A 72,089-nucleotide genomic window follows, 5' to 3' on the forward strand; every position below is an offset into this window, starting at 1 on the left:
TCACTGATTTATTTAATCACTTTCTTGATTTGAATATTATCAATCAACAATCTTCAACTTTCAATCTTCAATCTCCTTGATTCTAGCGCCATTATGTAGTTGCAAGAAATCCTACACTACACCCCTCATATGATTTCATTGTTGATCAACTCATTTTTAGGTTTACACTCATAATTTCATTGATAAATTTTTGGATGTTCTTACAAGAAAGATAAAGAAATCAAGAATAATCTCTGCTCTGAACTTTCTCTCTCCTATTTACTTGTTTCTTACTCAGAAAAGATCTCTCCCTTCTTTACAACTCGAATGACTATTTATAAGGAAATACATAGTGGATGACAGCTAATCTGTCCTTTATTTTCGGATATGGTTTGCGACATTCTCGCAACCTTACAGATGTTAATTTCGCAAACTCTCTAATTTTCGCAGGATTATCATATCTTTCTTGTAATCTTAGCTGACGTCATTTATTTTATCATTTCTGAAATTGTTCTGCGACGCTGTTGTATTGTGTCATTGATAATTTCGCTGAAACGCTATCGTTGCGAGATTCTGATCCTACAATACGATTAAGATTATTGTGAGGTGATTGATATTACTAGGTTGTTCTTCAGGAATATAAGTCTAGTGTATCAATTGGTTCATGTTCACCTTGATTTATCAAAAGACGGAACAAAAACTCGTAGGTATTTCTGTGGGAGACAGATTTATCTATTCAATAGACTTTTCTGTGTGAGACAGATTTGTTTATCAAGTCTTCGACTTTGGGTCGTAGCAACTCTTAGTTGTGGGTGAGATCAGCTAAGGGAATCAAGTGCGCAGAATCCGGCGTGGTTTAATAGGCGTATGGAACGCGACTATACCTTAATCAGTGTGAGATTGGTTAGGTCTCAATTACATTCAAGTCCGAAGTTAACTTGTAGTAAGCTAGAGTCTGTAGAATCTTAATACAGTGTGTCTGTAGCAGCTTAATACAGTGTGGTGTTCAAATCTGGACTAGGTCTCGGGGGTTTTCTGCATTTTCGGTTTCCTCGTTAACAAAAATTTTGGTGTCTGTGTTATTTCTTTTCCGCATTATATTTTTATATAATTTAAATATCACAGGTTGTGCGTAGTTAAATCAATTGGTAAATTCAACCTTTGGTTGTTGATTGAAACTGGTTGACGCTTGGATATACCATCCAAGTTATTTCTCATATTAATCCGGCTCACAGATTTCTATCAGTTCGATTGCAGATTGATTTGAGAAATTGAGATATAACTCTTGGATGTATTTTCCTTGATTGAGTCTGACTGTAATTGATTCTCTTGGAAATATATTGGAGTTAGTCCATACAGATTGCCTATACGAAATATTGGGTGTGGTTGTTAGACCCCCGCTTTTTCAGAACCAGCCCAAGAAAAAAATAGCAAAGACGAAAAAAAAGATCTCAGGCTTCATCAAGCTCTCTTGCTGAAGACAATGTTGAGGAAAATCCAGAGGAAGCTGAAGGTGATGATGGTGATTATGGTGATAATGTTGGACGTGCTGGTCGTGTCAAGCGTTCTAAAACTTTAGCTAAGAATACTCAAAAAAAATTAGATCTTAATGTGTTGTTCGATGTGTTGGATTATGTTTTTTTAAAAGTTTCTTTCGGTTTATGTTGTTTTAAATACTTGTTTTGGATTATCAGTTCTTAAGTTTATGGGTTATGAATGTTTTTGAGTTATGTTTATTAGTTGATTATCAAATGACTGAATCTTCGCAACTGAAACTGCTAAATTTTCCACAATAATCGGAGGATAAAATATCACGAATATCTACCGCTTCTGTTTAATCGGGAGTCAAATCACATACATATGTTACGATTATTGTCATTGGGATTTTACAGTTCTTCTGTAATAAAAAAAACTAATAATCGGAAACAAAATTATCTCGTTTACAACTGATTCATAGTAATCGGAAGTTGAATGAACTTCATAAACTTCCGATTACTCTGAGCCAAACTCCAAATTTAGTCCAACTTAATAATCAGAAGATTGGTTAACATAATAACCTTCCGACTATTTTCGTGCCAAATTTTGAAAAATTTAAGATTTTAGCAAAATCAAAATTTGGGGCAACTTAGTAATCGGAAGTAAGTTGAACATACTAACCTACCGATTATTGTAGTTTCAAAATTCGAAAAATTATAGATTTTGGCAAAATCAATTTGGGGCAACTTCGTAATCAGAAGTTAGTTGAACATACTAACCTGCCGATTAATATAGTGCAAAAATTCAAAAAATTAGAGATTTGGCAAAAACCAAATTTGGGGAAACTTAGTAATCGGATGATAAGTTAATTCTAGTAACTACCGATCGTATAGAATCAAAAGATGGTTTTATTTAATTTATTTCCTATTATAACCATTACATAAAATTCAACAGACCTTAACATTGTAAATACGATTAAAAGCACCTAAGTCCATACTATCACAATCACTTAAAAGTATTAAAATAGATCATAACTTCTAGCAACCATAGAAATTGTCTCTCTTGATTTTGTAACATCCTTCATGTTCAAATCGTTTCTCGTAGAGGGACACATACCGGTGATCAACAAGGTTTCTCTGGGATTACAAATGAGTAATATGTTAGTACTAACTAATGTTTATTTGAGTGAGAGTTACTAAGATACTTGCTCGTCTTTCATACGTCCACCAAGGAAAAACGTTCCTAACAAACCGTTCCTCATCTTCAAGTTTGGCAATCTCCTTATTGATTATATTCTTTCTTCTCTTAATATCATCGGATGATCTTCCAATTCAATTACTATCTAACACCTCAAACACCATTAAATACGGTTCCATAATTGTTCCTCGGATTCCGATTTGTGAAGCGAGTGATTACGATCATGAGTTGTTACCACAACCCATGCTCTATAACTAGCATAATCTTCTTCTTGGGCAAAAGGAATAATCATGTTTTTCTTCAAATGAGTTATGTTTTAAAATTTGAATTGAATAGAGGTGGAGAGTTAGGTACAAATGGGTTGTTACAGATGAGTTTCCTTATATAGATTTAAACTCCAACGACTTTTTTCAAAAAAAAAAACAACTAGTTGTGCCTCGAAAAACACACACAATCGGTAAATAATAAGGAATATTTATTACCGATTATAATGTGTTGAAGGAAACTCTGATCAAAAAAACGCAAATAATCGAAAGTCTAACAAAATAACTTCCAACCGATTGTACAATCGTTAGATAGACGTGAAAATTTTTCTATCGATTGCAGTTCATTTCAAAAGAACAAAACTTTAAAACTACATATGTACACATTAACTACCTATTATACTAGTGTCTACCGATTACATAAGTAAACTACCGATTATTCTAATTATCTACCGATCATGAAGGGCATATTAGCCATTTCAAAAAACCAGAGATAAGGGGTGGCTACATTTTAGGTTTGGGTGACCTTTTTTTGTCTTATTAGTCGCCCCTAATTCTTTCGGGGTCGCCCCTAAAAATGCGAGGATTAAATATTCAGGATTCAAAAAAAATGACATATCTCTAGTTTAAATAAATTAACTCATGGAAAAACTGAAGCTTTGATCTTCAAGACCAAATCATCTTTCTTTTTGAAGGAACAAGGGCTTAAAGAGCTTAAGGATTTTATTTATAGACTACCTCGTTAAATTGAGGTTTGAGGAAATACAAGTAGGTGGAGAATGAGCCTCTCACCAACCATTTACATAATTATGCATTGCAAACTGACCGAGATCATATGATAATGCATTTACATATTTAGGAACGTAAACAAATGTAATAGTTTCAAAGGATTTTGCTTCATCTTTAATATGCAGTACCAGAGATTTGATGCTCCTGGGAATTTCTCTTGAATCTCTTGTTATTGCTTAAGTCACGTTCATAACAGCTCCTTCCACTATAATTTTCTTTAACTTTAGTCTCTTATCCAGAGAGATTCCTAAGGAAACTGCATGAATCTCAGCCATAAGAGGCGATGTAGAGTAAAAAGTTGAAGTACCACAACCTTCAAAAAAGCCCGAATTATTATGAGCAATTGCACCTGTTGCTCCTTGATTTTGGATGAAAGAAACATCCACATTAATCTTGTAGAAACCAATTTCTGGGGGTTGCCAGATTTCTAGTGTTGCAAATTATTGATTATCAATTATGCTTTCCCTGTTGTCTGTAAACCAAGCATTAAAATCTATGTTTGTCTTATTAATCACATTACCTGCAGAGAAGTAAGCACTGTTGAACACCATATCATATCCCATTTTCCACAAATTCCATCCATATGTAATTTGTGAGGATTTTGATCTCCATCCCCTGGTGAAAAAATTCTAGAATTTCTACCTCCAACTAAACATTAAACTCCATTGGAGCGTTCATAAAAACTTTTTTTCACACGTACAACTGAACATCAAATGCTCAATTTTTCCTCTTTGGTCACTCTTTTTCAGAGTATCAAAGTGTAATTAGTACATGAAATATATTCGATATGGGTTCGAAACACAGAGATTGTTGGTGTTCAAGAGAGTTCTTAACCAATGTAAAGTTGATTTGTAATAGAGTTGCAAAATACAGCAGTCAATACTTGAAAATGAAAGGAATTAACGATTGTTGTACCTACCAAGACTTCGAGGTTTCACTTAATGTATTCAAGTTCTTATGTATGTGATCAAATCATAACTCAAATAGAACCGAATAATGATTCGTTCTACCCGGAAGATATAGCAAATTAGAATCCTAATGTAACTAAAACAAACACCATTTTATGACAATTGATTATGTTTCTAAAATAAAGCTCAATTGAGAAATATCACAGGGATTCCATAGCATTCAATATATCCGGAAACCACAATGAATCTAAGAAGTTTGTAAACACCATCAACACAAAAATTGCAATCAAACAGAGACAAAGAAATGGATTAAAAACATGCAATTTATTTATGATCATTGAAAGGAACAATTGAACCCATTAAGCTTCCCCTCTTGCCTTTGAGGGGTTCAGCTTCTCATTGTTTTACTGGAATCCATTAAATATTTCTATAGAAAACAACAAATGAACAGAAAGACCTAGCTAGAAAATCAAAGAGAAGAAAATAGGGAAAGTGGTATTCCGGCGTACCCTGTTGGTTGAGTCTTCTTCTCGATTTATACACTACACCAGCTTGAGTTTTTCTCTGACTTCTAGTCCAGATTCAACCATGTTTTCCTAGATTGGGGGAAAATCACATCATATAGTTGTAATCTCTTCCTCATATTTTTTCCTACAACAGCTGAAATCAGTTGTTGACTACCAGTATTTGACTCGATATAAACAACTCTCTTCTTGTAATTTCTCACAATTCAGTCAATGTAAACATCAACCAAAATTCCCCATTACTGCTACCTGCAACAGACACATGAATCAACAACAACAACTATAACAGTAAAATCACTTCTTCATTCGAACAAACAACCACATCTCAAGAACTCTACCCATTTCATTTAATTTCAAAACCCCCAAATTCTGTTGCCTTTGGTGTTGCTTATGTTGTGCTTGTTCCGCAACTAAGAAGTTTATTTCAAACCCACATACGAATAATAGAAATCAATCAATGTTATTGTTATCTACCACCACCACCAGCAACTGTTCTTCAACACCAACTTCAGGTCAAAACCCTTAAATCAACAGCAACAATCACATCCATAACACCACCGATTCAGCAATCCATGTAAACAAACCCCTAAAATTCAGATGATAATGTTGTAACTCAAACCATACAGCCATTAAACCATTACCCCAGCAAGCCTTTCACACAAAACCCATCATTTTCAGCCATAAATCATTGGCAGTAACACCAATTCTTCTCAAGATAAACCCAATTCGAATCTGTGTTTAGAAATTCCAAAATTCAGTTGATGAAAAACACCAATCCGTTGTCGATGTTGCTCCTGTTAAGATCAAACCCTAGCTTCCCCTTTTCACGACCTGATTTACAAAGAAGAATCTGCGAGTAGGGTTGAACATGGTTTCGGTTTTCCTCCTGAACCGGACCGAACCAGACCGAAAAGGAAGAAACCGAACCAAACCATTTACTAATGGATTGGCTATGGTAAAAAAATTGAAAACCGACATTACTGGTTCGGTTTTGGTTTGACCTGAAAACCGAACCAAAAACCAATGGAAAATCGATAAGTATAAGTCGTTGATTAAAATCTAATAGATTTAATCTACCCCGTCCATCTCACACTTTGTAAACCTAAGTTCTACCCTTACCCAGACGAGATCATATTTGGAGCATGCGGAACTTGGAGTTTAAGTATTTTGAATCTGTAATGTTTGTGTTTTGAACTATGCTTATAAACTTGAGTTATGAACTACGCTTGTGTATTAATTACATTCTGCAGGTAGGTTAAAAAAATCAAATGTGTTATTTTTTTTAAGGATTTCAACTGACAGTTTCAGAACTAACATACAATCGGTTCTCCATTAACCCAATGGAACAAACCGAAACCGACTAAAACCATTTAGAAACCGAACCAATGGTTAATGGATTGGTTTGGTTTAGATTTTTAGAAACCGTTAGTGTTGGTGTTGGTTTTGGTTTTGGTTTGGCTGGAAACCGAACCAAAACCGTCCATGAACATCCCTATCTGCGAGTTCTTTTCCTTTTTGTGGCCCACTTCTCCGCCACATCGGAATTATTAGAATGCCCTTCTTTCGACTTTTGTACTTTTTACTAACCAAAACAACTCATTTGTTAAACCACATCAACCACAAGACCATATATGTAGAGTATTATCCCAAGGCACAGAACTGGCACGTCAATATGGCTTAGAACCATCATAAACATGACAGTTTGTGTCATAAAATGAGCACAAACACTCTTCATTTTTACATAGAGTACAGAATGATTCAACATGAGAGTTAAATATTTTAATGTTATACTTTACCGACAATCCATTATGAATGAGTTTCCAAGCAAATATCATGATTTTCGGAGGAATGATAAAGAAAGACCGAAATTGTCGCCACGGGAATTCACTTAGATTTGATGAAGACAGAATTGTTAGAGCACTGCTCGGTTGAACCCACTAGCGTTGGTATGTCAAGTTAGTTGCCAATTTTAGTTGCCAAAATGCATTCTTGATTTAGCATACTAAAGATAGTTTCGGACTAGATTAGGTCTAAGAAGTTGAATCGAAGCTATCCTTAAAGGGTGAAGATTGAAGATTGAAGACTACAAGAAGACATTAACAAGTACTTCATCAACAAAGGTATGTGATTGATTTCATTTGCATTCTTGTTCAATTCTACCTTTCTAATCTATCAAGATAAATGCTCACCCCATGGAACAATTCCAATGACGGTAAATGTACATTTATGTATATATACTTGAGGTTATTTGATTCATGACCTTGGAGAAAATAACATGTATCTTTATAAAGAATCTCATGTTATAGTGAATGAGCTTATGAATCCAACGGGCCAAGAATCACTCAATTCCGAGTTATAACGATGAAGTTATGAGTGATTTATTAACGTAACAATTATAAGTATTGTTGTGATTGTTACAGTTCGTTAGTAGGAAACAATCCGTGGGCTGTTTGCAACAGTTCACGGACTTGGGCCCAATTACGTGACTAAAAGGCATTTTTTGTCAAATTGGTGATGTTTCCTTATCTAGACAAGATGGCTATTGGTCCAAACATTTTTGATTGCCATATTAAAGCGTTTGTGATTCCTTCCTAATTTAATTTGCGATTTATTCACAAAAATATAATTCGCTAAATTAATTATTTATTTAATTATTTTGGCAAGAGTTGTAACTTAGGAAAGACTCCCTTATTTAGGAGAGTCTTGAAAAAAGAAAATAGCTTTGCTTAACTTCCAAGCTATTGTTCATTATAAATAAGGAGTTCGTGAGTTTACACGTTTTTTTATCCTTTTGGAAAATTGGCGTAAGCTCTGCAGGTTGTTTTCCACGTCTTCCGTTATTCGTGAACGAGAGTCAGATAAAAGTCTTTGTATTAGGGATCAAAAATCCAAGTTGGATTTAATCTTCGTGATTGATCAAACAACTTGTAATCTAGGTTTTTCACCTCTTGTCTATTCTAAGGTTTTCTCTTTTGATATAAAACCATTCAAGAGTTGTTGATCATAAACCCTAGGTTTTCATAGATTTCAGTTTCCGATCGTATACCAACACTTGTTAGTCGAAATCAGAGACTAGAAAGAAAAACTTCTATTGAGGCATCTCGTAAAAATCCTTGAGAAGTTTGAAACAAGATATCTCTAGATTTATTCTAGTTGTTCTTGTTGTAGAATTATTAAGGTTTTCTTAACTTGGAAATTGATCTTTGGAATCACCCAAGTTTACTTACGGAAATCAGGTTCACGGACTCTTTGTGTGTACGCATACTAATTGTAAGTTAAAACCCTAATTTACAAGTTTGTTTTGATATTACTTTTACCTAGTAAATGTTTTTATCAAAATAAACACAAGATTTCCAAAACCTTGATTTACATCTAAAGAGAAATCAAACCGGTGTTTTGTCCAAACAAAATATCGAATCGTATCAATCGTGGTGGTGTATCTTCTAAAGAGAACCTTGGGTTCTGCTAGAAGATTTGTGTGACGAATTTCTAAAGAGAATCGGTATTCTGCTAGGAGTTCTACAAGTGCTGAAGAAGGTATTACATCTATTCCGAATAGGTAGTAGGAAATTGGTGTAACAACTTATAATCAGTGTGTGTTTATTCTGGACTAGGTCCCGGGGTTTTTCTGCATTTGCGGTTTCCTCGTTAACAAAATTCTGGTGTCTGTGTTATTTCTTTTCCGCATTATATTTTATTTATATAATAGAAATATCACAGGTTGTACGTTAAGATCAATCACTTCTTGTATCCGGCCTTAGGGTTGTTGAGTGAATCGATTGACACTTGAACATTGGTCTTTGGTACCGTTCAAGTTAATCCTCTTAAATCGGGCTCGCAAATCCCTATTTGCTGATTGCGGATTGAATCAAGAGATAGAGATATAAAACTCTTTGATATATATTTTTTATAGATTGAGTATAAATGTCTAGTTGATTCTCTTGAAAGTATATTGAAGTTTGTCTATTCATATTGCCAAACGAAATATTGGGTGGTGTTGTTAGACCCCCGCTTTTTCAATTGGTATCAGGGCCGGCAAACACGCTAAGACCTCATAAGTCTGTGTTTGTAGCAATCTGATTTTATGGATAGAGGTGATATCTCTATAAACGTGCCACCATCCTTCGATGGCACAAACTACCTATGGTGGAAAATTGTTATGCAATCTTTTCTTCAAGCACGTGATTTTGAAACATGGGTATATATAGTTAATGGCTATGATGCTCCCGTTGTGGCAGTTGGAGATGTAAACGTTCCCAAGAACATTGGTGAATACAGTCCTGTCGAGATACTTGTTGCAAAGCAAAATTCCGACGGTTTGAATGCCATCATACATGTCATTACCCCAGATCTTCAGCACCACGTGACTACGTGCAATAAGTCTAAATATGCTTGGGATATCTTAGAAACCGTATTCGAAGGGAATTCCGCAGAGACATAAGCAAGGCTTCAAAATCTAGCTTCTGACTGGGAAAACCTTCACATGTCTGATGATGAAACCTTTGATGATTTTAACCAAAGACTTTCTCAAATAGTTAACTCCTCATTTGTGTTAGGAAGAACTATTCCGAAGAAAGATATTGTGTGCAAAATTTTCAGGTCTCTACCATAAAGATACGCGTCTAAGAAACATGCCATTGAAGAAGGAAACGATCTTTCGACACTCTCCAGAAATACTCTTGCTGGAAAGCTAAAGATCTTTGATAATGAACACGCAAGAAAAGAGGTGATTTCTCTTAAAGCTGCAAACAGTTCTGAATCCTCCAAGGATAAATCTGGTTCACCAGATATTAAGGATGTTACTCCACGACAATTTAGAAAATTCTTGAGAGACAGGAAAAAGAGTTTTTCTAAAAGTGTGTCATCTACTAAGGATGATGCCCAATGCTATAACTGTCATGGTTTCGGGCACTTGTCTTCAGTATGCCCTAGCTGGAGCCGTAGACAATCGACATATGCAGCAGATTTGCCTACTCTTGATGATGGACCTGAATATTATAATCCTCAAGAGCTCATAAGCGAGGTTGCATTAGCTTCTGGAAAAATTCTTTCGGATTCTGACGAAGAAGTGTTCCATGTTGATCCAGTTGCTAATAATCTTCTTAAAGAATTTCATCGGAAACTTTCGGAAGCTGATAGTACCATTTTCAGTGAGAAAGTTAAATATGACAGACTTCGTAGAGGGAATAAAGACTTGCAAGACCAACTTGATTCTAGTGGTGCAAGAGATTATCTCAACGAAATACGAAAGCTTAAAGGAGAAATTGCCGAAGGTCGAGATCGGGAAATTACTCTTCAAGCAAAGCTAAATTACTTGGAAAATATTGAGATGAACTTGTTATTTGATTCGGAACGAGAAGATCTCAAAGTTCAATGTGAATCATCCAAGAATGATCTAGTTATTGCGCTTGAGAAGGTCAAAATTTTGGAAGAAGAAAACTTGAGCTTAAAAGAGAGTTTGTTTAGAAATAGCAGCTCAGATAAATTAACCTCGATATTGGGAGCATGTAGAATTCATCGTGATACACGAGGATTGGGCTATGAAGGAATAGACGCTCCTAGTATTTGTAAAGAGGTAAAATTTGTCAAAGCTAAATATTCTTCTCAACCAAAACCTTCCACGGTTGACAAAAGTAAAGTATCTCTACCAACTATGGATGGCGAAAAGAAGAAATCCTTCCAAGCTCCAAAGCAAGCACATACACATTCAGGTAATACTAAACATAACTTTTTCCATTATACTAAACATTGTTTTTATTGTGGAAAACCAGGTCACTTGCAAAGGAATTGCAGATTTCTTAAACGAGATAAAACCATATATGATTCTGTTAGGATGACAAGATCTGATGTTCCAAACTGGAGGAAAACTGAGTCTCATAATATCAGTTCTTTCAATATTCCCCCAAAGAAGTTTGAAAATTGTATTGGGGAGAAAAAGAAATACGTTGCTCCAAAAGCTGCTCAGAAATGGGTACCAAAGAAGACTAATAAAGTAACAAGTACTATTAAGAAGGATCTCCCAGACAAGAGTTTGACAAGGGATAACATCTTAAAAAGGTATGGAACATTTGTTGAAAGTTTCAAGGAAGTTTTTAAATTCCTAGAGTCCATGCATGATTTTGTTTCAAATACCTGTAGTGAGCAAGATTTTTCTCACCTCAACACAACCTGATGTGTTGAGAGTGCATCCTCGCCAAGAAGCCCAAATAAATGCGGTGAGGATTGCAAAAGAATTGGGGCGCACATATTAAGTTGGGAAATTTCTGAATATGTGGAACAATTTATTGTTTCGTGCTAAGTTTAACTCGCTTATATATTCCTCGAAACATATGTTGGTAAGCTTTCGCTTCAATCAAGTTTATCTTTACCTAGTGACGAAAGTCATAATGTTTCAATCACTTTGAAGATCGCTTTGACGAGAAATAGTGTAACAACTGTATAACGTCCTCTAAGAATGTTTCAATGGTTGGAATGAGATTTTAGGTCTATATAACCAATGATGGATATAAGCATTGTGTGGAAACTCATATGTGCATAAGTCTTATTCCTTAATCCGAAGTTTGTGAACTTTGTTTATTGAGAGAAACCGGAGGAATTGGCTTTGCCAAGTCCGCGAACTCAGTCCGCGAACTGACGGAAGTTCTTGTTCCGAGAATTTCTGTTGGGATTCCAAATTCGTTCGTGTAGTATAAGTCCGCGAACTCATTCCGCGAACCTAGTACGCGAACTGGCGGAAGTCTCTTTTCCGAGATTTTCTGCTGAGTTTGGAAACTCTGCCGGTTGCCTTAAGTCCGCGAACTTGTTTATGAACTTGAGTGGGTTATGATCTAAAAGATGTGCTCTGAACATGAAACTTAAATTACTAAGGAATGCAGTATGCAAATCGTGGCTATAAAGTTCATGAGACGATTCATGTGAATCGAATCATCTTTGTTTCAATTGCGTCTTGTGTAGTTACATAAGATCTCATAGCAATCGAACAACTCTCTAACTAGTTCATTTGAGACACTTGAACTAGTTATGGTTAAGATGAATATGGTTAGATACCACATGTATGAGTCTTAATTACCTAACTTGATTTGTGGTTGAAATTCTTAAATATAACAGGTTAGAAGCAATTATCAAAGCCATGGATGTTGGTTTTTATTGTCAAAGAATCCTTTTTCATACTCTTATGGTAACCATTCTTGGTGTAAATCCTTATGGAAAAGATTATTCTTCCTTCTAAGTATATCATTTCTTGTTCATACAGGTTTGTATCTTAGAAAAGATGATCACAATATTTGATCTTCATGATTACATATTGTGTACTATTACCATGAGATAGTTCTATTGTTCAGTAACTTGATCTCATGAGAGACTTTCAACGATTGGTTCTTAGTTCGCATCTCCTTGTGGCTTTTCTAAAATCCAATATATAAATCCTTATCTCTGGAGTAAGGTCACTCTTGTTGCTCTTTCGGGAATGACATCTAATAGGGGAGAGTTCTTTTGAACTTGTGCTTAATGGTAATATCTTGCGGGGTGTGCGACTGTGGAATTTTATATGGGTTATCTTGTATCTTAAAACTCCTTGATGAATGCATTTAGCTTCGGCTTTATGATTGCATCTAAATTAAGTTAGTATGTATTTTTTCTTCTAAGTCTATGAAACGTCCCTTCTCGGAAATTTCATTAGGATCCCGTTCTTGTACCTTTGCCAATTTTATTGACAAAAAGGGGGAGAATTAATGTGTAGTTCTACTATATATACATATGGTTTTCGGATCATTGTGTAAGGGGGAGTGGTTTCCATGTGAGATGGAGTATTGACTAAGGGGGAGTGATACATATCACCGTAGTATTATTGTCAAAGTTGAGTGATACATATCACCATAGTATTATTGTCAAAGTTGTGATACAATGAAACTTTGATGATGTGTAATAATACTATGATGGATCTTCAACAAGTACAGGATGAACACATGAAGAGTTGAAGAACCAAGGAAATCAAGATTGTCGTTTTTACTTTTAACAAGTACAAGCCATATGTAAAATGGTTTTGTCACTAAAATTGACAAAGGGGGAGATTGTTAGAGCACTGCTTGGTTGAACCCACTAGCGTTGGTATGTCAAGTTAGTTGCCAATTTTAGTTTCCAAAATGTATTCTTGATTTAGCATACTAAAGATAGTTTCGGACTAGATTAGGTCTAAGAAGTTGAATCGAAGCTATCCTTAAAGGGTGAAGATTGAAGACTACAAGAAGACATCAACAAGTACTTCATCAACAAAGGTATGTGATTTCTTTCATTTGGATTCTTGTTCAATTCTACCTTTCTAATCTATCAAGATAAATGCTCACTCCATGGAACAATTCCAATGACGGTAAATGTACATTTACGTATATATACTTGAGGTTATTTGATTCATGACCTTGGAGATAATAACCTTTATCCTTATAAAGAATCTCATGTTATAGTGAATGAGGTTATGAATCCAACGAGCCAAGAATCACTCAATTCCGAGTTATAACGATGAAGTTATGAGTGATTTATTAACGTAACAATTATAAGTGTTGTTGTGATTGTTACAATTCGTTAGTAGGAAACAATACATGGGTTGTTTGCAACAGTTCACGGACTTGGGACCAATTACGTGACTGAAAGGCATTTTTGGTCAAATTGGTGATGTTTCCTTATCTAGGCAAGATGGCTATTGGTTCAAACTTTTTTGATTGCCATATTAAAGTGTTTGTGATTCCTTCCTAATTTAATTTGTGATTTATTCACAAAAATACAATTTGCTAAATTAATTATTTATTTAATTATTTTGGCAAGAGTTGTAACTTAGGAAAGACTCCCTTATTTAGGAGAGTCTTGAAAAAGGAAAATAGCTTTGCATAGCTTCCAAGCTATTGTTCATTATAAATAAGGAGTTCGTGAGTTTACACGTTTTTTATCCCTTTGGAAAATTGGCGTAAGTTCCGCAGGTTGTTTTCCACGTCTTCCGTTCTTCGTGAACGAGAGTGAGATAAAAGTCTTTGTATTAGGGATCACAAAGCCAAGTTGGATTTAATCTTCGTGATTGATCATACAACTTGTAATCTAGGTTTTTCCCCACTTGTCTATTCTAAGGTTTGCTCTTCTGATATAAAACCATTCAAGAGTTTTTGATCATAAACCTTAGGTTTTGATAGATTTCAGTTTCTGATCGTATACCAACACTTGTTAGTCGAAATCGGAGACTAGAAAGAAAAACTTCTATTGAGGCATCTCATAAAAATCCTTGAGAAGTTTGAAACAAGATATCTCTAGATTTATTCTAGTTGTTCTTGTTGTAGAATTATTAAGGTTTTCTTAACTTGAAAATTGATCTTTGGAATAACCCAAGTTTACTTACGGAAATCAGGTTCACGGACTCCTTGTGTGTACGCATACTGATTGTAAGTTAAAAACTCTAATTTACAAGTTTGTTTTGATATTACTTTTACCAAGTAATTGTTTTTATCAAAATAAACACAAGATTTCCAAAACCTTGATTTACATCTAAAGGGAAATCAAACCGGTGTTTTGTGCAAACAAAATATCGAATCGTATCAATCGTGGTGGTGTATCTTCTAAAGAGAACCTTGGGTTCTGCTAGAAGATTTGTGTGAAGAATTTCTAAAGAGAATCAGTATTCTTCTAGGAGTTCTACAAGTGCTAAAGAAGGTATTACATCTAGTCCGAATAGGTAGTAGAAAATTGGTGTAACAACTTATAATCAGTGTGTGTTTGTTCTGGACTAGGTCCCGGGGGTTTTCTGCATTTGCGGTTTCCTCGTTAACAAAATTCCGGTGTTTGTGTTATTTCTTTTCCGCATTATATTTTATTTATATAATAGAAATATCACAGGTTGTACGTTAAGATCAATCAGTTCTTGTATCCGGCCTTAGGGTTGTTAAGTGAATTGATTGACACTTGAACATTGGTCTTTGGTACCATTCAAGTTAATCCTCTTATATTCAATCGGGCTCGTAAATCCCTATTTGCTGATTGCGGATTGAATCAAGAAATAGAGATATAAAACTCTTTGATATACTTTTTTATATATTGAGTCTAACAGTCTAATTGATTCTCTTGAAAGTATATTGAAGTTTGTCTATTAAGATTGTCAAATGAAATATTGGGTGGTGTTGTTAGACCCCCCGCTTTTTCAAGAATATTTGCTGCTAAATCTCGTAAGATGATTTAGTCGAAAATTTTCCATTAACAGACAAAGTCTATACTAAGTAATTATATTCAGTATCTCCGTTGATGTATATATCCTGAATAGCTTCCGCCAAATCTTCCGTGAATAAATCATGTAGAAGATATTCATTCCAAGAGTGATTATCTTTGAAAAGACGAGGGTACCCAAATATACCACAATCTTAAACTTTTCCACCTATAAGTCCTCTTACCGAAAGTGATTGTCTATGGACTAAGTCGAGACAATGCAACGAATCGGTATTCACACTTTGTGTGATCTTCTATGGATATGAGATCGAGACAATACAACAATCAAAGTGTGATTACTTGATAATAGGTTCGGACTTAACCAAACTCTATAGGATCACTATCAAGTAATACAGAGTTAACGTTTGTGTAATTTACTTTAAATTATAATAACAACAATTATAATTGCGGAAAACAAAAGTAAGTAACACAGCAAGATTTTGTAGAGGAAACCACAAATGCAGAAAAACCCCGGGACCTAGTCCAGAATTGAATACTCTCAGAATTAAGCTGCTATACAAAATCAAACTAACTTCGTATAGTTGAGACCAAGCAACTAAACCTATAGTTCACCTAGCTTCTTCAGTATCCCTACGCTTCCGACATTCAATAAGTGAACGCACTGGAACAATTCCTTTGGTTCGTATTCTAAACAATAAAGGAGCAACAAATCTGTTCGGTAGCAACTCTATTCAATCTCAGTGATATGAGTTAGACAAAGGCTCTTCTGTTTAATCCAATAAACTCCTTTGTCGGGTTTAGATCAATCTATCCAACAACTACCAAAGTACCAGAGTTTGGATTATGCAATCAATAATAGGATCTTATCAAGATGCTAAATAATGATGCCGATCTACGCAACTAATCAATCAAATCTACCAAGGATAAACCGATTATAGTTGGATCCCAGCCGATCAAGTATTGTGCACACCAAAGATTATGAACCCAAATTAGAAATCTTCTTCGTCTTCAAATCTTCTTAAATCTTCAATAAACACCTGCACACCACAACTTGAATCTCTTGTGATCAATCACGCACAGAACGGATCCAGTTAACAATGGATTATCACAAGACGTCAGTTCTAAGATCCCGTTGACACTTCGATCTAGTTTGAGTGAATCTTATATCAGAAGAGAAGATTCTCAAGAATAAACAAACTAGGTGCAATCAAAGTTCAACAACCGTTATTCAATCAAATCAAATCGAATACTAATAATACTGCAATTATCTAGTTTCACACCAACGGTACTCGTAGAGCTTCTTGATCCCACAAAAGTCTTTAAACGAGCGGTCGTAAGAGATTTCGCCTAATTAGGGTACTTTTCTCTCTGAATAGACGGCTCCACCAGTAACAACACAACAAGGTAGTTTTGCTGGCTCTTAGGATAGTTTGCTCGAAAACTTGGGTATTTATAGACCAAGGAAGTTTGGACACCAAGGAATTTCAAAAACCGAAAATATTCTCAAGATATGAAATATATTTCCAAATTCGGTTTTCATAATACCTAGAAATTCTCTGTCCAATATTAACCGAAATCCTACTAGAAAATCTCCAATTAATAAATGCACATTATCAATTTTTATTTTCCAGAGATATGCATTTTAATTGCTGGTAATTAAAAGCATATAAAATTAACAACCTTAATTAAAAGATTCTCAACTTATTTCGGTCCGGATCTCCTTGAGTTATTAAGGAATATCTTTGAAAAATAAAAGATAAGAGTTATTGAACATGTTCAAAGTATGTTGACATCTTATTTCTTTGTAAATCCTCTTTCATATTTACAATCTTGGAACCGATTATACCACACTTCCAAACAAGTTTAGAACCGGTTCATCTGATTTCCAAGAACTATGTGATTGATCATATCAACACACTAATCATGGGTTTACAGTTTTACCAAACAAAAGGATCGCATCTACCTTAATATGGTTACTGGGATCGGTTACATCAGTTACCAGATTTGTTACATCAATTACCAGGACCGGTTACCATATTCTCATGATATTACTTGTGATCGATCACACCAGTTACCAGGATCGGTTACACCAATTACCCGGATCGGTTACACCAATTACAAGGATCGATTACACATTCTTTTGTGTTCGGTCACACCAATTACTAGGATCGGTCACACCAATAAAAAATATTGATCATACCATCTTAAGTGATTACTTAGGATCGGTTACACTAATAAAAGTCATAACAATACATAAGTCAGGTTTTTTTAATAAAAGTCATAACAATACATAAGTCAGGCATTGTGACTAGTTTTAACAAGATAGATAACAAGTTATGATCGGTTCTACTAACTCACACATATTGATAATCCAAATATATGCAATGAATAACAATACCAATAAGCCTAGTGGTTTCTCTTTCGATTTACAAAACAAGTTCATGAATGTACTTCCTTTAAACGAATGTAAACATTGTTCCCTAGGACGAAATCGTCACCCATACCCATACACATAATCACAATAGCAGTCATACGATTATGTCGATGTCTTATATACTTCGTATTGTAATTTCTTAATACTATGTCTACTAGAGTATAATCATTCACAACTTTGCAGTTATGTTTTTCAATACAACACGACTTGAAAGATACGTCGGGAATGAAACAGTTCAAGCCAAAATATTACTAACCTCAATAGGAAGGATGATGTCGTCGATCTTGTTACTTCTTCACATTCTTCAAGTCTTCGAGTAATACTTGTATGTCTCATTATCCTTAATATTTCTAGCCTAACCTATACAAAGTTGTCTCTAGTACATAATCAAGCGACTCTTTAATTGAGTTTTGATTCAGTAAAATATGACAACCAAACTTGACATACCAACGCTTGGTGGGTTCAACCGAGCTATGCTCTAACAATCTTGAATAATTAAATATAACACCATTCTGATGTTCTCGAGTATAACATTTAGACTTTGAATGAGATGATGCATTTGATTTTGGATCCATGGTTCTGTACAAATGCCTATACGCTTACCATTTGATATGTGATGATAGATTTTATTTTCCAAAATAGTCTTTGCTTCCATTAAGCTATTCCAGATTGATGAACCTTTTTTTTTTTTAGATTTACAGACCAATAGGTAAGATCTTTAAGATATTTGGCAGATAGAATTTGAACCCACTTAGAGCAACTGCAGTGGTGCGAGTATAACCAAAGACCAAAGAGGGAAAAAATACCAAATTTTGGGTTTAGTCTGGTGTGTGACGTTACGGTGGAAAGACTAAATTTGGTCAGACGTACATTATACGTTCGCGTGGTATGGGGCGTGGACTATACCAACGCCTGATTGGGGAGATTCTGAAAAGAAAAAAAGAAAAAAAAAGAAAGAAGTGGGGTGGAGGTATAAAGCCCGCTCCACTAAAATTGTTTTGGAAAACAAAGAATGGGGCGGGGGTATAATGCCCGCCCCATACAAAATTAAAAAAAAAAAAGGGGCGTAGACTTTGCGAACGCCCCATGTGGAGCGTAGACTTTACGTTCGCCTGATGTGGGGCGTGGACTATACGTCCGCCTGGTGGTGGGGCGTGGACTATACCAACGCTCGACTATATTTGGGTTTAGTCTTGGTCCCAAACCAAATATACTCTGGGTTTTAGTCGTCGATAAAAATTTGATCGATAGTACCTTCCACTACGTCTGTTCAAAAGACCAAATATTTGGATTTAGTCGCCCACTGTGGACGCTCTTAGCAATCCTAGTTTCCAAAAATCCTCATGCTAATTTGCTGGCTAATGCTTTATTTACCAATTCAATATCTTCCTAAGCCACCAACCTTTTTCCGTAAAGATTTTTTTTCCCATTCGAAGAAATATAACTTCCTAGTCTCAAATGAATGCCCATTCCAAAAACATTTTTGGATTCTCCCTATTTGGTTTAAAATTTCCTTTGGTAGTAAGCAGATACCTATGAAGTAAACAAGGATGGATGATAAAACTGATTTGGTAAGAATTGTTCATCTGTTTGATTTAAATAATTTTAATCGAGAATTAAATTTTTGTACCAGAAAATCAAAAGAAAAAATAATCATATAGTTAGATTTTAGCGGATAAATCCCCAAATATTTATCCTCCTCTGCCATCTCTTTAACACCAAATTCTTGTATCGGAGTCTGTCTTCTTATATCATTATTTCCTTTACTAAAATAGATTGATGACTTTCCATAATTGATAACCTGACCAGACATTTATGAAGAGAGGAAAATAGCGAAAGTGGTATTCCGGCGTATCCTGTTGGTTGAGTCTTCTTCTAGATTTTTAAACTGCACCAGCTTGACTTGTTCTCTGACTTCTAGTCCAAATTCAACCATGTTTTCCTAGATTGGGGGAAATTACATCATATAGTTGTAATCACTTCCTCATATTTTTTCCTACAACAGCTGAAATCAGTTGTTGACTACCTGTATTTGACTCGATAGAAACAACTCTCTTCTTGTAATTTCTCACAATTCAGTCAATGTAAACATCAACCAAAATTCCCCATTACTGCTGCCTGCAACAGACCCATGAATCAACAACAACAACCATAGTAGTAACATCACTTCTTCATTCGAACAAACAACCACATCTCAAGAACTCTACCCATTTCATTTAATTTCAAAAGCCCCAAATTCTGTTGCCTTTGGTGTTGCTTCTGTCGTGCTTGTTCCGCAACTGAGAAGTTCATTTCAAACCCACATACGAACAATAGAAATCAATCCATGTTACTATTATCTACCACCACCACCAGAACTGTTCTTCAACACCAACTTCAGGTCAAAACCCCTAAATAATCAGCAACAATCACGGCCATAACACCACGGATTCAGCAATCCATGTAAATAAACCCCTAAAATTCAGATGATGATGTTGAACTCAAACTATACAGCCATTAAACCATTACCCCAGCAAGCCTTTCACACAAATCCCATCATTTTCAGCCATAAAAATCATTGGCAGTAACACCAATTCTTCTCAAGATAAACCCAATTCGAATCCGTGTTTAGAAATTCCAAAATTCGGTTGATGAAAAACACCAATCTGTTGTCGATGTTGCTCCTTAATTTTCTGCTAAGAACAAACCCTAGCTTCCCTTTTCCACGACCTGATTTACGAAGAAGAATCTGCGAGTTCTTCTCCTTTTTGTGGCCCACTTCTCTGCCGCATCGGAATTACTAGAATGCCCTTCTTTCTACTGTTGTACTTTTTACTAACCAAAACAACTCATTTGTTAAACCACATCACCGACAAGACCATATATGTAGAGTATTATCCCAAGGCACGGAATTGGCATGTCAATATGGCTTAGAACCATCATAAACACGACAGTTTGTGTCATTGAATGAGCACAAACACTCTTCATTTTTACACAGAGTACAGAATGATTTAACATAAGAGTTAAACATTTTAATGTTATACTTTACCGGTAATCCATTATGAATGAGTTTCCAAGCAAATATCATGATTTTCGGAGGAATAATAAAGAAAGACCGAAATTGTCTCCGCAGGAATTCACTTAGATTTGATGAAGACGGAATATTTGCTGCTAAATCTCGTGAGATGATTTAGTCGAAAAGTTTCCATTAACAGACGGAGTCCATACTAAGTAATTATATTCAGTATCTCCATTGATGTATATATCCTGAATAGCCTCCGTCGAGTCTTCCGTGAATAAATCATGTAGAAGATATTCATTCCAAGAGTGGTTATCTTGAATAATTAAATCTAACACCATTCTGATGTTCTCGAGTATAACATTCAGACTTTGAATGAGATGATGCATTTGATTTTGGATCCATGGTTCTGTACAAATGCCTGTACGCTTACTATTTTAGATGTGCCGATAGAGTTTATTTTCCAAAGTAGTCCTTGCTTCCATTAAGTTATTCCAGATTGACGAACCCTTCTTTTTTGCATTTACAGACCAATAGGTAAGATGTTTAAGATATTTGGCAGATAGAATTTGAACCCACTTCGGATTCCTAGTTTCCAAAAATCTTCATGCTAATTTGCTGGCCAATACTTTATTTACTAGTTCAGTATCTTCCTAAACCACCATCCTTTTTTCGTAAAGAATTTTTTTCCCATTTGATGAAATATAACTTCCTAGTCTCAACTGAATGCCCATTTCAAAAGCATCTTAGGATTCTCCCTATTTGGTTTAAAACTTCCTTTGGTAGTAAGCAGATACCTATGAAGTAAACAAGGATGGATGATAAAACTGATTTGGTAAGAATTGTTCATCTGCTTGATTTAAATAATGTTGTCTCCAACCTGATAATCGAGAATTCAATTTTTGTACCAGAAAATCAAAAGAAAAAATCATATAGGTAGATTTTAGCGGATAAATCCCCAGATATTTATCCTCCTCTGTCATCTCTTTAACACAAAATTCTTGTATCGGAGTTTGTCTTCTTATATCATCATTTCCTTTACTAAAAAATAGATTAATGACTTTCCATAATTGATAACCTGACCAGACATTTCAGAATAAATCCTAACATTAACTCTTGATTTTTCACCAAAGAAAAACAGATCATCCGTGAACAGTAAGTGACTCACCATCGGGCCCTTATGTTTAGACGACGATAACCCTGATACATACCTTGTTCTTCGAATTTTTGGATTAAGAGAGATAATACTTGAGAGAAGATGATGAGTAGAGTTGGTGATAAAGGAAAACCTTGTCCAATACCCCTTTCATTGTAAAAAATCCTTGAGGACCCCTGTTGAGAATTATAGAGAAAGAAATTGATGTAACTGGTATAGTTGTGAAAGTGGTAAATAAGATTCGTTCAAGACTTGTGGAAGTTGATTTTATACCTAATTTTTAAAACAAAAAATAGCAAAACTTAGATAAGGATGATACCGAGATTAAAAGAATGTTGAGGCTAAGATTCCACTAATTACTAAGTTTTAAAGTGAATGCAATAAATAATTACAATTATGCAATTCATATATTCAATTTGATTCTAAATTATTGCAACAAGTAGATTTTCAGACAATTGTAAATCGAAAGCATTGGATATCAACAATCCAAGATCATCAATAGAAATCACAATTGCTTAACAAAAATCATTTAATCAATTTTTTAGCAGAAAAAAATCATAAATTTTTTTTTGCACAAATTAAATAAATAAGTGTTGATGGTGGATTTTCGACGAGGGCTAAACTTATAAATTTACACTTATGTATATATCGTACTTGGTTTCATACGAATATATGAAATCATATTTTATAATCTGGACATGAAAACTCATGTTACGACGATCTCTGACTGTCTTCCTGAAAACATAAATATATGACAATAATATTAAGACCTCCTAGAATCATAATGATTGGACGGCTCAGTATTCCATATATTTTACATACTGCCCGACTCAGTATTCAATTCTTTATAGAATCATAATGACTGGACGGGTCCCAGATGGATTAACCACTAATATAGATCGATAACATCTTCAGGGTGCCGCTAATGTTTCCTGACTATGCAGAATAAATATTCAAAATGAGTATGATGCTTCTACCATCTCATATCTCGATTCTCGAATAAATATAATGCTCCTAGACATATTTCTTGCTAGTATAGAGTCATCAATTAACTGAATCTAGTGTTGTATTCATCGATTGAATTTCTAGAAAATATTCTATTTTCACTATAATATTTATTACTTCAATTCATGACTTTTCTGGCATACGGGTATCACCGAGTAAGCTCCGAGAAAATGGTGCAGGTATATTTATTAATAATGCTCAAATGAGCCCCCAAAAGCATAGACAACGATCATATGGAAAGGTCGCCAAAAAAGGAGGGGGGAAAATAAAATAAAAATAAAAGGAAAAGGAAATGCGGGACCAGGCCCACCCGACCGGTCCGGTGTCGTAGCCACTCCCCCTCATTTTTTCTATTTTTTATTATTATTATTTCCTTAGTTCTTCAGTCCCTCATTCACGTAAACTCTTGATTTTTCATATTTTTGTCAAATATTGCTCAATCCACCATATGGTTAACTAAGAAAGTGGTCTCACGTCATTAGGTATTTATGCCATACATATTAAAACTTTGCTGAATTAATCCGCAATAAATTAATAACTTTGTTAAAATATTATTTTATACCAGTCCCAACTTTGGCCAGTGTGCTAAATTAATAATCTCGATAAATTTATAAGATAATAAAAATTTTAAGTTTCAAATAGAGACAACTAATATATAAATTAATAATCAGTTTAATACCACACATCATGATGCTTTATTAAAATGAGAATTCAAAGTTTGTTGTTTTTTTGTTCGCATTTATATAACATTCAACTTCATCTCTAATTTTTGTACTCCTTTGAGAAGCCCGTTTAGAAGTTTTGTAATGATCTTGTTGTATCGTTCTTCTTATCCTTTTTAATTTTAACATCAAAGTTTATATATTTACACACATAATATGCAATATATTATCTGATATTATACCATAAAATATTGAAAAAATATTGAAAATAAAATCTAGATACTTATTATTAAAACGAACCTCACATATATTCACTATTCCAAGGAAAGGTTCTCTCACAGTCGGACTCTGCAACAAGGTAACAACCATGTGCGAGTTGGACTCAGCTCAACTCACCCAGTTATAAGAACCAGTTCATACCTAATCTACCCTCCCTAGTCCAGTCGGGTTAACTAGTCTGGTTAATTCAAATGGGTTAACTACTCTGGTTTTATCTCTCTTATATGAATCATGTTTGAATTAGAGATAGAAATCCTGTTTCTATAGTCCTTCAACTCTCTCCAAGATGTTCTGATCACTTTTGATGGATGGAAGATGGTTTTAGCTTAATCCAATTGTCTGTTATTTATGCCGCTATAAGTATCTGCAATCGAAGTTGAGGGGAATCTGTATACCAACTGTGAGTTCAAAATTTGAGTTAGGTTGATATGCAATCAAGAATAGAAAACTGCAATCTCTTATATATCTAATCAGTTCATGGTATATCACTTATCTTGAGACAGGTTTGATTTTTTCTTCTTACTGTTTTTCCATTGTGAATTAGGTTCATGGTTTATGCATTGATACATAGGGTTCTTCCAATTGAATGTGCAATCAAAATTATAGGATTTCAGTGTAATGTGGAATCAATTTTATTAATTAAGTTGTTCCAACAGATTTATTTACGATGTTGTTTATGAAACATTTTCACTGTTCTTCCTTAGGCCAATATCTCAGATCTCATTGGGTAAAGGGTGCTACTGAAAAGATTTAGATTTGCAATACAAATAGAATTAAAAGTTTGTACATGTGTTCCACTTATACATATTATTTCGTTTTCGAATGGTTGTTAGGTGTTTTTTGTGATGTGCATTCCTTTGTAGTCCAAAAATTTTGACAAGACGAAAGTCCGGTTAGTATCACTTATTTTGCTTTGCGGCTGTCTTTAAGGTTTTCTTGATTTATGCTAGGATAACATGTTGAAGGCAATAACACATCACAAACAACTCTTGACAAACCATATAAAACCAATTGCTTTCAGTTCACCTAGTATCGATCCATTAAGGATTTACTAGACAAAATTAAATTTATTGAAAGAAGATTACTACCGGCACCACACTTTTGCACGTGTGGATCTAATTTATTGATGCACATAACTCTGCAGCAGCTTTTCAGCTCATTGTGGGGTTATGATCCTAATTCCTAAGATTATCGCTTTCAATTCTCTCCTTAGATTATAACGTTGAAGCACGTCCATGGGATTGGTCTTAAAACATTTTCAATCTCGATTCTCTTTTGTGATGAATTGAATTTGAAAGAGAGAAAGGAGGTAGTGGAGTGGCAATTGGTAGGCGAGATTTTCTCTGAAGCCGTATTTTGTTGAGATTGTGAAAACGTCAGTGTTGCTAGCTAGACTGATCCAATATCATATTGCTTGTTCGTATGTTAATTGGTATATATTATGAGGATACAATATGTTCCATTATATATCATCAAGTAGTGAGAATATATGTATTTCCTTATTTGATCAACTTATACTTGACCCTATTTGAATCCCACCACCTTTATTAGGCCAGTCTATTTCTGTGTGTAAGTCTTTTGAATCCATCGTCAAAATCAACACTACGGTAGTATTCAATGATACATAAAAGTAGCAGTAGTACTGGAACTACTACTCCTACAGAGTTATTACCCTCGGCTGATTCAAAAATGAGAATATTGGATGTTGATAAATCCGATGAGAGTAAGATGTCTTTGATCTTCCCCACGGCTTGTTTTATCGGTATTACTTCTGCTTTCTTGATTGGGTATATGCTCGGTATCTTAGGCATGTACTATATATATGCACCCTTTGCTTAAGTTTTTTTTGTTTTGCTTATTTTGTTGGGTATGCTCGGTAACATTATTGTTAGTTAGTAGTTGGGACGGCAATCATTGATACTACAAGACAGAGATGCTTTGTTTTTAGAAATTTCATTTTACTGATAAAAACAAATTAAACGACACCCGCATAGGCCTTGAGCAAGTTTTTTTTTTTTTTTTTTTGACACACTCTGCGGGCTACAAGCCCAAAAAAGAAAAAACTGAGAAAACAAAAACAAAACAAGCAAAAACTAAAACTCCAAAGCTAATTCCTTCTCTTCTTCCTTCTCTGGTAAACCTGTTGTGCCTTATCAGCAACAAGAATTTCCTTGAAATCACTTGTAAATTCATCATGTTTGATTTCCATTCAATCTCCTCCCATGTGTAGACCAGCCATAAAATCTGCAACTCTATTGGTTTCTTTGTAGTAGAAGGTGACCCTCCATTTGACAAATTTTTCTTTCAATTTCTTCACTCTCCTCCATATTTGAATCACATTCCAAGGGGGCTCAGGATCCTTATTAGTTAACAAATGAAAAACAGCCATTGAGTCAACAACTATGTGTACTCTAAATTGTTGCTTGTGTATAGCCAACTTGACACCAAGTTCAACTCCCTGTAATTCATGAGCAAAGACAGACTTCACAGAGCTTTCTCCAGTTGCTGCTCCAATAACCTCTGCATTGTGATCTCTGATGATAGCTCCAAAGCCTCCTGCTAAGTCTGATTTAGATCCATCAATATTTATCATAACTTCATCTTCCTCTGGATAGAGCCATGTGCATAGAATGATATCAGCAGGAACATAAATACAATCAATATTCCATCTCCTCATGAAGCTTCTAGCATTGTGATCATCATGCACCTTAAGAGAAGTAGCTGCAAGCTTGAATCTTACATCTTGAATAATTAGCAGACTCACAAGATCTTCTGAACTGTTTTGGGCTCTAAAATTTCTATTGTTCCTTTCTCTCCAAATATGGTACACAAAGTTGTTCAAAATGAATCTTTTAATCATAGATATACAACTTGATCCTGTAAAATTCTGAGAACACCATTCAATTTCTGCATCCCAATTATTATCTAGATCTCTAATAATTCCCATTTTTAGCATAAGCCCCTTCCAAATACCAGTAGAGAAAGTGCACTCATGGAAAAGATGGTCTCCAGATTCTAGAGAATAACCACATAATACACAAGAAGCATCTGACACCATACCCCATTTGAGTAACCTACTTCTAGTTTTAAGAATTTTAAGAAAAGCGAGCCAGGTTATGAAAGAGTGTCTTGGCATATGCTTCTTAAACCAAACTAAATTATTTCACATGGGTTTAGGTGACTGATCAGAAATGGTTGTATAAGTTGCTTACATAGAAAACTTACCTGAGGAACTAGACTTCCAAAAATATTTGATCACACTCAGCCAAGTTAAAGTCTGTTTGAGAGATTTCAGCAACTATTTCTTGAGTTTCCTCTTCCATGAAGTCAGGATTACCATCCAGTAGTAGAGAGAAAGTCAACAACTTTGGATTCTTCAGTAATCCGAATAGTGTCAAGAATATGAGGAGCAACCCAGTCAGTAATTATCCCTCTTGAGTGCCAATTTTCATGAAGAAAACTTGTAGCCTCTCCATTCCCTAGCATAACTCCAATGTGTTTCTTTGCAATATCTTTATGGTCTAATATTCTTCTCCAGAACCAACAAGAGTTTTGAGGAATGTTCATAGCCCAAAAGTCTTTATCCTTGATTAGGTTACATTTAACCCATGTGGTCCATATAGTGTTCTTCCCTGAAACAAGGTCCCATATATGCCTCAGATTAGCAGCAATATTAGTATTTTCCAGATCCCTGATTCCCAATCCACCTTCTTCACAAGGATGACAAGTAAAAGTCCATTTAATTGGATTGGACCTCTTCTTTAATTCAGCACCACACCAAAGAAACCTTTTAAATTTAGAGTTCAGCTCCTTAATAGCCCTCTTTGGTAGAACAAAACATGAAAACCAGAAGAACAACATTCCACTTAAAACAGCTTTTATAAGTAATTTTCTACCTAGGTAATCCAGAAAATTGACTTCCAAGAATAGATTCTCTGATCCAGTTTCTCAAAAAGAGGAAGACAGTCCTTGTATGAGAGCTTGGTAGATAGTAAAGGGACTCCAAGATATCTTACTGGCAGCTCCCCCACTGAACAGTTCAAAATTTGAACTATTTGTTGCAAAGTTATATCATCCACAGCTGAGTAGAAAAGAGAGGTCTTCTGATTGTTTATTTCTAAACCAGTATAATTACTAAATTCTACCAGGGCTTCCTTTAGACTAGATGCAACAGCTATGGAACCCTTAAAGAAAATCATTACATCATCAGCACAACAAAGGTGGGTTAAGCTAGTCAACTTGCATATTGGATGAAAACCAAATTTTTGAATTTTGACCTGCTGAAGTAGAGTAGCACTTAGCATTTCCATAGCAAGAACAAATAAGTATGGAGAAATTGGGCATCCTTGTCTCAGACCTCTCTTGGCACCAAAGAAACCATAAGGTGATCCATTGATAATTATAGAAAATTTAGCTGAAGTGATGCACCGTTGAATCCAGTTAATGAACATATCTGGAAAACCAAGTTGTTGTAACATATAAAAAATGGTTTCCCATCTGACAGTGTCATAGGCTTTAGTAAGATCAATTTTAAGTGCACACCTTGGAGAACCTTTTGATCTGTGATAGTTTCTAACTAGTTCATGAGCCACCATGATGTTATCTTGGATTGATCTTCCTGAGATAAAAGTTGATTGGTTCTGACTTATGAGACCCCCTAGAATTTTCTTCATCCTTAAAGAAATTATCTTGGTAATACATTTGTAAATAACATTGCAGCAAGATATTGGTCTATAATCAGTTACAAAGGAAGGATTTTTTTTCTTAGCAATCAAAGTGATGAATGTACTATTTACCTCTTTCAGCAATTTTGATTTATTAAAGAAGTTTTGAATAGCAGCAACCAATTCATCTCCCAGAGTAGTCCAGCAGGCCTTGAAAAAGTGACTTGAAAATCCATCTGGTCCAGGATCCTTGTTAGAACCAATGGAATGTAAAGCAATAATCACTTCTTCTCTACTAACATGCTTGATAAGATCAGCAACATCATCTTGTTGAACACATGCATCAAACCTCAGATTAAAAGTAGTATTAGTGTTCCCTCAGCTAAGTCAGTTCCAAACAGATCAGAATAAAAAGAAATGCATTCATTAGCAATCTCTGCATTTGCAACTAGCTTGACATTCTCTCTACTATATAAGGATAAGATGTTATTTCTTGATCTTCTTTCTTTGAGGGAGTTATGAAAAAAAAGAAGTATTAGTATCACCCAAATCTAGCCATTTAATTCTAGATTGTTGTTTAGCAGCAGATTCTTCATCATTAGCTAACTTCACATATTCATTAACATACAATCTTTCTCTTCTAGCTAAATCAGAATCAAGAGGATGAGATTGGAGTAGCAGTTGAGCAGAATCCATTCTTTCTTTAGCATTAATAACTTGTTCAGAAATGTTCTTGAATATAAGCTTTTTCAAAAGAATTATTTCTTTTTCACACTCTTTAACTTTGTAACAAACATGATCATGGGATTACCTTTAACAGTGATGTTCCAGCCTTTATTGCCCACTCCCAAAAAATCTCTATCTTCAGAAAGAAAGTTGAAAAATCTAAATGGAGGAGGACCATGTTTCCTTTTTTCAAAAACAACAACAATACTTGCAGAATGATCAGAGATACCAGGTAACAAAAAATATGCTTTTGATTATTGAAATTGTTGAATCCACACCATATTTGTCATCACTCTATCCAGTTTAGGTCTAATTATAGTACCATCCTGATGACAATTTGACCAAGTAAAGAAACACCCAGAGTAAGGCAAATCCAAAAGCTGAGAATACTGAACACACCTTGAAAATTCCTAATAATGAACAGAAGAAATAAGAGCACCACCCACTTTTTCAGAAGGATACAACACAGAATTGAAGTCACCCAAAATGATCCAAGGTCTCACATTGAAAGAAGCAAAGGCATTAATAAAATCCCATAATGAGTTCCTAGTAACATAGTAGTTGTCTCCATAAACAAAGGTAGCCACAAAATTCAACTCTGAAGAGAAAGAAATCTCTAAGAAAATTGCTTGGGGGGAGGAACTTATAAGACTAATCTGAACAACTCCAGGATCCCAAGCTACCCAAATTCTCCCAACACTGTAAACACAATCATTATCTAAGTAACACCAGGAAGAATTGATAAAATTTATAATTCTAACTTTATTTGAAACTTGAACATGAGTTTCCATAATTCCAATGATGGATAGTTTATTAGTTCTTATTAAATTCCTAACGGTCCGCGAGTTATAACCCCAGAGGTGCCACCATCCTTCCACAAAAAACCCATCAAAACAAAAGTAACACAAAAACCACATCAAAACAAAATTAACACAAAAAACCCAAATTTAAATGTTGGTTTCATCAAATTTTATGATGAAACCAAAATAAATTTGATGAAACCAACATTTAAATTTGGGGTTTTTGTATCAATTTTTAAAAATTTGGGGTTTTTGTATCAATTTTGTTTACGATGGAGTTTTAATGGATCCCAACATTTGAGTGGGGTGTTTGTACCACAAGTTTGGTCACCTTGGGTTTTTATGACTAGTTTTGAATTATTCCTAACTTCTAATTGTGTCAGAGGATCATTTATACCTCTGAGGTTCCAACATCCCATGTTGAAACTCATTTTATTTTAGAGATAGAGTTGGTACCTCTAGCAGACGTCTTCAAGTATGAAATCTTAGGAACTAGATTGATAGCTGGTGGTAATAGGCCTTCCCTTCTCTGAAAATGTGATATGGATCCAGAACTAGAAGCTTCATATTCTTTTGATTTTTGTTGAGCTGCATTCATTAAAGCTTGGAAGGTTTCTTTGTTATGCTCTGCTGGTAGCTCATGAGAGTTCCCCATACATTTATCTAAAATGAAAAAAGGATTAGAAGCTATAAAATCATTAACATTATTGTCTTTTCTTGTACTTATTTCCTGTAAAACTGTGGTAACTTCTTGTACTGGATCCATCTGATCAATATCCATAGCAGTATGTGAAACTACCTTCTCTATAACTTCAGTAACCGAATCATTATTTTGTACCCCATTTTTGGATTTTGTAATCCACCCTTCCTGATCCACATTAGTAGTAGCTTTCTTCTGCACCCACTTTTGCACTACTTTTTGTGAGGGCTTAATATGCTTTGGAAAATTTAAGGAAGAATTACCAAAAACTGCACATTCATTACATTTTGAAGGTTTCCAAGAATACTCAACTTTATCTTTTCCTCCTAAAGTAAAAGTGAAAGAATCAGGGAATTCACAAGTAACATCCACTTCCACACAAATTCTTGCATAATTCATTCTAGTCTTGTTCAAAGTTTGTGTATCCATCATAAGTGGTTTGCCTAGAAAACTAGCTATCATACTTAGCCCCTTCTTATTCCACATAAACAATGGAACATTTCTAAAATTCATCCAAACTGGGAGGGATTTCAATTCGGCAATCTCTTGTTCCACAGGTCTAGACCAAGGTGTGATAATGAATAATCTGTTTGATATAAAGATAGAACCCATTTCTAAAGCACGTGCTCTATCCTCAGGACAATTAAAATCAAAGATAAATATACTCTCACTATGGATTGTCATTTGAATGTTACCTTTAGTCTTCCAAGCTCGATTGATAGCATTGTGAACCCAATTGAAAGGTAATCTTCTACCCACAAAAGCTCCAATAACCTTGTCTTCACACAATTTAATATCTTCATTAAAAATTTCATATGGAATATCCATAGATTTCTTGCCATCAATCACAGGGTACGAATAAAAATCCATGTTCGCAGAATAACCGACTCATTTTGTTGATCAAATAAATAAAACCGCACTGCTCTTGAAGCTACAGAATCATAAGGAGGAACATTTTCAAACCCTGGAGGAATAACAGGATCTGAAATTTGATTGTTCGCAGAAGCTAAATTATCCTTAGATCCCTCCAGGAGAGATACCTCTAGGGGTAAGGAGGATACCGCTAGAGGATTTGACGCCGGAGAAGAAGACTGCATCTCGCCAGAGGAGATGCGTCGAAGAAAACGAAGAACCCTAACCTAGAAATCTCCTTCAAATCGCCTTTGACTCTGGCCGTCTCAGATTGACCTTTTTTTTTTCTTCCTTGAGCAAGTTGTAAGCAACAATCTTTTAATTTTACATACATACACTTAAATACTTGGTGTTTATGGAATGAATATGATGAATATGCAGGAGGGCTTATGTTTGGGACAGAATATGCGAACCAATTCTACCCATATATTTACAACCGTTCCATGACCTCTTTCAGCGTTCTCGTCTCTATGGTTCTTGCAGATGTCTACATCTGTGGTATCCTTGCCATACAAATTAGAAAAACATGCACCCAATTTAAGTAGATATGGGAAGGCATATGATCTTGGGCGGAGCACTCCTGACAGCGGGTTCAGTGGTCACTGCTCTCATTACCAATGGATTTATGTTTCTTCCCTGTGGTGTTGAAATTCGAACGACCATGGGTACTGTGTATTTGCCTTTGGGCTTTTCTAGTATGTCATTCTCAGCAATCGAAAAAAGAAACAAAGGTTATTTCTTTTCTAATATGTCACCTCATGTTATCTATATTCCTTTCAATCTTATTCTTAAGCTATCGAGTCAAGATTATATTACTACAAATTATTACATTTGTAATACGTAATAAATAAACTTTTCCGTGCTTGCGTTTCTGTAGGAATTTAACCAAATTTTCTATTCAATGTTATTAGCAAAACCTGTCACTAACCGCAAATGTGGTAATTTTTCTTGTCGTAGACAAGTACGAACAATAGGTCTTAATTTAGACGATCATTAGATAGGATTGACCACTAACATCATATTAAATAAAATATGTTCCAAACAAATTTATACTGACCATCTGAATTTCCCAACTTAAGTTATACAACCGTCTGAATTAGGGTATCAACTGAATCATATCAACTGAACTTCTACTATCATCAGAACAACATAACCAATTATTTAATGCGATCGTCTTAGTGATGTACCAAATTTATTTTTCGCGACATTCTGAGTTCCGTACCCAATTTATTTTAGGGGAAATTAGGCTAAGGCCCAACCCATGGATAACCCATACTATGAGGCCTCTAGTTAAAAGAGTTTTATTACTAGGCCCTGAATTAAAAATAATTTTTAATTCGGTTGAAATGACCAGAATAACCTTCACTATATAAGTATCTAACCTAGGTTTTCTATCAAACCGACACATTCATTTCAATTCAAGAGAGAGAAACTGAATCTCACCTGAGAAAACTGCCGGTCGAAAACCTTCAAAGAAGTGCAGAGAAATTTGTTTCAGAGAAATTTTTTTACAGATCGAAGAAACGAAAAACTAAAACAGGTATATTTCGGTCAAATCTTCTTCTTCATGTTTAATCTTTTCTTATTCTTCGTGTTTAACCTTTTTTTTCGATCTGTTTTTGGAACTGTTTTAGATCTGTTTAATCTCAGTAAATTTGATCTGTTTTGCGATCTGTATTTGATCTGTTTTTGATATGTTAAATCTCAGTGTATTCGACCTGTTTTTTGCTTCATTCGTTGTTTGATTCAGTCCTTTTTTGATCAAAGAAGAAGACGAAGAAAGAAGAAGAAGACAAACTGAGGTTTGAATCTGTTTTCGATGTTCTACTTTTCCTATCTGTTTTTAGGGGTTAGGTTCACTTGATGTTTTCTGTTCATGTATCATCTCAATGTCACGTTAAGGAGTTTAGTACTACTGGAGATTGATGTTTTCTTACTTTTTAAACTACAGATTCAGATTCAATTTACATTTTTTGAAGTAAAATGGCGCGAGGAAGAAGCAATACCGCTGAAACAGATACTGCAATAACAGGTATTAAGAGTTGAAATTATTTGATGATATGTGTTGTTATGATATCATGCTAGTAAAAACTATACATGCGATTTTGGTTGTGATGATCTAATGTAAATATTTTTGAATGTATAACTATGCAAACAAGGGCCTGTGTAACTATAAGTTACATATTCAAAATCTCACCACCAACTGTGTTGTGGTTTGTATATTGAGTGTGTAACTTGTAGTTACACATACAATTGAGCCTTTTTAACTGTAAGTTACACATTCAAGATGTCACCAATGACTTGCAAAGTGGCTGTGTAACTATAAGTTACACATTTAGAATCTCATGTTTGTAATGCATATGCATGTGTAACTATAAGTTACACATTGAAAATCTAACCACTAAATTTCCAAGTGACTGTGTAACTAGAAGTTACACATGCATAATAACATCACTGATATGCCAATTGCCTATGTAACTAGAAAGTTACACATGCAACATATAACCTACGAATGTATTGTGTTTGTAAATAATAGTTACACATCAAAAAATGACGCCTAAAAACCTTCATATGCATGTGTAAGTTAAGGTTACACAACACACAATAGAATGATTCAGTTTGTTTACTTGGAAAATACACATAGTATGTAACATGATTTTCATTTTGCAGTTAAAAATGAGTGTATTTGATAAGTACACAGCATACTGACTCATGCTATTTTTGTGTGTGATGTGTACAAGAAACCTAAGGAAGTCGTTGAACGCAGTAAAGGATTTAGTAAAGGTGATAAAACCTATAGGACTGACTGATAGGGCTCAGAGATATCTTAGGAGAGATGCTTACGGTGAACTCGTAATGATGTATTACGATGACTATGATACAGTTATACCGAGTACAACAAGACGGATAAGTACCAACAAACACGGCGTCTTGAAGCTTTTGAACTGCTTTGACATGGATTGTGAGACACCGTGTTCATTCAAGTTTGGTGATGATAAGATTATAGAGTCTACACCGGCAAAGCTGGCTGGTATATTTTGCATGCAGACGATTGGAAGCAGAAAGGGTCAGAAGCTGTTAAAGTACTATTGTCCTAGTGATTTGAATGACAATATTTTATACAACAAATTCTTCACTGATATCAAATCTACAAAGCATCAGACGACAGTGACTAAGAAAAACATTTTAGAGAAGATAAAAAAACTTATGACAAAAAGGAGCAAAAGTGGGAAAAGAAGAAAGTTGATGAGAAGGATCTAGTTTGCTTGATAGGTATTTATCTTTGCTGTGTATTGTTTTTTGGCGACAAAAATGCCAATGGAGTGAATGCGAAATATCTTAATATCGTTGAAACTTATGATATGGTGCTCAAGGTGTCGTGGCCTGATTTAATACCCGAGCACTTGTTTGAAGAGATTCATATTTTTGTCAAATATGAAGGCTTGTGTGCAATACCTACTGGTAAAATCTTGTGTGTAATTTCTATTCTAGCAGTTTTAGTGTTACGTTGTGGATATTTTTGTTCAATCGACTAATTAAAATTTATATGTTGCAGTTATTGTTTGCTGAACACACACCAGGAGGATTAATCCCGAAAGTTGAGAACCACAAAGAAGATATCCCGAGGGTTGGGAGGTGGGATCTATACCAGATTTCTGATTACATTTGGAGAACAGACATGACAGAGTTTTCGGTAAGTGTTATACGTCAGTTGGTTTAGTTTTTGTAAATTTATGGTAATATAATTTAGATAAAACTTTGATGTAATCAAAATTGTCATGTGTAGCTATAATTTACACATTTAAATGTGATTGTGTAACTTATAGTTACACATGCAAAAGATAACACAAGTGAATGCATTTTATATGTGTAACTATAAAATGTGCTTATGTAACTATAGGTTACACAAATAAAATGTGCTTATGTAACTTTAAGTTACACATACAACTGAAAATTTGTATATTTAGAATGTTCAATTATTTTTGCTATCTCTTTTTAACCTCTCCATCTGTTAATTGCAGCCAACTCCTAGCTTTGTGGCTGAGTTTTCACAGCTTGAGAAGCAACTAGGTATATCAACAGTGGTACCCAGCAAGGACGACCTGCAAAGTTGGCAGAAAGCGCAAACCATTGAGAATTGCCATCTGAAAGAGCAACTGCAAGCAAAGCAAGCAATGTTTAAAGCAGTGTATGCAATTGCCAGAGAAGGGATATCAGAAGGGGACCTTTCATGAACAGAAGAATTCAAGATTCACAATTTTAGTTGCCAAATTATGCAAGAAATGGGTATTGATCCTTATAAAGTGACCCAGGAAGAGTTTATGCAACATGAAGATGCTGGACATGAAGGTACTGAGCATGGAGCTACTGAGCATGAAGAAGAAGAGTTACAGTTAGTTGAGACTGAGCAACAAGGAGATGAAAGTACTGAGCATGAAGAAGAAGAGACCGAGAAAGAGACTGAGCAAGAGAAAGATGACGCGGAAACTTCCTTCCATGAAGAATGTAAGTATTTGTTCATTTTTAATATGCTTATTTAACTTGATAGAGGTACCCAATTAGTTGACACTAAGGTCTTTGAACCTTTAAAATTTCATATTTTAGCTGTTCATTTTTAATATGCTTATTTAACTTGATTAGACTTAATAAATGTTGAGTAAACTAATCATACGGAAGTGCAATCCCTAGTTACACTAGTTAGGTGAATGTGTAACTCCATGTTACACTAGGTATCCATGACATATTCATGTGTAACATGAAGTTACACATGCTAGTTATCCAAGCCAGTCGATTACACATGATATATTCTTCTTGAAATTTTATTAAAAAAATTTAACATCATCATCATCATCCTAATTCTCATTTCAATCCTTGTGCAGTTCCATGTATGAGCCTTGCAGCTGGAAATACGCCAACAATTCTGCAAGCTCAAACTGCTGCAGAGGAGCACAAGGCTCCTCCAAAGAAGAAGCGCACTGGTAAGAAAAAGCGCACTACTGCAGATGTTGTTGATGAGGCGCAGAAGAAAGCTGATGAAGAGACGCATGCTGCTGATGAGGCGCAAAAGAAAGATGCATAAGGTGGTGATGTGGTTGAGCAGCATGAGAAAGCCGCAAGAGATGATGCAGATGTCATTGAAGAGACACCTGCAACTGTTGGTGACGGTTTGGTTCCGACTGCTCCAACTCAGCCAACACCTGAAACTTTTGAGGACAGTTTTGCTTCAATACAGTTTGAGGACTCCATGGTGATAACTGCTACAACACAGCAAACACAGCCTGACAATGCTCAGACCTACAGCTTGGTGCAACTAGAAGCTAACCCTACTGATATGACGGATTTTCCAGTGAGTGAAATGCTAGATGAGATTGTCGACGATATTAACAAAAGTGAACATGGACCTGCAGTGATGGAGAATGCAGAACCTAGCTCAAGTGGTAACCACTCTTCATTCTGTAACTGCTATTCTGTTTTATTTTTCCTTTATGTTTTGTTTGTAATGGAAGTGTAACTTCAATTTACACATTGTAAAAGGCATGTGTAGCTTGAGGTTACATACAGTACATTATTATTTTGGTTTGAGGTTATCTTCTTAAGTTACATACATGTGCTGATTTTTTAAATTCTGCCTACATTTGTTTGCGCATCTACAACACATGATAACTTTTTTATCCTTGGAATAGATAAAACTCCAAGACCTGTAGGAGAGTTACTGAAGGAAGATGCGAATCCAATAAGAGAAAACCAACCAGCATTCATGCAACAACGTGTGCTGAGGAATAGAAAAATTCCAATACAAGATATGAAGCAGTATGAAAAGAAGATTAAGAAAACTGTTAATGAAGAAAGAATGGCCGCAGTTCCAGAAGTGGAAAAAGAAATAATGGACCCAGTACCAGAAGTAGAAGAAGAAAGAATGGCTGAGGTTGCTGAAGAAGATGACGGAACAATGAGAAAGTATGTGAAAGGTTGAGAAGTTATCGAAAGGCTGGAAGGCGAGAACAAGGAGAAAGTGTTTGAATATTTCAATACTCATCCGAAAACGTAAGTAGCTTGACTCCAAGTAGGCTTGATTCTGTTATTGATTGTTGTGTTTTACTACTTGATTTTGTTATGTTGATTAATAGTTTACTTCTTTGTAAAATGCAGAGACATTACTTGGATTGAACGCAACGAAGATGGTAGCCACCTGTTTGATATATCTGGAGAACTAATGCTACAGCTTACCAAGAAAGAATCCTTCTTGGAGTCAGAATTCATCGACTTTTACATTAGCAGATTGAGGACAAAGATGAACACTAACAGCAGGTATGACAAAGCGATATTCCTGTCGCCAAAAGCATACGTAAGTACTTCGATATATTTCAAATCTAATTGCATTTATAATGTGTAGTGTATGTTGTAAGATTATAATAACATACCCGAGAGTTTTTTTATGTCGGAAAACAGTTAAAATGTGTAATCTAGGGTTATAAATGCAGTCATAATGTGTAATCTGAAGTTACGCAACCATTTATAATGTTTAATCTGAAGTTACACATCCTTATATTTCCAGTGTAAAACCCAAGGCCATGTGTGTAACTTCTGTTTACATAATCACTTGTTCATTTGTAACTTTTGATTAAAAATGTGAGTTTGACATTCCAAATGGTTTTTGCAGGCCTCTTACTTGAAGGATTACGGAGAATTCAAGAGATTTTGGATTCCAAAGCTTGCGAAGGAGTATGTCAAGTACAAGAATGATGCAGTCAGACTTTTCGCCCCAATGTGCAACAACAACACGCACTACACACTGCTGGAGTATGAATTGAAGAGCTATAATCCTTGGTCCTACATGAACTCGTCAAGCGTTAAGGAACTCAGGGGTGACCACCTTCTTCAAGCCAAGAAATATGCATTTTCAATTACTACAGAACCGAGACTCTTGTGTCCTTATGCTCTTGGGATGAATGAAAATGCCAAGAATCTCCCTTCGCCCCCACAAGGTTCAATTCCTGACTGTCTTCCATGTGTATGCACTCATATGAAGATCAGGATGAAGAATATACCACTTGACAAAAATTAAGCTCAAGTATGATGCTATGGTGGACTGACAAGCTGAACCGCATGAGAGGAAGCATGCTATACAAGATTCTTTCGGATCCATCCAGAGATGTGTAAAGCAGTCATTAGGATTAGAAAAAATTATATACTCGTAAATATGTTGTTAGCCACAAGCAGATGTTAGACTTGGAAAATATGTTGTTAGAAACTTTTAAATTTCATCAGTTAGTAGATTTTAGCAGTTCTTGGTTTTGAAAATATTTTTGGATTGAAATTCTTTGAATTAAAAAGTTTTATCTTGTTAGAACTTCTACTGCTGTGTGTACAGATTTCAGAAAGTATGCAACAGGGTAAGTAACTACACATCTTAACTTGATGCAAAAGGTGTAACCAGAGTTTACATATGCATTTATCATGTGTAACCTAATATTACACATGCATTCACAACAGTGTAACTTCTGGTTACACATCCATATATTTGAGTGTAAACTGAAGTTACACAAGCCATTGATCGGACTTACCCAATAAATCAAAATAAAATAAAGTTACACCAGCATTTATCATGTGTAAGCTAATGTTACACATGCATTCACAGCAGTGTAACTTCTGGTTATACATCCATATTTGAGTGTAAACTAAAGTTACACAAGCATTTGACCACTGACCAGACGTACACAATAAATCAAAAATAGAATAAAATGCATTTCAACTGTGAACTGACAAAATATAAAATTTGAATAAAAGATCCTTGCACATAATCAACGTTGCAGAAAAATAATAACGTTTGGTCCATGAGAACCGAAATGAAGAAAACTAAAAAACAAATAATCCAAGACAAATAAGAATCCACACATCAAATCATTACTTGCAGAAATGAACTTTGGTAGGCTAAAGCTAGTAGGGTGTGAACTTCCGAGGATTCCTACAACCTGCTGTGTTGTGACCTGTTTCCTTGCAATTGATGCAACGAACTTTCCTCTTCACCATCTTCTCACCTTTACTTATAATCCTTTTCCCTGGTGGTCTACCTGGTTGCTTCTTCACGGTAGGCGGGTTGACAGTGTCATCTGGATGATATTCAACAGACCTGTTGTAGTTGGGAATCGGCTGGATGACATGCATATAAGTCTTCCTAAAATAGTCGCTTGTAAAATACGGTGAAATGAAATCAATAGCCTCACGTTTAATCTTGCGTATGGATTCAAGAGCATGAGTACAAGGAAAAACATATACGCGCCACCTGGAAAAAAACAAACACAAAATCAAAAATCAGTTAGTTGCACATACAAATCATAAAACACTCAAAATTAGCTAGCTACAGGTGCATGTACAGGATGTGTATCTTTAAGTTACACTTGCAAAATAAATGTGTAACTATTATTTACACATGCATATATCTAATGTAAAGTGGATATACACATTTAAAAAAAAAAAGAACATACAGAGAGAAGAAAAAGCATAAGAAATCAAACCTTTGACAGGTACAAGTCTCGTGTTCGAGGTCCACCATGTGAGACCTTTCACTAATAACTTCAAACACGATAGGACTAGCAACCAATACTTCCCAAGCCAAACCTTCATATTGAAGAGCCACAAGTTTTTCTTCATACTCAGGGGGTTAATGGAGTCATCATATTAGCACCAATTTCACGACGCTCCGCCATCAAACACATTATTTTCCTCCTAATCTGAAAAGCAGAAAAAAACTCATGAATACATAAAGTGACAAAACATGAAATAAAAAGACAACAAAACACACACACACACTCAATTAAACTGATCAAGAAGAGCAGATGCATGCATTTTTTTGTGAACCAGAACCCAACTATTGACTAATTCTGCTAGAGTACTAGATGTTCGTCCATACCGACAACCTTTGAAATAGGCATTCGCATATGCTTCAGGTGGGATTGTATCGATGTAATCAGCCACCCAATCGCAGTTCAAGTCTCTAATCTTCTGTATGGCTTTCACATGGTTTTCAGGTGAGAGTGCGTATGTCGCCTCTCGGAAATGGTCCATCACAAGCGAGTACCTAGGATCTGTTGCAGTGATGGGTATATTTTTCGTCAAATGATAGTAGCAGAAGTTGTGAAACCCATCTGGATAAACAAGTGGAACACCCTGCAAGAGTCCTTCATGGCGATCCGAAAGGAAGGTGATTGGCCTCCCATCACCAACAACTTCAGTCAAATTCCTTAAAAACCACTCCCAGTTGTCGATCGTCTCAGAATCGACTAGTGCAAAAGCAAGGGGGAAAAATCCTACAAAAAAAATTGTGCAGAATCGAAAGAATGATAAGTTTCACACAAACAGAAAACAATGTGTAAATACAAGTTACACATGCTAAAAAAAATGTAACTTAAGGTTACAGATGCTATTTTCTTAGTTACACACTGAGTAAAGTAATGTGTAACTGAGAGTTACACATGTGTAACTCTCAGTTATTTGTCAACTAAAGTTGTTCAAAAAAAAACATAAAAAAAACATACCTTTACCACTATTGATCCCAGTAGCTGCCATCAAGCAACCTTTGAATGTACCAGTAAGGAAAGTAGTATCCAAGTATACCATTGGACGACAAAACCGGTACCCCTTGATGCATGCAGCAAATGCGATAAAAATCCGTTGGAACTGTTTATTTTCACGTTGAAACTTTATCACACTACCAGGGTTAGTTTCCCTTATAGCATCAATATACCATACCAAGTGCGAGTAGGACTTGACATCGTCGCCATAAATCGTCTCATAAACCTTTTCCTAGAATTATATGTCTAATAGTACTCCATGTTAATCCCATAGTTGGTCTGGAAATCAACAACAATATGCTTGGGCTTCTTGTGAGGATTTTTGCGAACTTCTTCCTCAATCAAACTAGACGAGAAGCTGGTGGAGTAAGTTTGGTTCAAGTTGCGCCCACCAGCACCACAAATGTGCTCAGGGTTATAAGACCTAACCTGAAGAGGTTCATACAAAATATAAGAAATTCAACCAAAACACAATATGGTGCAAAAAGTATCATGTATAAACCAATGTTACACATACCGTAACAAAACATAACATATACTAAGCATTAGATGACAGAACACGGAAAACCTACCTAAAACATTTCATTCCTTTCATCGATAGAAGCTGCAAGGAATTTCCAGCCGCATTTTTCATCTGCACACTTAGCCGTGAACCTAGAACGCTCATTGTGAGTTACAATCATTTGGAAACCAGTGCGAAGACGATATTTGGTGAAAGCAACCCTGACTTGCGTAACTCCTTCAACAAACACATGACCAATCTCACCAAGAACCTTGGGCCAACCATCCGATAACAAAGGTTTCGCAGGCTTGCTTTTATCTTCCAAATTCATTGCAACAGTAAGATTGTTTCTGGACGAAGACGTACTACTAGACCCATTAGAAATAGAAGAATCTGCCCTAGAGCTGAAGGAAGAGGCCACACGAGGAACATTTTGCAAGAAAATATCAACACTGGTCTTCTGTTTACTATTTGTGATGGATATAAGAGCTTGCAACGAAAAATCACAGTCAAGCGGAAAATCTTTCCCACTTTCTCGGAAGAAGAAAGTAATACCAAGTGGAGTAAACTGCTTCCATTCCCTGCAAACTTGTTCCTTAAACTCTTCAAGTTTGATATCAGCATTAACACGCAGGGTAATAAAATCTGAAAAGTAGCGAACAAAAACAATGCAACTAACAGCAGCGCAACTAACAGGATCCATGACAACCTGAAAAATATCAAACACACTAACAATATCAAAATTTTAAAATGAACGCAATTCACTCGGGGGCGTTTCCCCCTCATGAGAAATATATTCTATGCGGCAAGCTAAATATGAGTAGAAGATACAGATGATACAACTATTTACACATAAACATGTTACAGGACATATACATGTAACTTCAACTTACACATGCTTAAAATACAACAGGATATATATGTGTAAACTAAAATTACACATGCTACAACTAAAAAACATCTGCTTCTTCCTCACATGCTTAAAATACAAACAAGATATATATGTGTAAACTAAAATTACACATGCTGCAACTATAAAACATCTGCACCTTCCTTACACATGCTTAAAAATACAACAGGATATATGTGTAACCTAAAGTTACACGTACTGTAACAAAAAAACAGCATGTCTAACAAATCAAATTGAAGTTGTTCTACTGAAACAAAATTGTTTCTTCATACTCCTTTCAGTATCAACAAAAATTAACAGATCGGACATGCAAGAAGAACAAATAATTCAAAAAAATTTTTGAAAACAGATCTGAAATCAAAAATAAAATAAAATTCTTACCTAGATTGATTGTTTTCTTACTTCTGAAACAATGTTCTTACTATTCCTCTTCTCGGTATCAACCAAACCTGTGTAAGCATCAACAAAAACATACTCAGTATCAAAACCAAATAAAAAAAGTGAAAAAACTAGATCGCAATTGTAACAATCAAAATCAATTGAACTGAAAACTAGATCGAAATCACAATTCATACCTACGTTGATTTCTCCATTCCAAACTGTCTTCTTCTTCTTCTCAGACTCAATAAAATCGAAACAAAACAAAAATCCAAAAATCAGTAGAAGATAAAAATCAAACAATCAATCAGAAAAAGTAATGAATCAAACCTATTCGATACAAATAGAAGATAAAATTGATACAAACCTATCTTTTGTTCTTCAATGCATCGTCTCAAACTCGTCAGATCTGAAATCCACTGAATAACATCAATAAATTGAGAAAAAGCAACAATGAATCCTTGTTCTTCGTCTCCTCTTCAACACAACAACAGACTAACGAACTCTTGTTCTTCAATGCAACAATTTCGTGTGAAGAAAAAACCTAATTCTGTTTCTGAAGAAAAAATCAACGAGAGCAGAGAGAATAGAGAGCTGAAAACTACTTTGATTTGATTTTCTGTTTCTGTTACCGTATAAAACAGCTTTAAATACTGGAGGGTAATTATGATATTTTCACTTTTATTAAAAATCCTGATGACGTCAGCAATCCGGGAAAATTCAAAACCAGGCCAAAAAAAAAAAGTTCTGGGCCTAGAAATATCAAAAATGGAAAGTGTGGAGTGATAGTGGAGGATCCACTTTGTGGGGCTTGTATATGTTGAACCCATATAGTAGGGAGTTCTAGTATTTTTCACTTTATTTTATATGACTTTCTGAGATTAGTATCCAGCGTATTTTATAAGACGGTCTTTGTTATCTACCCAATTTATTTTATGAGACCGTCCGAAGACAAATTGAGCAATCCTTCCGTAAAAATCACATAAGTAGCTAGACGATTGTCCTGTACTACAAACTTCACCAGCAACCGAGATATTTTCAGGAAACACTCAAGTATACCGTATCATATTATTCAGTTGCACATCAAGAGAAAATTGTATATGGTTTGCGCCAACTACAAGGACCGAATTATATTCTGTGTTGGATGACTTAACTACGAATTATAATCTATTACATATTGTTAGTAAAATATGGTTCTAACAAATTCAGCAGTTTCTCCTTTGTGCAAATCCAATCTTGATGGTCTAAGTTTACCTTGGCCTTTTTAATTGTATGGTCACATTTTTCTGCACTTGCAAAACTAGGAAAGTAGACATCACGTGGTTTCCAGCTCAAGAATTACAAGTTAGAAACCCAGAGTACTAGAATCAGTAGTTGATAAAATAGGATGACGTCCCATAGCTCACCCTGTAAACTTATAAATGTCCAAGAAAAAATTCAGTCTTTCATAAGGGAACTCATTTCTAGCATGCTTAATAGTAGCCCTAGATCAAATTGAAATTCTTTTGATTTTTAATTGATTCCCTGATAACTACAAAACTGTAAAATTGCAGACCGTCGTGCCTATTTTTGACAGACATATATGACTAGAAAATGCAAAACAGACATATATGACTAACCTATATGAGCTAGGGAAATTAGAAAAGTGCCCCAAAACTGAGGGTCATGTTGTACAATCCTGCAATCGTGCAAGAATAAGTAAAATTAAATGGCGATGGGACGATGGCAGTAGACCTTGATTAGGTGTTGTTGGTGGCAAAGACCTGAAATTGCAAAAAAGCATCATGCACTCCTCGAGTTGGATAGCCTCTCTATGGTTTCAAACTGTTATTGTTTCTCGAAGTCCACCTTACCAATAGGTGCAGGTGTGCAAAAATCATATCTGGTGGTTTGTGTGTTTACCTGAAGTGGATCGTTTTGCAGAATTCCTTGGGCAAGATATTGAGGTAGAAACTTTCCAGCATCGTCTCTACTGTAACCGAATGTCATTTGAGTGAGATCGTTTGTCCCAAATGAGAAGAAGTCTGCATGTTTTGCAATCTGGGGAAAATTTACAAACAAAGCCGATTGTCAAAGAAGGACAAGAAAGTACTGAAGTTTTAAATTGAATTGGTTGATTTGTACCTCATTTGCCACTAATGCAGCCTTAGGAATTTCAATCATTGTTCCAATCTGGTAAGCTACTGTGATGCGCATCTCAGAGAAGACTTTCTGGGCAACGCCAGGTATCAAATTCGCTTGATGTCCAAGCTCCTGCAATATTCATTACAAAGATAAGTTCTAGCAAAGCACTTAAGAGTCTCAATTCTATCGCCAAGTAAGATAAGAAAACAAATAAATGAAATGGGAGAAAACCATCGAATACACACACACACAAAGAAAAAAAGAAAAAAAAAAAAAGGAGAAAGCCCGTGCTTGAGGAGTTCCCACAAGTGGAACCATTATTTCAGGAAGAATAGTGACACCCTGGTTGGTCATAATTATAGCTGCTTGAAAGATGGGGCGTGCTTGCATTATCTCAAGCCTGGTGAAACAGAATTCAACAGCACCAAATGTACCATGGTTAATTTTACCATCCTCTCTTTGTGTTAATAAATGTGGCACTGAAACAAAATTGATGAGATGTCAAACCTGCAACCACGGAAACCAAGCTTAGGATTTACTTTTGAGAGTTTCTCCACCCTTGAGATAGCTTCATCTTGGGTCACACCAGTGCCGATAGCTAGCTGACTAACAATTTGTTCAGTATCTCCTTCTGGCAGAAATTCATGGAACGGTGGGTCTAACAACCGGATCGTCACAGGAAGACCTGCACATCTGTTAATTTCAAGTTAGAATGACAGTAACTTTGTAAAAACAAATGATATAAAGTATCCAAGATGCAATAATTCACTTTACAAGCAATTTCTTACTTGTAGGAATGGAACTGGATATATAGCCGGACATGATGAGGGATTAGTGATACCGTAATATTTCTTTATGAAATATATAGTCCAGGCAGCGAATGGCACGGAAAAATAAATATGTATTATATTTAAGACAGTTGTATAAAATAAACTGGGTACCAATCTAATAAGGTTGTATAAAATAAATTGGGCATACTGTTCCATCGCGGTATAAATTTAAATGGGTAACTGATTCATACAGTGATCGCTCAAGTCGTGACGCTTGGATTTGTGATCAACCAGTACTACTCCTAAGATACTTATTGATTACTCAAGCTTTTGCCTGCAGCAGCAGTGTGTATTGAGCAAAACAAGAAGAAAGAAACTCACCCTCAAATTTTTGAACTTTTCTAGCTACAGAAAGTGGGTGAATGGATCGTTTAGTGTGGTGAGCATCTTTTTTATTGCGGTATCTGAACAAACTGACTTTACATTGATTAGCTTCTCAAAAAAATTGTGAAGGGTCTCAACAATTTCACATTTAAACATGAGTGAAGTAATACCGAATTAGCAAGTAAGGTAGCACAATACTACTCATGCTGCACATCGGAAAGGTTGATAAGAACCAAGTATTCAGGAGTCTGATTTATGATACATTCTTATTGCATAATTACTTTACTCGTAATGATGGAATCCATACCTTCAGAATCTTCCAACCATTTCTTTTGCATCTAAAATCAACTCCACTTTCCTGGACTAATACAACACGTTGCCATTCACCAAATAGCACATCCGTAAGGAGCAGATCAAGACACTTGAAATGATATTTCTTTTGCAGCCCTCACCATTTGCAACATCTACAATAGCATACAAAAGTATTTAAAAATGCATGACATAAACATGGTAACCACCGAATTAAAAGTTGATATAAAGTCAAAAGTAGAACCCAAACATGCCTAAATCAAATGCCTGACATCACATTTCAGTATTTAAGGCGATTTTATAAATTCACAGAAAATGAGCAGAGAAACGACTACCTACAAGAGCATTCCACTCCCACCAAACTTCCTGGTAACCCAAACATTTGGCTTTAAGCTCCCTCCATCCTAATGTAAAATAACTGGTTCAAAATCAACCAAAAGTAGACCTGAAATGGAATGACTCTGATCCTCATCAAACAACAAATTACGAAAAATTATCTATTGCTACACCCTAACATCTTCGCTATTAACTGTTTATCAAACAACATAAAATTCTCATTATCAAACATCATAAGGTTAAGGTTTTCTTCCATACCCATGGTGATCAACCTATTCTATACCATTTGTATAAACCAACAACAACATTTTGAAAATACATAGGTGTATATTTGTGATTCCCATTAATCACAGTAATTATAACAGATCAACCTATTTAGAGATTTACTACTTATCATAGTGGAAAAGAAGAATCATAAACACAAAAATAGAAAGGGGCAGTTGGTAACCTAGCAACAAGCTGGGCACCAATACCTTTATGGAACTTCACAACAAGTTCGTCTTCAAATCTTCTTTAATCTTCAATAAACTTCACAACACCACTTGAAACTCTTTTGATCAATCACGAACAGGACGGAGTCTGTTAACAATGGATTATCACAAGATGTTTTTAGATATAACAACAGTTCTAAAGTATCGATACTTCGATCTAGTTTGAGTGAATCTTATATCCGAAGAGAAGATTCTCGAGAATAAACAAACTAGGTGCAATCAAAGTTTCAAAAACTGTTAGTCAATCAAATCAATCGGAAACTAATAACACTGCAATTATCTAGGTTCCCACCAATGGTGCTCGTAGAGCTTCTTGATCCAAGGATGTTTGGACACTTTCCTCTCCGAGCGGTCGTAAGAGATTTCACCTAATTAAGATACTTTCCTCTCCGAATAGACGGCTCCACCAGAAACAACAAGAAATGAAGTTTGCCTGGCTCTTAGGATAGTTTGCTAGAAATGCAAACTTAGGTATTTATATACCAAGGATGTTTGGACCTCAAGGAATTTCCAAAACCAAAAATACTCTCAAGATATACAATGAGTAGAAAAATTTGGTTCTCATAATTCCAATAAAAGCTTGTCCAATATTTCCGAAATCTCTCAATAGAAAATATCCAATTAGTAAATGTACATTACTAATTTTTATTCTCTAGAGGTATGCATTTAATTGCTGGTACTTAAAGCATATAAAACCAAAAACATTAATTAAAAGATTCTCAATTTCTTTCGGCACAGGTTCACCTTGAGTACTAAGGAATATCTTTGAACAATAAATGATAAGAGTTACTGCTCGTGTTCAAAGTGTGTTGACATCTTTTTCACTGTAAATCCTTATTTCATATTTACATGGATTTACATTCTTGGAATCGGTCATACCACACTTCCAAACAAGTTTAAAATTGGTTTCCCTGTATTCTAAGACTACTATGTGATTGATCAATTACCAAATCACATACACGGGTTCAGTCGGTTCTACCAATCACTAGGATCGGTTATACCTCAATATGGAAATACTTGTGGTCGGTCACACCAGTTACCAGGACCTGTTACACCAGTTACAAGGATCGGTTCCATCTACACATTGTAATTCTTGTGATCGGTCACACCAGTTACCAGGACCGGTTACACAAATTACAAGGATCGATTACACATACTCATGTCGGTCACGCCAATTACTAAGATCAGTTACACCAATTACTAGGATCGATCATACCATCTCATGGTGATTACTTAGGACCAGTTACACATAAAAACCGATCATACCAAATCATAAGTCAGGCATTGTGATTAGTTATGCCAAGATACATAACGTAAGTTAATATCGGTTCTACCATCTCACACATATTGGTCATCTGAAGATTTACAATGAATAGCCGGACCAATAAGCCTAATGTAAAACATTGTTTCCTAGGATGAAATCTTCGCCATAACACATTCACATAATCATAACTATATATACAAGATTATGTAGATGTCATATCTACGAAGTTCAAAAGATAAGCGTTATACTTCATAGTCTAATTCCCTAATACAATGATCATACTATTATGATCATGTCTCATCACTAGAGTACTGTACAATATGTACAGTATATACAGCTTCGCAGTTATGTTTTCAATATAGCACGACTTGAAAGATACTTTAGGAATGAAAAAGTTCAAGTCAATATTACTAACCTCAAGTAGAAGGATGATATCATCGTTGTAGTTCGCTACTTCTTCACATTTTTCAGGTCTTTGGAGTAATACTTGCATGTCTCAACATTCCTAAACTTCAAGTCTAACCTAAACGAAGTTGACTCTAGTATTTTATCAAGCGACTTTATATGAGTCTTGACACACTAAAATATGACAACCAAACTTGACATACCAATGCTTGGGGAGTACAACCGAGTTATGCTCTAACAAATACAGTTATCTAGTTTCCCACCAACGGTACTCGTAGAGATTCTTGATCCCACGTGAGTCTTTAAACGGGCGGTCGTACGTAAGAGATTTCTCCTAATTAGGGTACTTTATTCTCCAGATAGACGGCTCCACCAGAAACAACATGAATGAAGTTTTCGTGGATCTAAGGATAATTTGCAAGAAATCCAAACTCAAGTATTTATATTCCAAGGTTGTTTGGATAACAAGGAAATTCCAAAACCGACAATATTTTCATGATATGCAATAAGTACCTAATTTCGGTTTTCATATTTCCAATTAATGTCAAACAATATTTCTGAAATCTCTTTTAGAAAATTTCTACTATTAGTTTGGCACATTAAATAATAATCATTTTCTAGAGGATATTCTTTAATTGCTGGTAATTAAAACATATAAAATCGAAAATCAAAAATCATAATTAATTGTTTTTCAATATTTCGGTTTGGGATCACCTTGAGCATCAAGGAATATCTTTGAACAATTAATGATAAGAATTATGCACATGTTCAAATAATGTCGACATCTAGAAGTATCCTATCTTAGCAAACCCTAATTCCGAATTCACACACAACATAAAGAAATATGTGAATTTTGGAAACTCGGTTTTGCTCCTGGGAGAGGTTATACCACGACTCCCAAACCAAGTTAGGGACGGTTATGCCATGACTCCCAATATAGGTTATCACCGGTTATACCTTGTTTCCCAATACTAGTTAGGATCGGTTATACCATGTCACTAGATATAGGTTGTGATCGGTTATACCATGCTTCGCAAAACTAGTTAGGATCGGTTATACCATGTCGCACAATATAGGTTATAACTGGTTTCACCTTGATTCTCAACATAAGTTAAGATTGGTTCTACCCTGTCATCTTGCATTGGTCATCCAAATATTATTCAATGAAAACCAGACAAATACATGTACGATTTCCTTAAACCAATGTTATAATACATAGTTTTCTAGGATGAAATCACACCTATATTCCACAAATAATCAAATAACTATATACATATATTATGTTGGTGTCGTATTTACGAAGTTCAAAAGATAAGCGTTATACTTCGTAATTCAATATAATTTCTTAATACTTTGATCATAATGCTAGGACCAAGTCTAATCACTAGAGTCTCATAAATATTGCTTCGCATATTATGTTTTCAATAAAAAGCGACTTGAAATATACGTTAGGAATGGAAACAAATCAAGTCAGTATTACTAACCTCAAGTGGAACGATGATGTCTTCGTTGTAGTCGTTACTTGTTCACATTCTTCGGGTCTTCAAAGTAATACTTGTAAGCCTCAACATTCCTAGACTTTCTATTCTAACCTAAACGAAGTTGACTCTAGTAATTAATCAAGCGACTCTAGATGAGTTTTGACACTAAAGTATGACAATCAAACTTGACATAGCAATGCTTGGTGGGTTTAACCGAGCAATGCTCTAACGATCTCCCCCTTTGACAATTTTAGTGACAAAACTCTATTACATATGGAGATAAACGAATTACAAAATAACTCATTCTTCATACGCTTGATTCCAAGTTTTAACAGCACAGTATCTTGCACATACTCAAAAAATAAATATCGCTGCTGAAATTTCGAATAACAAAAGCTTTACACCCCACCCCCACCCCCACCCATCCCCCACCCACACCCCACCACACACACACACACACACACACACACACACAAGGAAATCCAGGTAAATATTCAATCCGAACATCTTTGTTATTCCCTTTTGTAGTATGAAATACTACACAACAATATGATATGTTTCCCCCCCTTAGTCTATGCTTTACTCTTTCATTAGATATAAAGTTTAAACACATATATCCTATCCTATTGATCATAAATAACTTGTTTACGCCATATATTTATCCCCTTTTTTTTCACAAAAAAAAATGAATAAACAAAAGAGAAAACCGAAAGGATCTTACAAATCCAAAAGGCTTGTACAACCTATGAGAGTTAAGCACGGAGGTTTCTGATACCATTTTAGATAACCAATACTAAAACCAAAACTACAAAAGTAACTTTGTTTTAGTATGTTGTCAAGGAAACAATAACCCGAAGCAAGCTTCCCTTAGTATGATAAATCAACTAAGATAATTTAGTTCTTAACTGAACCGATTGTGTATATACAATTGCTCATTTCGATAAGACATAAATAGAGATCAGAATTAGCTCAATTTATCTTTTCAAGTTCTAATTATTTATAGAATAACTTAGACCTTCCTTTATAACAAGACAAACACTAGGTTAGTTAACTAGTTTTTCTTGTCCGGGACTTCGATTAGACTTGAATAAGCGAATCAGACATTTGATAAGTCTAAACTAAGATCATAATTAACTTATTTTTTCTTATCCAGAATCAAATGGACTAAACAAATGATCCAGCATTTTGTTAAGCAAAAACAGTAGATACAAACCAAATCATTGAATTGGCATAGTTTTTCTTAATCGGGAGAAATTGAAACAAAGATAATCCAATGTAAGTATAATAATTGCACTGAATTTCGTTAGGCAAAAACAATTGATACCAAACAATAAAGAAGATACCAAATCAATAAGTTAAATAGAATTGACATAGTTTTTTTTAACCGGAAACAATTGAATCACAATAATCAATCTACACGTCATATCAATTGTACCGAATTTTGTTAATCAAAAGAAAAATATATGCAATAAAATCAAGCTTTTCTTAAACAAGAAAACGATTAACTTACAATTAAAAATCGTTACCTTGGTTTCCGCAACCGCTTCTCCCCAAAAAGATACATCAATTAAGCATCAGTTCAATAAGAACTCTCCCTCTATTTGTTGTCATCCTCTCGCAAGAACAAAAGAATAACAACCAAGACAAAGCAACCTTTACCAGTGAAAGGTTGAATCGGTTTTTACCATTGCGTGCCAATAACAAAAGTTTAAACCCAAAACTCATATGTTATGTTAAATACAACTTATGTCAACATAAATTGATATCAACATCACTGTGACTTTCACACATGAGTTTTAATCATATCTCCTTATGATCCTTTGATAAAGCCTTCCTAAAAGGTATATAACTTAATCACACTAAATCAAAAATCCACACAAATCTTAAGGGATAACACAATATGAGATCGGAAATTAGGTTTAAAAAAAATGAAACTAATATCTCATAAACCGAAAGCAATAACATAAAAATTTATAAACATTCATCACAGGCTTATGCAATCGGAACTATCAAAGAATGAACCAAAGAATTATAAAATAAAAATTTTATTCATTCATAATAATTGATAGTTTATTCGAGTAGACCTTACAAAAAACATTGAACTACTAAATATCGTATGTCTTTAAGAAATATTGAGGACATCACTTTCGAACTCTAGATTCAAATTCTTCCGAGCAATTTTCACTCCAATCGAACGTTTTTTTATCTCAAATAATTGAGATTGAAGATCAATAAGTGCTTCCTTTGAATCTTTTATAATAAGTTCATGATGACTAATAAAACTGTTAACATAAAGGATATGTTTTCTTAGAGAATCTTGTCGATCATTAAGTTGTTGAGCATCTTGTATTTCGCGCGTGACCGATGCACATAGAGCCAAACCTTCAAGAGATGAAGTTACTTTCACCGATTTCTCCATTTTTGTTATCAAGATAATCTTCTTTAGGACATAAAAGATATATAACTTGAAATAAGAGAAAATCAAGGAGCAATATAATCTGGTTTTTGGAAACCGAATATATTCAACCCCAAATAATGAAAGATACCGATCACGAGTTTATTTTTACCTTCTAGTTGAAAAGATTTCCGAATCCTGCCCAAGATTGTGCCTCCTCACATATAAAATTCTGGGGAAAAAGTGAGGATGTATTTTTCCAACACAATTAGTGTGTGTTGGGGTGAGAGTTAATCTCACCACATGTAACAGAAACATCCTGAGGATGATTTATGAATACAGTGGATTGTGCTCGTATTTTATGTTGCTCCTTTCTCTTGACTTTACAAGAGTCTGCAACTTCTTTTCTGGATCTAGTAAATTCATTAAGATCAAGCTCCATTTATTTCATGCCCTTACGATCATTTCTTCCACAAAAGGAACAAACCAATAGGTCAGAAGACTTTGAAAAAGTATCATCTTTTTTTTTTTTACAATATTCTGATAACCGGTTGAGCTGAAACACACCTATTGTTACTCGTACAAGGTTTTCCTGTATACCCTATACCGCACAAATTTACAAAAGATTTTCGTCCAAAAAGCATAGTAGCAACTTTGCTTGAACTACCTGAGAGACGTTGTAGATCCTCTTTTAGGATGTCAATCTCTTTATCTTTCAGAACAATTATGTCAACAAGTTTTTCTTGCTCAGATTTTTCCTTTTGAGTTTTATCAGACAAAGAGTTTTTCAAGTTATCAAGTTCCCCTTTTAACTTTTGATTTTCTTTAGTCACCAACTCCAGTTTTTCTAAACAGTCCTTTAGGAGTTGATTGGACTTTGATAACTGTTAGTTTTGACAAAAAGTGCATCACAATTTGATATTCCTTCATAGGTTTCTCCTTAGGAATATCATCCAGGGTAGTGTGATATGCTTTGTTGCACTTATTAGCTCTTTTGCTGGAACGGTTTTTGGCCATATGTAAAATACCACCGCACTTGAAACATTGGATTTCTTCATCATACTTTTTATGACTGGATGATGACTTATCAAAAATCTGTTTATCTTTCAATAAGAGATCCTTGATCCGTTGTGTCAGAAGTATAATTGTTGAATCAAGCTCATCTTCAACAAGTGCTTTTTCTTCTTTACAACATTTCTCAGCCCAATTTATACTTACTTGTTTCGAAGATTGTTTAGTATTATTTGTGGCATTAAATCCAACATTCATGTTCTTCAGCAAGACTTCTTTATCAAAGATCTTTAACTTTCCTACAAGAGAACTTCGAGAAAGCATAGAAATATCATTGGCTTCCATTATGGCATGTTTCTTAGACTCATATCTAGATGGTAATGATATGAGAATCTTGCATATACTATTTGTTGATACATGAAAATATTTACCCCTTAACGGAACTAGGGAGCCCCTAAAGGGAAGGTGAACACAATATGAAACATAGGGGACTTGGGGACTAAATCCCAAGTGATAGGTGTCTAAAACACCTTAATATTTATCTATTGTTTATGCTTTCTTTGCTAAGTTTTCTTGTAAATCAAGTATCTTATGTTTAGTTTTGAGTTTTAGGTACTTTGGAGTCGTTTGGAACAAAAGAAGAAGAAACGTCGCTTAAAAGGCAAAAATGTGCAAATGCTTTTGGAAGAGAAATTATTTCTCATTATGTGCTTTTCTTTCTTCATCTCTGTCTGAAAAGCATGTCGGCATTAGTGATGCAAATTATCTGTCTGAAAAGCATAACAACTTTAGTGATGTAGAGAAATTGAATAGAAGAAGTGAATCTGAGAAGTAAGAAACGGTTGATGTTGGCGGAAGAATTCGAAGAAGAGCAAGAACGTCATTGCGCATGAAATTTTTATTGGGAGTTTACTGGAAGTTAAAGAGGCATTCAGATGGTGGCCCGTATCCTAGCTATGGGTGCCTTGGGAAGTTTTGGTCATTTCCTAGACCTGAAATTTAGAGAAATTAGTTCTCCCAATCATTTCCTTAGACGCACTTTCATGGTGCTCAGAGACCAGAGAGAAATAAGATCGAGAAGATGATGCTACTGGTAAAGATTAAGAGAGGGTTTTACAGAAATTAAGATGAAGCAGAGAAGACAGAAATGGAAGAGAAGGCTCTGTTGTTGTGAAGACTCGAATCAGGAAGAGAATTGAGATCTGTTAGTTTCTATGGCTGTCGAAGCATCGATAGAGAAGACCAATAAATGGAGACTGTTGTGTTAAATTCCGAGAAAGGAAGAGAGAAATCGACAGAAGAATGAGGGTTTGAGATCGAGATTTTAGTGAAGAAGAAGATTGTTGCTCGATTATGTTGATGGAGAAGAAATAGAAACTAGGGTTTCTGGTTTATTTGAAATGGAAGATGGTGGTTGTTTCTGAAGCTTAAATGGTGATGGTGGGTGTTGGTGGTTCAATGGTTTTATTTTGTTTTTTGAGATTTACAGAGAAGTAAAGATGGTTTTGGATCTGGTGGCTGATGCTGGTGGTAAAGAAGAGATGAAAAGGATACAAAGAGAAGGAAGTGCATATGCATTTCTATAGAATGGGTTTGATTGTTCTGGAATGCGGATTGAGGTTATGGAACTGAACAGGTTACAGCTGCAATTCAGGCACTGGTGGTTTACAGGGAGACGACAGTACGGAGGAAGCTGCAATTGCCGTGACAGAATGGGTAGATGTATATTTAGGATGATAAAATTGTAGGTAATGGAGTTGTTGTTGTTGTTTCGCTATGTGGTGCACAGTTGTTTAATCTGTTCTAAAGTGAAGCTGGTGGTGAAGCAATGGTGGAATTGATTTTGGCACTGAGATACAGATGCTCATGGTGGTGATGTTGTTGGATATTGCAGCTACTTGTAGTGGTTTTTTGGTTCAGGTGGAGGTTGCAGATGCAGAGTAGATGAATATCTAGGACAGGTACACATTACAGGTGCATGGTGGTATTGATATTTGCTATAGATGCTTAGATGGTTGTATTCAGAAGCAACTAAAGTTGGTGTTACTGCAAGTCAAGTTGAACTGGAATTATAGGGAATAATATTGAAGTCGAAATTGCAGAGTTGTTGGTGGTTGCAGAGATGTTTGCAGAAGCTGGGAGTTGCTGTAATTAGTGTTGTGACAGTTTAGCAGATGCTAGTGTTGTTTTGCAGAAGTGGCCTGAGTCTGAGATGCAATGGCTGCAGTTAAGACAGTGGTAGTGAAATGGATGTAATATGACTGAATGTTGGAAATATGACTGAGATGGTGAATGAATTGCTGCTGTGTGTGTTGGTGGTTATGAATTCCGAGAGTGGAGATGAGTTGTTGTGTTGCTTTGTCTAGCTGAGACAGAATTGGTGGTATTGGGTTTGTGAGGTTGCAGGTAATGGCATTGCAAGAATGGAATTGGTGTTACAGAAATGGCTCGACTGAATTACCTGAAATAGATGTGTGTTGCAGCTGGAATAGAAGCTACAGGATTCAGAAAGAGTTTGGTGGTGATGTTGTTGGTTACTATTGAGTGTTTGTGGCTTAAGAAATGCTCTGTTTGTGAATTGTTGATGGTCAGTGGTTTACACAATTGGGTGCATGAATTGAGTTTGTAGTTGTAAGAAGTTAGCGGGGAAATGGACTGAGCTGAGAAGAACATGTTGATGGGGAGTTATGCATCACAACACAGAAAAATGGCTCACCAGTAGGAATGTCCTATGCAAGTTGGCTCAGGCCTTTGCAACTCTGGTCTGGAACCAAGTCAACTGAGTTAGCCTTGACTCAGACCTGACTTATTTGATTAGACTCATCTGACTCGTGACATCACTGGGTCGAGTCCACTTTCTCGATCTGACCGAGTTGAACCAGTTGGCCAACTTTGACCGGTGATCGGTGTTGTAATATTTCGATTGCGGTAAATAGGGATTCGTTATTCGGACTTGAAAGATTTAAAAATATATGTACAAAAATTGTCATAGGATCAAGAGACACTAGGACTCAGGATTCCACCATAATCATTCATATAATTAATATATTTATTTCCAAAACAATTATAGCTCACATAAAAATAGGGACTCTAATTCTTGCCAAGGTAGATTTTTAGAAGATTAACTGTAAATCGAAAGCATGACATATCAAAAGTACTAAGACCAAGCATAAACCATCAAAAGAAATGACAATCAATTAAGAAAAATCATAAAACATTTAATAAAAATGCAAGAAGTCATAAAAGAATTAAATATAATTTTTATATGTGTAAAATATGGCTTCCTCCATCATCCCAGTATTGGGGTTTAGCTATTCATATCAATCACACACTCAAAATATTAATTCAAAGTTCAAAGTGTCATTAAAAGAGTCAAAAGTTATAAAATAGTGGTTCTGAGACTCACAAAACACGTCCAAAAAGAAAGATAGAACAGAGCTGCAGCAAAGGAGCGACACTTATCTTCTGTAGCTGGCACTGTTGAAGAACGACGCTTCAGAAGCGTTTGTTCTTCATCTTCTTCCTACTCCTCGAGCAGCAGCAGAGAACTTTTCTTCTGCTCATGTTCTTCGTCTCTTCCAGCCTCTGCTCCGATTCCCTCGACCCCAAACTCTTGATAAACTTCTCTAAGACTCGAACAACTCTTTTTATACCATCCAGGGCCATCAAATTTTCCCCAATCTTCCCTTTATTCTCTCTCAAAGTCACGGCTTTTTTTTTTCTTTTTTTTTTTCTGTTTTGTTACGCGTTAACATAGAGTTCCAGTGTTTGAAAACTCTTTCCAGAGATAGCAGCATATCATCCTATCCGTTAATAGACTTTCCCAGATATCACGTAATCTCCTAAACCCACAAAAGAATCCCGAGTATTTTGCGTCTCTGTTTCGTGAACTTGAGATAAAATCTCTTTCTCTTAACTCAACCAAGCCCACCACTTCTCCTACACGATCAAACCAAGCCCAAACCAACTTGGTCCGATGAAAATCCAAGAGGAAATCACGTCCAAAATCATTCAGAGAAATTCATGCAGACGTGAACCAGTTTCCTGCCAAAATCGATTATTTGAACGTGAAGAAGGGTGTCCCCTTAACCAGACTGGGAGTCCCTTTAGCATATGCCTTGAAATGGGTTACCCCTTATCCAAAGTGAGAGTCCGTATAGTAATTTTCTCCCACGAGCATAAAAACCGCTTTTCGAGCCAATTTCGCCGCAAAAGCTTGTTTCTCCAAAATACCTATAAAGACATAAAATAACAAAAATAAGTACAAAATCGAGCACTAAAAATATATACAATTGAGATATATTAGACACATAAATGCGTCTATCAATCGGATGGACCTTGTTGGTCACCTGAGAACTTTTCCGGCCAACTTCAGGCTACTTCTTGGGACCTCCGACGATAACTTTTTGGGTATAATTTCTACATGGGTTTTCCTCACATATGGGCTTGGTAGATTTTTATCTAATGGACTTTTGAAGACTAGACCTAATTTTGGAACAAGAGGAGCTACAAAAGAGAAGCCTTCTACAACTTGGGAGTATCATGTATTCTACTTGGATCTATTGGAGGAAAGCTGTTGTTTTATTAGGGTTTACTTTGTTTCATCTTATTTATTTATTTTTATTATTTGTGATGAACTCCATAGCTATGAGTAGCTAATTTAATATTATTGGTTAAGGATGTAGTCCGATTTCGAGAACTTGTGCTTGATTAATGCATTAGTTTTGTCTCTTTGTTTTCGTTAAAACTTCTATTTTATAATCACATGGTTGATGTATTGTGATAGGGTTTAGATGTTTGTTTAGTTAAGTGGCCAATTAATTGAACATGCTTCCTTGTCCATAGCTAATAAGGGTTTATCATCGAGCGATAACCCTAAATACAAGTAGCATGATATGATTTCGGTTTGTAGTGATACACTCTAGTAATCATATGTAGAGTTTGACCCTTGTCCGAATTATCATGCGCAACGTATGACAATTGCATTGATTAGCCTATTTCTGAAACTTAATGCTCCTAGGAATTGAACTTAATTAGCGCAAGGCGTTAGGTTATTTTTAGGTATAATTCATATCCGCAGCTCTAATGTGTGTGTTGATGAACTTAGGAAATTAAGGGATTATCTTGCTCACTTGATAGTCAAGGGCTTTTGATAATAAAGAGATTAAATGGTAATTTTAATCATGTATGCAAGCACTTGTTTGAGATTGAAGATGAACTCTTTGACCAATATTCTTAACTCATTGATTACTTTCTCCAATTTACTTTGCTTTTGCTTTACTTTTATTGCTTTGCATAAAATCAGAAATCCTCCCAATTGGTTACTTAGGAAATAGAAAACATAATAACAACATAAGACTCACGTGGAACGAACTCTTTCTTATCATATACTATATTTATACTAGTTGAAGTGAGAAAGTGAATTTTTTTGACGCATCCGACAACGATCAAATTTTGACGCCGCTGCCGGGGAGGCAGAGGTTGTTACTATGTTTTGGTTTCTTATTTTTTATTTTTTATTTTTTTGTTTCTTGTCTCTTGTTTCTGATTTAGTTTTATGAGATTCTTTTTTTCAGGTACTTGATCATTGTCATCCAAACGTCAAGAGTACCCAGTCAAGTACTTGTATCCTATGTATGGTGGACAAGAGCATGCACACAATAATCTATTTGGTTTTCAATCTCAATCCTATAATAACTACCAACCATACGTGGGTATAACCAAAACCAATCTTTTGGTTATGGACAATATTCCGCGTAGCCTTTTGGTTATTCTCATACATATCAACCTTCTTATGGTAGGTATTTAAGTGAACAATCACTAGGAGGAGAGGATAGTTATGCTTCTAATCATATTTCTCTTAGTGTTGCAGATATATGTACTAAGATAAAGGGGCTGACACAACAAGTTGAGCGACACACACATAATATGGAGAAATACCTTGATCCATCATCCTCTAGTCATGAGCGTACAGTTCAGAGTTTTACACCAATTAAGGATTTTGATGGTGTATCTGAAAATGCGGGGGTATAACAACCACACCCAATATTTCGATTAGCAATCTGTATGGATTAACTCCAATATACTTACTAAACAGTTAGGCTCAATCTAGGTAAAAGTATATCGAGGAGTTAATATCTCTTCTCTTGATTTGATCTTTACTCAAGCAAATAGAAATCTGCGAGTCTTTATCAAATACAAGGAATAAACTTGGATGGTACCAAAGACCAATATCCAAGGATCAATCAATTTCCAATCAACAACCAAAGATTGGATTTCACAATTGATCGGTGCAACGCACAACCTGTGATATTTCAATTATATAACAAAATATAATGCGGAATAGAAATAACACAGACACCAGAAATTTTGTTAACGAGGAAACCGCAAATGCAGAAAAACTCCGGGACCTAGTCCAGATTGAACACCACATTGTATTAAGCCTCTACAGACACTAGCCTACTACAAACTAACTTCGGTCTGGACTGTAGTTCAACCCTAATCAATCTCATACTGATTCAAGGTACAGTTGCGCTCCTAAAGTCTCTGATCCCAGCAGGATACTATGCACATGATTCCCTTAGCTGATCTCACCCACAACCAAGAGTTGATACGACCCAAAGTCGAAGACTTTAGTAAACAAATCTGTATCACACAGAAAAGTCTACAAGGATAGATAAATCTGTCTCCCACAGATAAACCTAAAAGTTTTGTTCTGTATTTTAATAAAAATCAAGGTGAACAAGAACTAATTGATAAACCAGACTTATATTCCCAAAGAACAACCTAGTATTATCAACCACCTCACAATAATCTAAATCGTACAGTAGTGAAACTAGATATTGCGGAATCACAAATGATGAGACGAAGATGTTTGTGATTTGTGTTTATCTTCCCTTAACGGAGATATGATCTCAAGTCAATTATTCAATTGAACTCGTACGATAGAAAATGGCAAGATCAGATCGCTCAACTACAAGAAAAGTAGTTTCGTCTGGCTTCACAATCCCAATGAAGTCTTTAAGTCGTTAATCGACAGGGTCTCGAGAAGAAACCTACGATTAAAGGAGAATCGACTCTAGAAAACTAACTATTATCACACAGGAGGTGTGGGGAATATTTTTTCACAGTTGCTAGACGTATCCTTATATAGTTTTCAAATCAGGGTTTGCAATCTAGGTTACCTTGGTAACAAAGCATTCAATAACCACCGTTAGATGAAAAACCTGATTTATCCAAGCTAATATCTTTCAAATGTTAGATCTAAACTTAGCTTTTCAAACATAAATGAATGTATTCATTTAGGTTTGAGTAACCGAACCTATACATGTACAATGGTTGGTTCACAAATGGTTGACCAATGGTTAGCCATATGAGTGCTTTCATATTAACCGTATTCATCTTTCTCATAACTAGTTCAAATGACTCATAAGAACTAGTTCAAGTGTTGTTCAATTGCTTAGGTCTTTATACATAGACACAATTGAAACAAAATCGGTTTGATTCATTTGAATTAATTCATGAACAACATACCCACGGTTTGCAAAGATTGCATTCCTTATAAATTATTGTTTTAAGTCCATGAACTACCGATTTGAGAAATAACTAGCTTGGGTACGTGTACGGGTATGCGTACCTTAGCTACCGGATTTTGAGTTAGTTTTATTTTCCAAACTCAGCAGACTTTTTCGGGTGAAAAAGTTCCGCTAGTACGCGTACGGGTACGCGTACCTAAGGTGACTGGTTTTTGAGTTCGTAAACTCCAAACTCAGAAGAATTTCACGGACGTGAATTTCCGCCAGTAAGCGTACCCAACCTGTCTCCTTCACCAATACCGCATGCACTCATATGCACGCATTTGGTTTCCGGCACATGGATTTATACACTAATGTGCGAACACACTATATGCTTACATCCATAGGTGGTTACATATTCTCAACTCTACATTTCAATCATTGAAACATTCTTCTATAATGTTATAACAGTCGTTAGACATAAAGAATCGACTATCGTCATCAAAGCTATTTTCAATATTGAAACGTCATCATGACTTTCGTCACGGATAAAGATGAAGATGGTTAAAGCAAAAGCTTACCAACACGTATTTCGAGAAAAAGATAGGGGAGTAAACTCGGCTCGAAATAGCAAATGTGTATGTATGAAAACTGTCATACTTATACGACTTTTGTCTCAAGAGTATGAGATAGAGTAGATAGAATTTTGAGTGACAAGATGAGTTCAATTCTCCACATACCTTTTGGTCGGATGAAGTTCCACTGGTTCCTTGAGTATTTCTTCATCTTTGCAAGATAATCGCCATGGAGTCTGGAGATCAACTATTCCTAACTATCCTAGACCGAGACTTAGTCATAAGTATACTAGAAATCAAGACATATAGTTTTGATCACTAATATTGACAAACATGCTTGAGATAGCAACGCATGCGAGTTCGACCGAGCAATGCTCTAACAATCTCCCCCTTTGTCAATTTTAGTGACAAAACTATCAATATATATGGATTACAAAATAAATAAAACTTTGTAGCTTCTCGTCCACATGCTTGATCTCCTTGGTGCTTCAACTTTACTTGAAAACTTCGTCTTTTCCAAGTACTCCCATGATTCCATAGATGTTCAATTCAGCATCATAGTTGTTGAAGTTCCGTAGCCATAACAATGAGAAAACAAAATCTCTCGATCATTGTTATACAATGTAATAGTATTATTACACAACATCAAAGTTCTCATATCACAACTTCGACAACAATACTATGGTGATATGTATCACTCCCCCTTAGTCAATACTTTCGTCTCAACATGAAAACCACTCCCCCTTACATAATGACCCGTAAAGCATGTAAATCATATGTATTTGTAGTGTGAACTACACATTAATTCTCCCCCTTTTTGTCAATAAAATTGGCAAAGGTACGAAAACGGGATCCTAATGAAATTTCCACGAAGACGCTTCAAGACCAAAGAAAAGTACATATCAACTTGTTTAGATGCAATCATAAAGTCGAGGCTAAATGCATTCATCAAGGAGTTTATAAAGATACAAGATAACCCCTAAATAATTCCACAACCACACTCCCCACAAAGATATGGAAATTAAGCGCAAGTTCAAAAGAACTCTCACCCATTTGATGTCATTCCCAAAAGAACAACAAGAGCGACCTTACTTTTATAAGAAAAGAAGGTTTTTATTGGACACCAAAAACCATAAAGAAATGATTTTCTATATCCAAAAATCTCAATTAAACTAACCACAAGAGAATCCATGATTAATTTAACCGAAATACACAACCAAAATAACCACAAACGAATCTATGATTAATATAGTTGGAAATGATCGATATAAGAGAGCTTACGGAGCTACGACTAAGTTCATCATAAAAGAATGATTAACTCAATCGTCTTATGCTCAACACAAGAAAAACTTATGGAGCATTGCATTATACACATAAGATATGGATCAGGGAATGATCAATACTGCGACATATACAAGGATTCATTCTATTTTACATCACTATTTGCACAATGACATACAATAGACATAATCCTTGTAAACAAAAGATTTTAACCTATCTTCCATCAATAATTGACATAATAGGCTTAACTTTTTTTTGTCAAAAGTTCATCGATTTTGTATCAATACCTGCATATTGACATATAAAAGAGATAACTTTTGACATCATATGGGACAATAATAGTTCACAGACGCAAACACACATATCCCATAATATATTACAATATATAAAACCATAAAGATTAATACTGCAAAAATCATCTTCCAAACAATTTTTTGAATAAACCTAAAAATAAAGATTAAAAAACGATGGACATAGCTATGTGTATTCACAATAATGGCTATTCTAAACTCTAGTTATTCTTCCTAAGACATAAGAAATAAATTCTTATAAGAAGACTTTCTAGACATCATAGAGAAATTTATTCAAGACTAGCTATCAGATTTCGAACACTTGTTAGTTCTTCCTTAGCTTCATTCAGCTTGATCCTCACGAACTCGAGGTTCTTTTTAGCGATCACGAACTGTTTACGAAGAACTTCAAAATCTTGAACAAGATTTCCAACCAGTTGTTGTGATAATTGAACTGGTCTCTTGTCTACATGATCAATTGCATGATAGCAATTTATAAGAACAGGGTTCTCATAAAACTCAGCAATGTTGTTTCTTTCGATCTCATCATCCTCTTTGCACCCCTTCTTAGTTTGCATCATTATCTCTTTGAGAGACTATTACGTTCCCGATCTTGTATATACCAAGAAAATATTCATTATATATATATATATATATATGTACGAGATACATATAGGAAAACTCTAAGGTTACCCTCTTAGAAGTCGTTAATGTGCCACGTAAGCAAACGCTCACAGTTATGAACAAAGTTCTAAACGGTTACAGAAGAGGAGCCTTATGGAGGCTTTGTCAAGGTGAAACAAGAGAGAAAGCACTGAAGGGTTCAGTGTTTCAACAAAGCATGATTTTCTCAAAAGATTTTATGGATCAGCTATGCTTCAATATGAAATGAAAGCTAGAGTAGGATTCTACTTAAAAGGTATTAATTTAAAGAAACAAACGAATAATTGCAACAACCATTTTTGTCAAGACGAGTGCATCTTGAACTTTATGTGCACCCTCATGAGGATGAAACGAGGATGCATAGAGGGACTGGTCAAGTTGTAGACGGAGCACGTAGCTCATCATCGTTTTCCTTCTCTGAGTCAACAAGAGGATTAATTTCAATAGAATTATTACAAGGAGAATAAGACATACCTGAAGATGCTTTCTTCCTTAATTTTTTAATTTTCCGCTTGAGATTATTTATACTGGTTCTTAAATCAGAAGCATGATTGTTGATGTGAATGTGATCGAAACCCGATATTTTTGACTCAGTGTGATCCTTGCCACCAGATGACATTCCTTTCTTCCTTTGACTTTTTTTTCTCTTTATTGGGACATCAAACTTCTTAGCTTTCCATATGACATTATTTCCTCTATGAATGTCAAAAGAATCAGTGTCATACATATAACTAAGAGAGGAATTATCATAGTGCTCTTCTGGATTCGAGACTATGCGTACTCAACCTTTCTCCTTCACCAATACCGCATGCACACATATGCACGCACTTGGTTTCCGGCACATGGATTTATACACTAATGTGCGAACACATTATATGCTTACATCCATAGGTGGTTACATATTCTCAGCTCTACATTTCAATCATTGCAACATTCTTCTATAATGTTATAACAGTCATTAGACATACAGAATCGACTATCATCATCAAAGCTCTTTTCAAGATTGAAACGTCATCATGACTTTCGTCAGGGGTAAAGATGAAGATGGTTAAAACAAAAGCTTACCAACACGTATTTCGAGAAAAAGATAGGCGAGTAAACTCGGTTTGAAATAGCAAATGTGTATGTATGAAAACTATCATACTTATACGACTTTTGTCTCAAGAGTAGGAGATAGAGTAGATAGACTTTTGAGTGACAAGATGAGTTCAAGTCTCCACATACCTTTTGGTCGGATGAAGTTAGAATGGTTCCTTGTGTAGTTCTTCGTCTTTGCAAGATAATCGCCATAGAGTCTGGAGATCAACTATTCCTAACTATCCTAGACCGAGACTTAGTCATAAGTATACTAGAAATCAAGACATATAGTTTTGATAACTAATATTGACAAATATGCTTGAGATAGCAACGTATGCGAGTTCGACCGAGCAATGCTCTAACAATCTCCTCCTTTGTCAATTTTAGTGACAAAACTATCAATACATACGGATTACAAAATAAATAAAACTTTGTAGCTTCTCGTCCACATGCTTGATCTCCTTGGTGCTTCAACGTTACTTGAAAACTTCGTCTTTTCCAAGTACTCCCATGATTCCATAGATGTTCAATTCAGCATCATAGTTGTTTAAGTTCCATAGGCATAACAATGAGAAAAGAGAAGCTCTCGATCATTGTTATACAGTGTCATAGTATTATTACACAACATCAAAGTTCTCATATCACAACTTCGACAACAATGCTTTTGTTGATGGTGGATTTTCAACAAAGGACAAAACCGTAAAATCATGATACTGCATGTTTCTGAGTTGGCTTCAGGCATGTGACGATTCATATTTTATGAAGCCATGATGAATATGTTTCCTGAAAGGCCTCTACTAGCTGAGCGTTCAGTGCCACGCATTTCATCATGCCCTCTATGTAGAATAATGTAATTGGGCGGTTCTCCGTAAGATTGAGAGCAACAACGCCTTCAGGACGTCGGTGACACTCATTGTTCCCTGACTACATGAGAGAGACCCGCCTCTACATAGAAGAACGATTGGGCGGTTCTCCGTAGATTGAGAGCAACAACGCCTTCAGGACGTCGGTGACACTCACTGTTCCCTGACTATGTAGAGAGACCGTGTATAGATCCAGGAGGTTCTCCGTAGATTGAGAGCAACAACGTCTTCAGGACTTCGGTAACTCGCTGGATTCTGACTATGCACCTTCGGAATGGGTATGAAGCTTTAACTGGATAATATCCCTTCTGTAATAGATTAATTTTTCCGTGACATTTACCACTGAATTCCCAGAATGATATATTATTGCTCCTATTCCATGGTCGAATCCACGACCTGATCCCATGGAATGGCAATAACAATTGCTCCTATTCCATGGTCGAATCCACGGCCTGATCCCATGGAATGGCAATAACAATTGTTCCTATTCCATGGTCGAATCCACGGCCTGATCCCATGGAATGGCAATAACAGTTGCTCCTATTCCATGGTCGAATCCACGGCCTGATCCCATGGAATGGCAATAACAATTGCTCCTATCCCATGGTCGAATCCACGGCCTGATCCCATGGAATGGCAATAAATAATTGCTCTGATTCCATGAATCGAATCCACGACTTGATCTCATAGAATGGAAATAAACTACTATATTATCTCCTTATTCCGATTTCATGATCGAATTCACGGCTAATCTCATGGAATGGTAATGGATAATTTTATTACTCCGATTCTATGGTCGAATCCACGATCCCATGGGATGGTAATGCTTGTTTTATTATTCTGAATTCGTGGTCGAATCCACAGCTGATCCTATGAATTGATAATAAATAACTACTCATTTTTATTGCTCTGTTTCATGAATTATTCTCCATTGAATTTCATGAATTAGCAATAAATACTCAACAACCGGGCATCTGGACCATCACTGAGTAAGACCCACAAAAATGGTGCAAGTGTACTCGATAATGATGCATGATTGAGCACCCGGATGCACAAACGAGCATCCAAAAATATGGATGGATGAGGAATCCTAAACAAAACAGGAAAAAAACAAATAATAATAAAATAATAAGAGGCGCCTAGGGGGCGGGCCCACAGGCCGACCGACCATCCCAAGCCGTGGACGGTCCCATGCCTCTTGCATTATTTTGCCCTATTTTGTTATTTCATGAACTCATGAAAAACTCCTTCAATTTAGCAACTTTCCTTGTTTGTGCAAAACTCATGAATTCCCCATAACTTCATGGATTCATGAAAATATTATTATGAAATAGGGAAAGGTGTGCGGGACCGGGCAACCTAGCCGGTCGGCCGTGCCCGAGCCGTGGCCGGTCCCACACCTCACAATCCCTAGTTTTTTATAATTATTATTCTCTAATATCATGAAACTCCTCCGTTTCAACAAAAACTCATGGATTCTCCATAACTTCACGAATTCATGAAAAAATAATATTATAAAATAGAGAAGGTGTGCGGGACCAGACAGCATAGCCGGCCGGCCATGCCCTAGACGTGGCCGGCCCCACACCTTGCAATTCCTAGTCTTTTATAATTATTATTTTCCTCAATTCATGAAACTCCTTGGTTTGAGCAAAAATCATGATTTCGTCATAACTTCTCAAATTTTGCTCGAATCATGAAAAACCAAAAGCCAACATGGTCACAGGACTGGCTAGCCTTTCACGACAATTTTAAATGTTAAAATATTCTTATTTTAATATTTACAAAATATTGATCAATTGAGCATACATGCTCATTCCAACAAAAATCAAGAATTTCAATCATGATGAAACTCTTCTGAAAATTCACAATGTTGCTCGAATGCACATCAGAAAATACTGAAACTCTCAGTACGGAGACACGAAAACCACGACAACATGTGCATTCCTTTGTGACAAGATGAGTTCAATTCTCCACATACCTTTTGGTCGGATGAAGTTCCACTGGTTCCTTGAGTATTTCTTCATCTTTGCAAGATAATCGCCATGGAGTCTGGAGATCAACTATTCCTAACTATCCTAGACCGAGACTTAGTCATAAGTATACTAGAAATCAAGACATATAGTTTTGATCACTAATATTGACAAACATGCTTGAGATAGCAACGCATGCGAGTTCGACCGAGCAATGCTCTAACAATCTCCCCCTTTGTCAATTTTAGTGACAAAACTATCAATATATATGGATTACAAAATAAATAAAACTTTGTAGCTTCTCGTCCACATGCTTGATCTCCTTGGTGCTTCAACTTTACTTGAAAACTTCGTCTTTTCCAAGTACTCCCATGATTCCATAGATGTTCAATTCAGCATCATAGTTGTTGAAGTTCCGTAGCCATAACAATGAGAAAACAAAATCTCTCGATCATTGTTATACAATGTAATAGTATTATTACACAACATCAAAGTTCTCATATCACAACTTCGACAACAATACTATGGTGATATGTATCACTCCCCCTTAGTCAATACTTTCGTCTCAACATGAAAACCACTCCCCCTTACATAATGACCCGTAAAACATGTAAATCATATGTATTTGTAGTGTGAACTACACATTAATTCTCCCCCTTTTTGTCAATAAAATTGGCGAAGGTACGAAAACGGGATCCTAATGAAATTTCCACGAAGACGCTTCAAGACCAAAGAAAAGTACATATCAACTTGTTTAGATGCAATCATAAAGTCGAGGCTAAATGCATTCATCAAGGAGTTTATAAAGATACAAGATAACCCCTAAATAATTCCACAACCACACTCCCCACAAAGATATGGAAATTAAGCGCAAGTTCAAAAGAACTCTCACCCATTTGATGTCATTCCCAAAAGAACAACAAGAGCGACCTTACTTTTATAAGAAAAGAAGGTTTTTATTGGACACCAAAAACCATAAAGAAATGATTTTCTATATCCAAAAATCTCAATTAAACTAACCACAAGAGAATCCATGATTAATTTAACCGAAATACACAACCAAAATAACCACAAACGAATCTATGATTAATATAGTTGGAAATGATCGATATAAGAGAGCTTACGGAGCTACGACTAAGTTCATCATAAAAGAATGATTAACTCAATCGTCTTATGCTCAACACAAGAAAAACTTATGGAGCATTGCATTATACACATAATATATGGATCAGGGAATGATCAATACTGCGACATATACAAGGATTCATTCTATTTTACATCACTATTTGCACAATGACATACAATAGACATAATCCTTGTAAACAAAAGATTTTAACCTATCTTCCATCAATAATTGACATAATAGGCTTAACTTTTTTTTGTCAAAAGTTCATCGATTTTGTATCAATACCTGCATATTGACATATAAAAGAGATAACTTTTGACATCATATGGGACAATAATAGTTCACAGACGCAAACACACATATCCCATAATATATTACAATATATAAAACCATAAAGATTAATACTGCAAAAATCATCTTCCAAACAATTTTTTGAAGAAACCTAAAAATAAAGATTAAAAAACGATGGACATAGCTATGTGTATTCACAATAATGGCTATTCTAAACTCTAGTTATTCTTCCTAAGACATAAGAAATAAATTCTTATAAGAAGACTTTCTAGACATCATAGAGAAATTTATTCAAGACTAGCTATCAGATTTCGAACACTTGTTAGTTCTTCCTTAGCTTCATTCAGCTTGATCCTCACGAACTCGAGGTTCTTTTTAGCGATCACGAACTGTTTACGAAGAACTTCAAAATCTTGAACAAGATTTCCAACCAGTTGTTGTGATAATTGAACTGGTCTCTTGTCTACATGATCAATTGCATGATAGCAATTTATAAGAACAGGGTTCTCATAAAACTCAGCAATGTTGTTTCTTTCGATCTCATCATCCTCTTTGCACCCCTTCTTAGTTTGCATCATTATCTCTTTGAGAGACTATTACGTTCCCGATCTTGTATATACCAAGAAAATATTCATGATATATATATATATATATATATATATATATATATATATATATATATATGTACGAGATACATATAGGAAAACTCTAAGGTTACCCTCTTAGAAGTCGTTAATGTGCCACGTAAGCAAACGCTCACAGTTATGAACAAAGTTCTAAACGGTTACAGAAGAGGAGCCTTATGGAGGCTTTGCCAAGGTGAAACAAGAGAGAAAGCACTGAAGGGTTCAGTGTTTCAACAAAGCATGATTTTCTCAAAAGATTTTATGGATCAGCTATGCTTCAATATGAAATGAAAGCTAGAGTAGGATTCTACTTAAAAGGTATTAATTTAAAGAAACAAACGAATAATTGCAACAACCATTTTTGTCAAGACGAGTGCATCTTGAACTTTATGTGCACCCTCATGAGGATGAAACGAGGATGCATAGAGGGACTGGTCAAGTTGTAGACGGAGCACGTAGCTCATCATCGTTTTCCTTCTCTGAGTCAACAAGAGGATTAATTTCAATAGAATTATTACAAGGAGAATAAGACATACCTGAAGATGCTTTCTTCCTTAATTTTTTAATTTTCCGCTTGAGATTATTTATACTGGTTCTTAAATCAGAAGCATGATTGTTGATGTGAATGTGATCGAAACCCGATATTTTTTTGACTCAGTGTGATCCTTGCCACCAGATGACATTCCTTTCTTCCTTTGACTTTTTTTTCTCTTTACTGGGACATCAAACTTCTTAGCTTTCCATATGACATTCTTTCCTCTATGAATGTCAAAAGAATCAGTGTCATACATATAACTAAGAGAGGAATTATCATAGTGCTCTTCTGGATTCGAGACTATGCGTACTCAACCTTTCTCCTTCACCAATACCGCATGCACACATATGCACGCACTTGGTTTCCGGCACATGGATTTATACACTAATGTGCGAACACATTATATGCTTACATCCATAGGTGGTTACATATTCTCAGCTCTACATTTCAATCATTGCAACATTCTTCTATAATGTTATAACAGTCGTTAGACATACAGAATCGACTATCATCATCAAAGCTCTTTTCAAGATTGAAACGTCATCATGACTTTCGTCAGGGGTAAAGATGAAGATGGTTAAAACAAAAGCTTACCAACACGTATTTCGAGAAAAAGATAGGCGAGTAAACTCGGTTTGAAATAGCAAATGTGTATGTATGAAAACTATCATACTTATACGACTTTTGTCTCAAGAGTAGGAGATAGAGTAGATAGACTTTTGAGTGACAAGATGAGTTCAAGTCTCCACATACCTTTTGGTCGGATGAAGTTAGAATGGTTCCTTGTGTAGTTCTTCGTCTTTGCAAGATAATCGCCATAGAGTCTGGAGATCAACTATTCCTAACTATCCTAGACCGAGACTTAGTCATAAGTATACTAGAAATCAAGACATATAGTTTTGATAACTAATATTGACAAATATGCTTGAGATAGCAACGTATGCGAGTTCGACCGAGCAATGCTCTAACAATATCCTCCTTTGTCAATTTTAGTGACAAAACTATCAATACATACGGATTACAAAATAAATAAAACTTTGTAGCTTCTCGTCCACATGCTTGATCTCCTTGGTGCTTCAACGTTACTTGAAAACTTCGTCTTTTCCAAGTACTCCCATGATTCCATAGATGTTCAATTCAGCATCATAGTTGTTTAAGTTCCATAGGCATAACAATGAGAAAAGAGAAGCTCTCGATCATTGTTATACAGTGTCATAGTATTATTACACAACATCAAAGTTCTCATATCACAACTTCGACAACAATGCTTTTGT

At 35.4% G+C, this 72,089-nt stretch overlaps 2 protein-coding genes across 2 annotated transcripts; one reads left to right on the forward strand and one right to left on the reverse strand.

The window, feature by feature from the left end:
* Nucleotides 1–27,200: 27,200 nt before the first annotated feature.
* On the reverse strand, nucleotides 27,201–31,627 carry LOC113359390. The gene is made up of 7 exons (XM_026603048.1): nucleotides 30,514–31,627; nucleotides 29,761–29,975; nucleotides 29,536–29,667; nucleotides 29,343–29,393; nucleotides 29,077–29,275; nucleotides 27,884–28,857; nucleotides 27,201–27,689 (listed from the first exon to the last, which is right to left on the reverse strand). Exons 1-7 carry the CDS (start codon nucleotides 31,625–31,627, stop codon nucleotides 27,201–27,203), a joined length of 3,174 nt encoding a protein of 1,057 aa, XP_026458833.1.
* Nucleotides 31,628–33,661: 2,034 nt separating this feature from the next.
* On the forward strand, nucleotides 33,662–37,094 carry LOC113326666 (histone H3.v1-like). Its single transcript, XM_026574355.1, has 4 exons — nucleotides 33,662–33,701; nucleotides 35,226–35,363; nucleotides 35,692–36,175; nucleotides 36,550–37,094. The coding sequence occupies exons 3-4, from the start codon at nucleotides 35,944–35,946 to the stop codon at nucleotides 36,747–36,749; spliced, it is 432 nt and encodes a 143-aa protein (XP_026430140.1). The 5' UTR covers nucleotides 33,662–33,701; nucleotides 35,226–35,363; nucleotides 35,692–35,943; the 3' UTR covers nucleotides 36,750–37,094.
* Nucleotides 37,095–72,089: the final 34,995 nt, after the last annotated feature.

This window comes from Papaver somniferum, chromosome 1 (genome assembly GCF_003573695.1).
Source record: "Papaver somniferum cultivar HN1 chromosome 1, ASM357369v1, whole genome shotgun sequence".
NCBI lineage: Eukaryota > Viridiplantae > Streptophyta > Magnoliopsida > Ranunculales > Papaveraceae > Papaver > Papaver somniferum.

What these genes read in the sequence shown, in the direction of transcription:
- LOC113359390 (XM_026603048.1), bottom strand. Translation starts at nt 31,627, where the DNA reads ATGGATTTTTATTCGTACCCTGTGATTGATGGCAAGAAATCTATGGAT. An exon ending in CTGGAACATCACTGTTAAAG is followed by an intron (nt 29,276 to 29,342) that starts GTAATCCCATGA and finishes CTTTTGAAAAAG; the next exon opens with CTTATATTCAAGAACATTTC. An exon ending in GTTCAGTGGGGGAGCTGCCA is followed by an intron (nt 27,690 to 27,883) that starts GTAAGATATCTT and finishes GTTCTACCAAAG; the next exon opens with AGGGCTATTAAGGAGCTGAA.
- LOC113326666 (XM_026574355.1), top strand. Translation starts at nt 35,944, where the DNA reads ATGCAAGAAATGGGTATTGATCCTTATAAAGTGACCCAGGAAGAGTTT. An exon ending in AACTTCCTTCCATGAAGAAT is followed by an intron (nt 36,176 to 36,549) that starts GTAAGTATTTGT and finishes ATCCTTGTGCAG; the next exon opens with TTCCATGTATGAGCCTTGCA.